The sequence below is a fragment of the Pagrus pagrus genome (genome assembly GCF_965226575.1).
Source record: "Pagrus pagrus genome assembly, contig: HAP1_SCAFFOLD_62, whole genome shotgun sequence".
In the NCBI taxonomy this organism is placed as follows: domain Eukaryota; kingdom Metazoa; phylum Chordata; class Actinopteri; order Spariformes; family Sparidae; genus Pagrus; species Pagrus pagrus.
Genome location: NW_028175401.1, coordinates 177,501 through 239,007, shown reverse-complemented (window position 1 = coordinate 239,007; position 61,507 = coordinate 177,501). Strand labels below are relative to the sequence as shown.

Below are 61,507 nucleotides of genomic sequence, written 5' to 3'. Positions count from 1 at the left end.
CTGCTCGCTGGTAGGGGCTATACTGGTGAGCAAGACTATTTTCCACCAGCCCAAGAAGAATCCCAACCGCCTCTTCCCTGCTACGCTGGCCTGGGGCACAGAGACACTTTCTGTCAGCGCCCTCATTGATTCTGGTGCGGATGAGTGCCTCATGGACGTTTCCTTTGCCCGCCAAGCAGGTGTCCCCTTGGTTCCCTTGGACCACTCGTTGCTCCCCCAGGCCATAGACGGACGTCCATTAGGCGCTATCTCCTATTCTACCAGGCCCCTCATGCTCACCCTTTCAGGTAATCACACCGAGTCAATCTGTTTCTTTGTTCTACATGCCTTGGTGTTGGGTCGACCTTGGTTGGAGAAGCATGAGCCCCATATCTCCTGGGCCTCCGGCCGGATCCTGGGATAGAGCACTACCTGCCATGCAACCTGCCTGCGTTCCGCACTGTCCCCGCCCTGTGGTTCCCAAGCGGTGCCCTCTCCCCCAGACCTCACAGGTGTTCCCCCCGAGTATCATGATCTTGCCCCAGTGTTTAGTTAGGACAGGGCTATGTCGCTTCCCCCTCACCGGCCGTATGATTGTGCCATCAATCTCCTACCTGGGACCCCCTTCCTGAAGGGACGGCTTTACAACATCTCTCTTCCAGAGAAGGAAGCAATGCGCAACTACATTGCGGAATCCCTGCATTCAGGCATCATCAGACCCTCGTCTTCCCCCCTTGCAGCAGGCTTTTTCTTTGTGGCTAAAAAGGATGGCGGCCTGAGACCATGTATTGATTACCGTGGGCTAAACAAACTCACTTTGAAGAATAAATATCCTCTTCCCCTTATCAGCTCCACCCTCGAGCCACTTACTCATGCCAAAGTTTTCAAGAAGCTTGACCTCCGAAACGCCTACCACTTAGTCCGGATCAGGGAGGGCGACGAATGGAAAACGGCCTTCAACACCCATCTTGGCCACTTCGAGTATGCCGTTTGGCCTGTCCAATGCCCCGGCCGTTTTCCAAGCCCTTGTGAACGACGTGCTGAGAGACATGCTTAACATCTTTGCGGTGGTGTACCTGGACGACATCCTCGTCTTCTCCAAGTCTTTGGAGGAACACCACCAGCATATCCGCCTGGTTCTTCAGCGGCTGTTGGAGAATTGCCTGTACGTCAAGGCTGAAAAATGTGTGTTCCACTCTGACTCTGTTACGTACCTGGGCAATGTACTGGAGAATGGACAGACCCGGGTGGATCCTGCCAAGGTCAAGGCAGTAGAGGAATGGCCACGTCCCAACGACCGAACTCAGCTAAGGCGTTTCCTGGGGTTTGCTGGCTTCGTCTGCAGGTTCATCAAGGGTTTCAGTCAACTAGCAGCCCCTCTCAATTCCCTCACTTCCCCTTTCACTCCTTTCTCCTGGACAGCGGAGGCGGAGGCAGCTTTCTGTAAGCTTAAGAGCCTGTTTGTTTCAGCTCCTGTGCTGGTCTACCCCAACCCAACAAGGCAGTTTGTCGTCGAAGTAGATGCCTCGGATACGGGCATCGGGGCAGTTCTCTCTCAACGGTCTGAGGGGGACCAGAGAGTGCATCCTTGTGCCTACAACCCCGCTGAGTGGAACTACGACGTGGGTAATAAGGAGCTACTGGCGGTCCATGATGCACTGAAAGAGTGGAGACACTGGTTGGAGGGAGCGAAGCTGCCATTCATAGTGTGGTCAGACCACAAGAATCTGACCTACTTAAGGACAGCAAAGAGGCTTAACTCCAGATAGGCCCGCTGGGCCCTATTTTTCAGCCGGTTTGATTTTGCCCTTAGTTACCGCCCGGGTTCCAAGAACATCAGGGCTGATGCTCTCTCCCGTCAGGTCACTGGGGAACTACCTGAGGTCCAAGAGGTGCCGAACACCATCCTTTCCCCCACCCGAGTCGTGGGTGTAGTCACCTGGCCTATCGACTCCATGGTAAGGCGGGCCCAGCGAACCCAGCCTGATCCGGGCAATGGACCCCGAAACAGACTGTTCGTTCCCACCTCTGTCTGCCCACAAGTGTTGGAGTGGGGTCACTCCAGTCACATTGCCTGCCACCCAGGGGAACGCCGAACAGCAGAATTCATCAGCCGCAGATTCTGTTGGCCCTCCCTCAACAAGGATGTTAAGGAGTTTGTAGCTGCCTGCACCGTCTGCGCCCGGAGCAAGGCTTCCCATCGTCCTCCAGCGGGCCTGCTTTAACCACTCCCCATCCCCACTCGGCCATGGTCCCACATAGGTATGGACTTTGTTACAGGGCTCTCGGTATCCCAGGGCAATAATACCATCCTGACTGTGGTTGACCGGTTCTCTAAGGCTGTCCACTTTATTCCACTCCCCAAGCTTCCTTCCGCTGTAGAGACTGCAGACCTCCTCACCCTCCATGTTGTTCGCCTGCATGGAATTCCCTCAGACATTGTGTCTGACCGTGGTCCCCAATTCGTCTCAAAGGTGTGGCAAGCCTTCTGTAAGGGAATCGGGGCCACAGTCAGCCTCTCCTCTGGCCACCATCCACAGACCAATGGGCAAACAGAGCGTGCCAACCAGACACTTGAGACGGCCCTTCGCTGTGTCACCACCAGCAACCCTTTGACCTGGTCCAGATACCTGCCCTGGGTGGAGTACTCTCTCAACGCCATGGAGAGCGCAGCAACTGGTATGTCCCCTTTCCAATGCTCACTGGGTTACCAACCCCCTCTGTTTCCCCAACAGGAGCTGGAGGTGGCGGTCCCATCCACCAGGGTCCACCTCCGCCGGTGTAGACGGGTCTGGAAGGCGGCCCGGGCTGCGCTTCTTCGTACCACCGCACAAGCCCAGCGTGGGGCCAACCAGTGGAGGGTATGCGCTCCTGTCTACCAACCTGGCCAGAAGGTTTGGCTGTTGGCCCGGGACCTGCGCCTCCAGACCTCTCAGACCTCAACCCGCAAGCTGAATCCCCGGTATGTTGGCCCCTACTCTGTGGAACGCGTCATTAGCCCTTTGGCAGTACGTCTGATTCTCCCTCCTGCTCTCAAGGTTCACCCAGTTTTCCACGTCTCTCAGCTTAAACCTGTGGCCACAAGCGCCTTGTCTCCTGTTTCAGCTCCTCCGCCTCCCGAGTCCTGGCTGATGGTGACCCTGTGTGGACAGTTCACAAGCTGCTCGCCGTCCGTCGCCGTGGTCGGGGATTCCAGTACTTAGTGGACTGGGAAGGCTATGGTCCCAAAGAACGATGCTGGGTGCACTCGTCTTACCTCGCTGACCCCTCCTTGTTGGATGCTTTCTACAGGGACAACCCAGGTGCCCCTGAGCGGTCATCCGGTGCCTCCCCTCAGGGGGGGGGGTACTGTTGGGGCTGCCCAGCAGCCAGCAGCCAGTCAGCCCAGCTCAGGTGCTGGCAATGATGACGACGAGCAGCCCAGCTGCTCCACATCGTCATCTACTCTGCCTGAGTATTAGAGGAGGCTGAGAGGGGGCGCCCGTTGCTTGAACGTCGACTATTGTGGTCAGGTTAGCTGGCTGTGTACTAGCAGCACTCGTAAATCTTCGAATAGACTGTATTGTATATCTTTGCTAATCCTGTTCTCCTCTTTGTTTGTTCCAGGCTCCCTCCGTTAAAACCAGTGTCTCCTCGCTCCATCCACGCCTTCCAGGCCCCTCACCTAACCACCACGTGGACCCTCCACCCTCTCTCCTCTCCCTGGATACCCAGTCTCTCCCTCCTCGGCCCAGCTCCACTCCCACGTAAAGTTGTTTAATAAAGTTGTTAAACTTGAAGCACGGTTCTGTGTCTTTGTCTCTGGGGTACCTGGCACATTTGGCTACTGTAACTTTAGAGCCTAACATGTGCTACTGTAAGTGCAAAAAAAGGGCTCTTCTCGGTCTAACACGCTGAAAATTGTCATGTGCCAGTTTTCACCCTTAATGAATTAAATTCCAGGTAAAGCCTCGTGTGCCATAAAGAAGATCCAAATTCAACCACTTCAGGCTAGAAAACTTAAGTGAAAGACCTTTTTTCAGTCAAATACAGCTTATGCTACTGTAAGTGCAAAAAAAGGGCCTTTCTCGGTCTGACACGCTGAAAATTGACATGAGCAAGTTTTCACCCTTAATGGATTAAATTCCAGGTAAAGCCTCGTTTGCCATAACGAGGATCCAAATTCAACCACTTCAGGCTAGAAAACTTAAGTGAAAGACCTTTTTTCAGTCAAATACAGCTTATGCTACTGTAAGTGCAATAAAAGGGACTTTCTCGGTCTGACACGCTGAAAATTGACATGAGCCAGTTTTCACCCTTAATAAATTAAATTCCAGGTAAAAACTGCTTTGCCATGAAGAAGATCCAAATTCAACCAGTTCAGGCTAGAAAACCTGTTTGAAAGACCTTTTTTCAGTGAAATGCAGCTTAGGAGACTGTACAGTGCAGAAACAGGCTCCTCTCGCTCTGACACGCTGATTTTTGACATAAGCCACTTTTCACCCTTAATGAATTAAATTCCAGGTAAAAACTCCCTTGCCATGAAGAAGATCCAAATTCAACCAGGTCAGGCTAGAAAACCTGTTTGAAAGACCCTTTTTCAGTGAAATGCAGCTTAGTGCAAAAACAGGCTGCTCTCGCTCTGAAACGCTCATTTTTCACATAAGCCACTTTTCAGCCTTAGGCGACTGTACAGTGCAAAAACAGGCTCCTCTCGCTCTGAAACGCTCATTTTTGACATAAGCCACTTTTCAGCCTTAATGAATTAAATTCCTGGTAAAAACTTCTTTGCCATGAAGAAGATCCAAATTCAACCGGTTCAGGCTAGAAAACCTGTTTGAAAGACCTTTTTTCAGTGAAATGCAGCTTAGGCGACTGTACAGTGCAGAAACAGGCTCCTCTCGCTCTGAAACACTCATTTTTGACAAAAGCCACTTTTCACCCTTAATGAATTAAATTCCAGGTAAAAACTCCTTTGCCATGAAGAAGATCCAAATTCAACCAGTTCAGGCTAGAAAACCTGTTTGAAAGACTTTTTTTCAGTGAACTGCAGCTTAGTGCAAAAACAGGCTCCTCTCGCTCTGAAACGCTCATTTTTGACATAAGCCACTTTTCACCCTTAATGAATTAAATTACAGGTAAAAACTCCTTTGCCATGAAGAAGATCCAAATTCAACCAGTTCAGGCTAGAAACCCTGTTCGAAAGACCTTTTTTCAGTGAAATGCAGCTTAGTCGACTGTACAGTGCAGAAACAGGCTCCTCTCGCTCTGAAAGGCTCATTTTTGACATAAGCCAGTTTTCACCCTTAATGAATTAAATTCCAGGTAAAAACTCCTTTGCCATGAAGAAGATCCATTCAACCAATTCAGGCTAGAAAACCTGTCTGAAAGACCTTTTTTCAGTCAAATGCAGCAACGTATTCTCATGAAGGGTTCGTATGGAAACGTACGAAAAGTTATGCACACATTTTTCGTGCATTATCCTACGAATATCAAAATGACACCAGTGCAATGACACCAGTGCGCATGCGCACATGACACCAGTGCAATGACACCAGTGCGCATGCGCACATATGTACAAATCTTTCGATATCCAATGACACCAGTAGCATGCGCAATTCCCATGCAGTGGAAAAAATGGCTTCCATTGCAGCATTTTAAGACCGTTTCGGCATTAAAGTGCGTTTTGATAACATTCCTTCGCTGTCGCTGACATACTTCCGCCAGTTTTTTTCTTCTTTTTTTACCGCCAACCTTCTCCCGCTTCAGGTAAGAACGCAACTTTGTTAGTAAATCAGAAATGCAATGAGCTTTATTGCCTTGAATATATTCTATTATTCTGTTCTATCTTTCATTGTACTATGCCTGCATGCCTTTTATTGTACTATGCCTGCATTTTAACTGTACAGAACTTTGGTCAACCTGGGTTGTTTTAAAATGTGCTTAAGAAATAAACTTGATTGATTGATTGATTGAAACCAGTCAGTTTTGTCAATAACAAACAAAGTTTGACAAATTTAGATAGATAGATAGATAGATAGATAGATATACTTTATTGATCGTGACTAGAGAAGGCTTTCTTGATTGTGCTCTCATTCTACTTTTATTACTGTTTTACAGATAACCAGTTTCCCTCAATCCTCTGTCCCTGTTCCTTCCTTTATAAAAAACCAACGGCTCTTTTAAGAGCCAACCTATTTGTCTGTGTGTGTGTGTGTGTGTGTGTGTGTGTGTGTTCATTTCTCTGGTAAGTAGTATGCACAATTTGAGATTGAGAAGGCTTTCTAGACTATGCTCTCACTGTACTGTTATTGCTGTTTTACAGATAACCAATTTCCCACATCTCTCAGTCCCTGTACCTTCTTTTATATAACCAACGGCTCTTTTAAGAGCCAACCAGAAGTCTGTCCAGAAGTGTCTTCAATTCTCTGGTAAGTGGTAGTAGCCCTTATAGCCCTCGATGTAAACAATATCAAAGGCAAGCTGGGACAGAAATATATATCATATAGGGTGCACTTTCCCCACAGATCAGAGATGGAGGATTTAACATCTTTTATTTTTGCTGTTTAGGCACTATGGCATCAGATGAGGATACCCTTAAGGATGTGATCAGAAAGGCACAGAGCCTGGCAGAGCATCTCAACTCACTAGTTGAGCCTGCACAGGTAATGTAACATCTTCAGTATCCTGTTCCATGCATGGGGATCAGATATTATGATGCATAGCAACATTCAAGAAGTTATTTGTGCAGGAAGTCTATATGGTTTACCTGCGTTACTTTGATTATATTGTGCTTTTTAGGTGAAAAAAAGAAGAAGATCAAAACCACCAGTCCAGATCCGGTGGAGACAGCGGGATAAAGATGGCAACATTATTGCCCAGACCATCAAGTCCTCTTCGTCCAAATCCCGTGGTTAGTTTATTATATCCAACTTTGCATAGCGTACTAAGCATTTTGTTGTAATAAGGTCAATGAATACTACCCACAGAAGAAGATTGTAATTATACTGGGTAGCTCTCAGTTGTGGATGTATTTAACTTTCTGAATGATCAGCAAGGCTTTTCTGGAAAAGAGCATACATGTTTGGCAAATCTTTCCTCTGTAAATTGTTCATTTCCTGAGCTACTGTAACCAGTAGCGAACTCACATTATGAATAAACATTCCATTCACATTGACACAACACTGATATTCTGTTGGCATCCTACACATTTAACTTTATCTTTTCAGGTGGAAGGGCCAGATCACTTCATCGCAGTGTTCCTGAGGAGACATCAGTGGAGATGCCTGATGAGGAAGAGGCAGGACTTAGTAAGTAATCATAATCTTTTTGTCTTATAGATTCCCATGAGTTTTGGCGTGACAGGTCAAACAATCAAGCATCGTGGTGTGATTTCTGTGGGGATCTACCAATCCAAGTCTGTAGAATACGATTTATAGGCCTGCACATCTCAGCATCGCCATAATGCTTAATGTGGAATGGCATTTTCATTCAATCCTTTATTTCAGACTCCAATACAGGGTCCATAGCATAATAAAATGACATAAAAGCACAAAACAAACAAAACTAACAAACAAAAGCAGAACAATCAGACATAGAGGCATTCTCTCCAATGTTTTCTTAACTTAGAGTAGTACCTCAAGGAACTCCTTGCTGGATTAACTAGGTTATCAATAATACCATTACCTGAGCTATCCAGGCGACACATAAATTTGTACATTAAATTGCTCAGGACTGCCTCACATGATGGCACACTGGAGACCGCAAACAAGTAGCTGGCACTGAACCATCTGGGTAACTTCAATAACATCCTCATAGTGTCATTATACGCAACTGTAAGCTCTTGTAGACTGCTTTTCTTGTACCCACACCACAAATGAGCAGTATACATAGGTGTACAAAAGGCTTTAAACAGAGAACATTTCACATTGAAAGAGCACATACTAAACTTGCGAAGTAACATGTTTGCTTGAGCATATAGTTTGCGCCGTTGACGGTATGTATCTTTGTCATCACTGAGATCATCTGAGAATATGTGACCAAGATACTGTACTTCTTTAGACACCATAAGTGGACTATTACAGAGATAAAATACAGGATCCTCTCTGCTTCTAACTATCTTGATACACATTTTCCTCTAGAAAATATTTGTAGCTTGTAAAATTACGATTCATTGCTAAGCCCCAATTTTGCTTTATCAACATTTTACCCCCCTCCTGAAACAGATGCTGCTTTAAAAGAACTGGAGAGACATCTCAGTGCATCACACTGTGATGTCGGTATTGACGATGTGGACACCAGCCCACCAACAGCAGCCATGGACTGGAAAACCAGGAACGCTTTCTCCTCAGAGAGATGGAAGGAAGCCAGACAGATGCTGTTAGACAACATGCTGAAAGCTAACAGCATTAAACCAAGGCTCTGCCAAAGATGCCTCAGCAAGGAAGCCATCATAAGATGTCAAGAATGCATGCCTATGCAGTATAACTGTTTTGACTGTGACATACACCATGAGTCCCACGCACTGCACAATCGGCAATCAATGATTCATGGCTTCCACATGCCTCTGCCACCAACAGTTGTGGTCAAGGAAGCTCCAGAAGGGGGCTATTCCCATCACACATGCGGTACTATATATATAAAATCTTTTTCTTTTCTTTGCAAAACTCAATTTATTTTTGGCATCTTGAAAAAAGACCCCTCTCTAATTTTGGAATTTTTAAACCTCTCTTTTCCTTTTGTAGCTAGAATATTGCCAATGGAATTGCCACACCAGATTTGTGACTGCCCCCCAGAGAACATTTCTGTCATTCCTGGGAGGCCTGTGGTGTTCATCAACATGAAAGGTAACTCCATACCATAACCTCCATTTCCCTATGGTTCTACCCCCCCCTCTCCAATATAACATGAATTTATGCTTTTTTTCCCCAGGACAATATGATCTGACCCTCCCAGAGCTGCGATGTGGTGGCTGCTGTGCCAGCTGGACCCCAGGGCTGTATGATGTCCAAGTCAGTGGCTACTGGCCTGCAACCCTCCACTTCCATACAGTCTACGATGTAGCTATTTTTCAAGGTTTTCGGGAGATGAAGTTGGCTGCTCCATGGATTTCCCGCCTGACCTTTATGAGAATGCTGGAAGCGCAAACAGCAGCATATGGCAGGGTGGGCTGGCTACACAATATTTACCATAACCCCCTTTAAATTATGCATGTTAGTATAAATTTGTCTTTGATGATTCTTTCAACAGACTGGTAAAGTTTGCTCTGACACATTTTTCAAGAGCTTCATGGAGTGGGTCATCAGCTCCTATGAAGTGGACAAGTTGTGCTCAGAGCAACCATTCGCCTGCACAGCCTGTTCTCCCCAAATGCTGGCTGTGTCTGTGGATGGAAACAGGAAGCACTACCGCTTCAAAAAGGATGGACAGTCAGTTTATATTTTATATGTTTCATGGTCTAGGCATGTCCATGTATCAGCTCTCATTTGTTACACCAGTGAGCACATGTTAATTCTAATGCTAACATGAAATGATTGCAATCATCCTTGCAATTTATATTTCCATGTCTGATCTTTAGGTCTGAGGAAGGGGGTTATTTTGATGGTGTGCTCATCTGCAAGGATGACGAGGTTGCAGCATTTGTGGACGACCTCCAAAAGAGGGCCAAGCATGTAAGAACATTTTTTATTTATTTTTAATGAAATATATTCTCATTATACTTTGTATACCTTAAGTCAAATTTTATTTTAGGTAAGAACTACTATTGGCTATTATTTACAATTGCATGTATTCTGCAGTTTGATGCTGCAGAATTACAGCCCAAACTGTTAAATAAATTAAACATTATGTGACTATTCTCACTTTGTCCTTTTTGTAGTTACCAGGCAAAGGGGTTTGTGGCAGGTCTCAGCTGAACGCAGCAAAGGAGACAACAAGCAAGAGGGCTTGTTCCAGCCTTGATGAGCAAGTATGTTGTCTAGAGCTTTCCCTTTTCACAATATTACATTTTGTGGTAGTGCATTGTATTCCACCCTTTGCTTACACCACCCCTGTGAATTTCCCCATTGTGGGACTAATAAAGGAATATCTTATCTTATCTATAATGATAGGAAACTAGTTAATGGGAAATTCTTTATTTGCCAAATACAACATTTTAAGATAAGATAAGATAATATTTCCTTTATTGTCCCACAATGGGGGAAATGCACATTAACCTATCCTTACTATTTAGAGGCAGTGGGCAGCCGTGGTCCAGGGACCAAATGCCTGTGTCCTCATCAAGGGAAATGGCAGTTGCAACAGTTAACGAGCATGCATAGCAAAATGATTTGCTTTTTCATATGGAGAAAAGTAGCAGTAATAACATTTAAATACGCATACAGAATTGAAGCAAAGGCCGAATTATTGTTAAATTAAAATAAATTAAATTGAATTGAATTTTTAATTCTTCCCCAGGGTCTAGAAGTAGCAGTGTGCCGTCATGGCATTATCCTTCGGGCCCTGAATATGTACAGGCAAGTATAAAAACATTCTTTGTATTTTCACTACACTTCCATTTATTTCAAATGCTCATGAAGTGACACTTAATTAATGCAATGCTGTTATACAATCCCACAGGGGTGAGATCTTTGCATATCCGATGTTCCTGCAGAAGGAAATCACAGCCAGTCCACCAGCCTTCTTCTGCATGGACGTAATATGCAAGTACTGGCCTTACATCCAGAGAATTGCTGAAGCCTGCCCAGAGTACAGTCACCTCACCACCATGAAGCCTCTGTTGTCTGTGCTCCATGCGAAAGCACATGGCATCAAGTGTGAGGTATTTTTTACTCATCTCTTGTGTTTCGATGCCAGTAATTTTTCCATGTCAAATCCAATCTGCTTGATTACAGAGCCAAAACAACAATGCATGTTTCCCTGAACTCAGATTAATAGACTGCACTGTATATTCCTAAAATGTCAGATAAAATGGGGAGGAGGCAATCAGGATGGAGCGGGTTCTACCCTGGGAGAGGAGGTGGAAATGGTTAACTCCTTCCTGTCCAGGACCGCCATAATCACAAAGTTCATGGGCAAAGGAGGTTGGTTATAGGCTTTGATATTTTATGAAATATCAAATCTTTTTCATATTTGATATTTTATGTCCAGAATAGTCATATAGATAGCATGACTTGACAGCATAGAGTTACACTAGTGGAGCCTTTTAACAGCATTGTTGTTAACTGGAGCTGCTAGGCAAACATAATTTTTGTCTTCTTTTTTCGTCTGTAACAGCACGCACAGACATGCTAACTGTCCAGATTATGGACTGGAATAAGAGAAAGATGGAGAACATGTGTAAAACCTTGTGCACAAGATTTCGTAAGGTAACCGTCTTCTTTCAGAAAAGCGGCCACATTGCAATATGAGTGACAAATGTCACTCTTAAAGTTTAATTCCCCCCATCCCTCCTTTTCCTACAGACACAGCAGAATCTTGAGAGGGAGAGGCAGAGCCTAGAGACCCTCAAGGGAGAGATGTCTGCAAATGATGGGACTGTGGAACAGTGGGTCAGAGATGTCCGGGACTGGGCTGAACATGGTAGGTATCTTTAATCAACTTGTATAATATGTAACATTTCCGCATTACAATTGAAACAAGCATTTTTGCTGTTTCTGCAGAAAGCAAAATGTTTGGTCAATGTTTTTATCTGTTATGGACCATGGCAATGTCAATTATGAGCATGTTCTTTCTTTGAGTTGGTGTTGTCTGTTATGTTGATTTCCTTGTATAATTTGTTGATTTGCAGTACACTGTAACTTCAGTGTTCTTCTATTGTTTTTATATATACTTTAATCAGGGTGTCCATGTAAAAGAGAGCAGTCTCTTAAGGGCCTTCTCTGATTAAATAAATCAGTCAGTACAATGTTCTTGCATAACTCAACATTGCTTTGTGTTAAAGAACCGCCTGCAGCCAGTAATGATTCTCTGCTACAAGTGAGATCAAGGATTGAGGAGACTTATCTGGGCCTAAGGCAGCGCAGGGCACGGCTTTATAGCCAAACAGCTACAAAGTTTGTGAAAGACATCAGATGTTTTAAGAATGTTTTTCACATTTGATTATTAGAGTTTTTTCATGTATCGGAATGTGTCTTCTCTGATTTCTCCCAGACAGCAACTCAGGACGCTCTGTGATCCGCAACCGCATGTGGAGGGAGCAGAAGCAGCTTGAGATCTACAGTACAGACCAAAAGTTTGGCCACACCTTCTCATTCAAAGAGTTTTCTTTATTTTCATGACTATGAAAATTGTAGATTCACACTGAAGGCATCAAAACTATGAATTAACACATGTGGAATTATATACTTAACAAAAAAGTGTGAAACAACTGAAAATATGTCTTATATTCTAGGTTCTTCAAAGTAGCCACCTTTTGCTTTGATTACTGCTTCGCACACTCTTGGCATTCTCTTGATGAGCTTCAAGAGGTAGTCACCTGAAATGGTCTTCCAACAGTCTTGAAGGAGTTCCCAGAGATGCTTAGCACTTGTTGGCCCTTTTGCCTTCACTCTGCGGTCCAGCTCACCCCAAACCATCTCGATTGGGTTCAGGTCCGGTGACTGTGGAGGCCAGGTCATCTGGCGCAGCACCCCATCACTCTCCTTCTTGGTCAAATAGCCCTTACACAGCCTGGAGGTGTGTTTGGGGTCATTGTCCTGTTGAAAAATAAATGATGGTCCAACTAAACGCAAACCGGATGGAATAGCATGCCGCTGCAAGATGCTGTGGTAGCCATGCTGGTTCAGTATGCCTTCAATTTTGAATAAATCCCCAACAGTGTCACCAGCAAAGCACCCCCACACCATCACACCTCCTCCTCCATGCTTCACGGTGGGAACCAGGCATGTAGAGTCCATCCGTTCACCTTTTCTGCGTCGCACAAAGACACGGTGGTTGGAACCAAAGATCTCAAATTTGGACTCATCAGACCAAAGCACAGATTTCCACTGGTCTAATGTCCATTCCTTGTGTTCTTTAGCCCAAACAAGTCTCTTCTGCTTGTTGCCTGTCCTTAGCAGTGGTTTCCTAGCAGCTATTCTACCATGAAGGTCTGATTCACACAGTCTCCTCTTAACAGTTGTTCTAGAGATGTGTCTGCTGCTAGAACTCTGTGTGGCATTGACCTGGTCTCTAATCTGAGCTGCTGTTAACCTGCGATTTCTGAGGCTGGTGACTCGGATAAACTTATCCTCCGCAGCAGAGGTGACTCTTGGTCTTCCTTTCCTGGGGCGGTCCTCATGTGAGCCAGTTTCTTTGTAGCGCTTGATGGTTTTTGCGACTGCACTTGGGGACACTTTCAAAGTTTTCCCAATTTTTCGGACTGACTGACCTTCATTTCTTAAAGTAATGATGGCCACTCGTTTTTCTTTACTTAGCTGCTTTTTTCTTGCCATAATACAAATTCTAACAGTCTATTCAGTAGGACTATCAGCTGTGTATCCACCTGACTTCTGCACAACACAACTGATGGTCCCAACCCCATTTATAAGGCAAGAAATCCCACTTATTAAACCTGACAGGGCACACCTGTGAAGTGAAAACCATTTCAGGTGACTACCTCTTGAAGCTCATCAAGAGAATGCAGAGTGTGTGCAAAGCAGTAATCAGAGCAAAAGGTGGCTACTAAGAAACTAGAATATAAGGCGTATTTTCAGTTGTTTTACACTTTTTTGTTAAGTACATATTTCCACATGTGTTAATTCATAGTTTTGATGCCTTCAGTGTGAATTAGTGTTGTTTTTGGCGGCCTGTTTTAATTTTAGTTTTAGTCTAGTCTTTCTGTCAAACTGTCATTTTAGTTTTTATTAGTCTTAGTCACGTTCAAACTCCTTTTTGTTCAGTCAAGTTTTAGTCGACTAAAACTCTGAGCATTTTAGTCTTATTTTAGTCAGAATAACCCACGACTATTTTAGTCTAGTTTTAGTCGACGAAAACTGATGACATTTTAGTCTAGTTTTAGTCAATGATTGTAATCTCTTTTTAATAATGTAATTTTGTTTAAACCAGTTAATATAGTATAATTACCTAGTATAGTATAGATGAAACCAATTTTTTCTTTTAGTCAAACCCATTTCACAAAACAAACATGGTTATCTTATTATTATGTTATTGTTACCTTATAGACTCAAGAAAACATCCAGTCCAGACGTGGAAGATGCTCTGCTGAGCAGACCGCTCAACATATTTATTTTACCAACAAAACATGTAGGTACACACACATAAATTTAAATTAAATAAATAAAATACTGTGGCATCACATCTGACAATGCAACAAAAAAAGTAGGCAATACATTCAAGTCATAAAGAGAAACAAGGATTCTCGAGCTACAGTAACATAATATAAAGTGCAAATGTGTGTGTCTGTGACCTGCTTGTAAACTGAATTTTGCATGATGATGATTTTGCATCATAAAAACTAACTTAAAAGGAACAGTACAAATGGCAGTGACTGCACAGAAATTTGTTGACAGAAAAGAATAAACAGTACTGACAACTACTGAAACAAATAACAAGTAGTCTGCAGCAACTGGGTTTCCTCTACATTCACTTCTCTCTCTCTCTTTCTTTCGTTTGTGTGTTGTTTGTGCACTCAGTACATGCATGCTTGTTGCATGTCTGTTCAGGCCAGCCCAGCCATTAACCACTATTTAGGCTTGTTTATTTTGAGGAAAGCGCTTCTTTCCAAGATTGTCCTAGCCCTGTTCCTGCGGCCACAAGAGAGGTAACCAGTTATACTGAAGACCCTCTCTGTAAATGCCTGAGAGGCTGGCATCGCCAGGAGGTCCAGCGCCACTGGTTTCAGGTTTGGAAAGACAGTGGAACAACACTGAGTTAACCAATACTCAATGCCCGAATCCTCAACCTCAGCACTAGTAGCAGCAGCCTGGTGGGGCTCGGACAGCGCTTCTTTATACTTTGAAATCTCCTTCCTAATGTTTGTTGTCTTGGCTGTCTTGGGCCTCGATGGACGATTGGCACTGAAGAACCGGAATCGACGCCGTTTTGTGGGGGTTGGTTCTAGAGCCTTTGTACCCTCACTTGCGACTTGCTCATCATCAGTCAACTGCTCCTGTCGTACTTGCAATGTTTGTGGCACAAGATGAGCAATGTAGTCCTCTGCCTTTCTGACAAGATTCTGTATTTCGTTGTCATCATTTTCCAGAAGGGTTTCAGCAACACAAGGGTCAACAAAGCATGCTGCTGCGGGAAGTGGTGAGAAGTTGTCAGCTGTTGTGTCAAGAAACACACTAAAGCGCCTATCCATACTGGAAAGCATCTTCTGGGCCAGAGTAGCTGCATCTTTGTATGTTCTCCCATGTGCAAGTGAGAATTCCGTCAGATGGCTTTTGAGATCGAGGAGTGCTGGCACAACAAGGGAAAGTGATTGAGTGTCACTTTCAAGCGACCGGGTGTGCTCCGCAAATGGCAGAAGTAGGTCTCTCAGCATCCCAATCTTCTGCCACTCACTAGTCTGCAGGCTGACCCAGCTCATCGACTCAGCCACAGCTGTGAGGTGCTCCTTGACTTCAAGACAGCGCGAAATCATAGCAAAGGAACTTGACCACCTGGTGGGACAGTCTTTGACAAGAACAAGAGCACACTTCTGTAGCAGCCGTTCTGTAGCAACAGATGACTTCCTAAACTTGCTCACCAGATGTCTCAGTTTCTCCAACAGCCTTCGGATTGGGGGATCCTTCTGTACCATATTCACTACAAGCTGTAGGGTGTGAACTACGCATGGAGTTCTCTCTATGGCTCCGTAGTCGTATCTACATGGAAATATTAAAACAACAAATGCACATATTTAATCACTTTAACCCTTGCATTATTGAACCAAATGACATAGTTCTAGTAGTTAACTTCCTATGACCTTAAGTTTTTATGTATATAAAATGTAATCATAAACAGTTTCATTAATGCTGAATGAATTTATAGCATTATTTTTAATCTTTTAACTTTCTATGGAATGACTTTATTCATAAAAAAAAGACCAGTTATATAAATGTTGAATGAATTAATAGCATAGTTTCATACACAGACTGACCGTTCATCCTCCTGATGCTCATCGCCATCATTGGCATCGTCTTGCTCTGCCTCTGAGTCCTCTTCAGAAGTCATGGGAACTTCTGCATGTGTGTGGAAAGAAGCAACCATATTGCTGCCATTGTCCGTAATTGTTGTGAGGACCTTCTCTTTAGGAATCCCCCATTCTTCCATTGACTCCTCCACAAGTGTACTTATTGACTCTGCAGTGTGAGGATGAACCATCTCCTTCAAGTTCAGCAGTTTGTGTTCAGCTTTGTTGTCCTCAGGGTTGAAGTAACAGGCGCTGACTCCCAGGAAGGATGCTGTTAACCCCTTTTTAGTCCAAATATCTAACCCTGTAGTAATCCTGCGTGCTGTGGTCAGCTTTTCTTTTATCTTTTCTTTCTCTTCTTTGTACATTTTCTCAATTAAGTTCAAAATTTTTTGTCTTTTTGGCACTTGGAACTTTTTGTCCATTTTTGCCATCATGGCGATGAACTCCTCATCTTCTACAATTCGCGCTGGGAGTCCTGTGCGCCCTATCCACTGTGCTATCCCCTCTTCTTTGGTATGTTGCTCTGGGGAGTTGTCTTTGTACTTTGTGGCAAAGGAATCCTGAGCAGTAGTTGGCTTGTCCATCTTCTTGGGCAGGACTTGCTTCACCGATGCTCTATCTGGAATCTAGCACAGGAATAGATACAATGTCAGGACAGATGCAGTGCAGCCTCCAGAAAATCTTAACTGCTATAAATATTAATTAGCATAATCCTTGCCATGATTGTTACATTAGTTAATCAACCTCTGAGTGAGTGACTTGACTGTAAAGTCTTCATAATCAAAACACAAGTAGCCATAAACTAAGCAGGGATGCATGTTAATGCAAATACCATTTGTTTTAATGTAATACTGTATGGGTCTAACTAAGGGATGCTTAAATGCACTTACAGAGTCAGTCAGTCAGGTAGGAAGTAGGAACTAAGAACCTCTGTAGAATTGGTTGATTCACATGACTGTAATTGCTGCTAGCACTAGTCAGAGGAAGTTTGTTAAAATCTCTTGACTAAATTAGCTCCGAGTTAGAGCTAATTAATATATATTTATGTGTGTTGTGTGGATAAACCCACTTTATACTCTCTCTCGCACGTACACACGCTAGTCTCGACACACACACACGCTAGGCTAGACACACGCTACAAACCCACACACACACACACACACACACACACACACACACGCTAGGCTAGACACACGCTACACACACACACGCTAGGCTAGACACACGCTACACACACACGCTAGGCTAGACACACGCTACAAACACACACACACACACACACACACACACACACACGCTACAAACCCACACACACACACGGTAGGCTAGACACACGCTACAACCCCCCCCCCCCACACACACACACACACACACACACACTAGGCTAGACACATGTTACGTTTTTACTTACCTCGATTTCATCATGGAAGATCTTGAGATGTCTTTTTAGATTCGTGGTGTTTTTCCCGGCTAATTTATGGCCGCATTTCTCCCCATCTTTTTCCACGACGCATTCCGTTTGGTTTTCCACCTGTTTGTAATTAAAGTGTGTCCAGATATCATCTCTTCTTTTTCTCCCCGACAACCCGGCCATGACTCCGTCTCACCTGCCGCATCTAATTGAATTTGCCGCGAGTGTGGAGCAGATATAGAGGGGATTGAGGAAGTGACGTCGCCTGCGTCTGAGCAGCAGTTCGACGCACAGCCGACGAAACGGAAAGCAATAATAACACGACTAACTTTATTTCGTCTCGTCTCGTTTTAGTCAACGAAAATGAGGAGACATTTTAGCAGAGTTTTTGTTTTGTAAACCACATTTAGTCTCGTTTTTATTCGTCAACAATATTGCATTATATATTTAAATATAGTTGTCGTCACAGGACCACCATTTACGTTTCGTCTCGTCTCGTTTTCGTCACGTGATAAAGGTTCGTTGACGACGATATTTCGTCATAATTTTCGTTGACGAAAGCAACACTAGTCTCCACCTAATATTAATAGAGGTGGGTGCAATTCATCGATGTGGCGATGCATCGCGATGCGTCACGTGACGATTCGGCATCGATTAATTAACGTCGATGCTTTGCTAGGTCCGCGCATTAAGACAGAAGGCGGCAAATTGGCGGTCTGTTTTGGTCCGCCAATTTGACGCCTCTGAGGGTACACTTACTGCCGCCTCCATTGCTATCTAAATCCGAGGCGTCAATGTCCCGGCAATTGCGAGACATAGGCGGAGGTGTCGATAACGTGCACTGTTGTGCGACCCGCAGCCGGGAGTTTTAAAACCAGGAAACAGCTGATCACAGCAGTCAGTTCATCACTTCATCCGCGGATGTCAAGATGAGCAACTGGAAAGCCGCTGAGATCCGGGAGATGCTACCGTCTCCTCGGTCTCTGTAGCTGACAGCTAGCGGACACAACCAAACAGCTAGTAAATCAAATCAAATCAAATCAAATTTTATTTGTATAGCCCAAATTCACAAATCACAGTTTGCCTCAGAGGGCTTTACAATCTGTACAGAGACGACACCCTCTGTCCTTCGACCCTCGATTCGAGTGAGGAAAAACTTGCCCCAAAAAAAAGGCCCTTTTAACAGGGAAAAAAAAAATGCGGAAGAAACCTCAGGGAGAGCCACAGAGGAGGGATCCCTCTCCCAGGACAGTAGTAGCTGCTGACTGTCAGCTGTTGTGTAGCAGCAAGTTACGAACGGTCGCTACTTTCAAATTAAAAGCCCCCCGCTAAGAACCCAGTTCTAAAATCCAATGGGGTGCAATGTAAAGCTCTTATTTTGAAGACAACTTTGTTGTCACTGATCACTGCCCAACTTCGTGCTTCACGCCACGTCACGTCACATGTTTACGCCTCATTAAATCCAGGGCTTGACTGTTTTCAGTGTTTTCCGCCAATAGAGGGGGCTCTCCTGCAAGTGGAGCTTTCCCTGGTCAAAGTTAAGTAGGTCAAAGTGCAAATGTTTACATAGTCATAAAATAAAATATTTTGTGTCTTTGAAAAATACAAGTCAAATGTTCAAAAAACCTTGTTATTTACTTTATGAGTGTAGTTTTAGGAGACTGAGTTAATTGATAGGCTATTTATTTACAAATATAGCCACAGATGAAGACAAAATCAATCTTGTATGGAAAAAAGCATAAAAAATTGCAATAATCGAAGAATCGTGGCCAATAATCGAATCGAAGCTCCCATAATCGAAATCGAAACGAATCGTGAGGTACCCTTGTTGGAACACCCCTAAATGTTAAGTGATGTGACGACAAATCAGAGCGATTTAGAAAAAGGCTTTTACAGAAAGCATCGTTGTCACAATTGGGAGCATAAATGTTAGCCAAAACCACCCGGGTGTTGTGGAATCTTGCCAGCAACTATGATAAATCTGCCTATTAGGGTCAGAGATGGTAATGGAACGCACAAAGGGAACAGATTTATGTAACAAGATGGCTGCACCCCGAGATTTGCCTTGAAATGAGAAATGATAAGTCTGACCTACCCATCCGAGTCTCTGAGGTGGGTCTCTTGCAAAAAAATCAAAACGGCACCAAGATGGTAAAGATGGTGCAGTATCTTACTTAGTTTTATAGGATTATTGAGCCCTTTACAGTTGAAACTAGTGAATCTAATGGCACACTCACTGGCTGAAGTTGCATTAGATGGGGTCATAGCCAGCTAACAGGAGTATTATGTAAGAGATATTATGATGATCTGAGGCAAAGCTGGAAGTGAAAACTTGACTGATGTAAGACAAGAAGAAACAAAACAAAAAGAGACAGAAACAGAAAAAGAATAAACCTTTCCGTACCTTTCCCCTCCCACCCGTCCCTCCACCCACATGGACTTTAGCAGAAGCATCCCCCCAATCTGTCACACCTCTTGAAGAGAGCCTATAATAAACAACTGAAGAACTACAACTAATTAGGCGTTGAAACTGTAACATGGGGTAAAGTCAATGAAATTACACTGTAATAAATGTACTTATAACCAAGCCAGGTAACTAAAGCTGACTAATAAATCAATACATTAAACAATCCTATTGAACAATAATACGAACATTAAGCAATAAAGAACACTTGCAGCATCTCACAATCAATTGTGTCATAACAGTAAGGCACCTATAGTGCTACAGTTTTTGCCTGAGGTATTCCTGCATTCAAGTGGTCACTAGGGCTGGGCGATATATCGATATGAAAAATATATCGATATATTTTTAAATGTGATATGGAATTAGACCATATCGCATATATCGATATAGTTCCTTGCTCCAGGCAAGCTGCTGACCCGGAGCTCTCTGCACTGCTCCCCCCGCCCCTCCTTTTTTACCACAGAGGGGGGAGGGGCAGGAACACACACTCCGGCACTCTTCAACAAACATGGAGGAAGCAACAACGTCTGCGGAGCACACACATCCCTAAACTTGTGTATGAAAGACACGTAGACTTGTAGTTCATCAGACTTGTGTTTTTAAAGACTGGACATTTGACAGGACTACAGACGGTAAGGGGAGACGATTAGCCCGGGTCAACTTCCTTAGCCGCTGTCGGACACCGCCTTTCTTTCCCCTCTTCCTCCTCCTCGTCTCACTCCAAGTGTTTGTAGAGGTGCGCATAAAGTCATTGTTGCAGTTAAAAACATATTCGTCACTGGAAGGGGAAAAGTCCACAGTTAGATCCACTGGGAGACCATGGGATTGAAATCCGAAAAGGATGTCACGACTGTATTGAATCCTACTTGTGTGAGGAGGATTGACAACCAGTCCCAGTGTGAGATTCAGCGTGGCCATCAGGAAAAGTAAAAATACTATCTACCATCTTCGACTCAAGCGCTACAAAACTATCTGAAAAGTGCGCATAAGAGCGTTAAAGACAGGATGCCACTGGTTTGGAAGTTAGTAAACACTGTTGAGTTAATAAACAACTAAAAACACACACACGCCAACGCCTTCTGCCGGTCGCCACAAGAGCAGCGCCCAATATATATACACTCACTGGCCACTTTATTAGGTACACCTGTCCAACTGCTCGTTAACGCAAATTTCTAATCAGCCAATCACATGGCAGCAACTCAATGCATTTAGGCATGTAGACGAGGGCCGTTTCTCAATACCCAGTACGCAAGTTCGAACTTGTGAACTCCGGGAGTCTGGACTTGCGGAGTTCAGTTGGAAGAACGAACTCCCGGGGAACGGGAGGACGGGAGAACGGGAGGACGGTCTTTCTGCAATTGGAACAGGAACGTACTTGATGACGTCATCGTCATCGTCTTCGCTGGTTTCGGCACTTCAACTTCTGGTTATTTTCTGATTAAAATAAAAAATAAACCCAATAAAAAAACTCCGTTTCATTTGTATATTTTAATATATATTATATGCAGATATAATATAGAATTTTCTTTTTATACAGATATGAATATAGAATTTCAGAAAAGTGGCTATATAAAGGGCGAGTGGCGGGAAAATATTGTGGGTTTTATTGTAGTGGACAGAGCAGTGACGCAGCGGCAATTGAAGCACTAACTATCTATTTATTTTGTTATTCATACTGTTATCGTTAATATTGTTGTCAAATTGACGACATATGGCGCAGTTGGTCGCTACTTTAATCGCCGGGGCGATGTACAAGGAAGCGGAAGACGAAGCGGACTGTTTGAGGAGGAGCATCCGCCGGAGGAGTGCCGGCATTCGGCGACAGACAGAGAGGAGGCGTGCCATCCTGGCATGTCTCTCTGGAAAAGTTAGTTTGTGTAATCATAACATTTTATTTAGTCCTAATTTAAAAAAATGACGTGACCTTTTTGAAAATTGCTGTTATGTTTAACTACAACACCTATAGGTTTGTTCACATAACTATATAATGCATAGAATTTCAAGTCTAACAGTTTTATTGTATGTGGTCCCTGTCAAATTAACTCAACTACTTTTACTACATTGATTACTATACATGATTAAAAACAGACTTCATAATAATAAATCGATGATTACATACAATATAATAATAAATAACTAATAAATCAAATATTTCCTCTGATATAGGACCAAGGCCCTGTGCATATGTATGCACAGCTGAATGACCAGGTGCCTATCCTGGCCACATTCTTTTCTGGGGCTGAAGTGAAGCCGGCGTTCAGGCTCTCCAGGGACAGCATCACCATGCTGCTCCAGATGTTGCCCCGGGAGAAGAGCCATGGATGGAGCCATGAGCTGGAGGTGCTGGTGACACTCTACTGGCTCGCCTGTGGAGCGTCGTACCGGGTCACCTCCAATGTCTTCTCTGTACCACAAGCCACTGTGTGCAGGATTGTGCACAGGGTTGTGGAGGAAATTATGACCATCCTGCCTAGAGTGATCCACTTCCCCAGGGCTGAGCAGATGGCAGAGGTGGGGGCTGGCTTTGCGCTGCTTGCCGTGCATGAGGCATTTCAGGCTGCTACTGGTGCCATCGACGGGTGCCATATAAAGATTGTTCCTCCTGCTGAGCCACAAAAAAAAAAGCTATATAAATAGAAAGCTCTTCCCCTCCATTATACTCCAGGGAATGTGTGATGCCAAAGGCTCTTTCCTGGACATTTATGTAGGTCAGCCAGGGTCAGTGCATGATGCACTGGTCCTCCGGAGGTCACCATTGTACCACCAGGCCCTGTATCCACCAGCTGGATACTTTCTACTGGGAGATGGAGGGTACCCATGCCTGCAGCGCCCTGTGGCCATCATGACCCCGTATCGCCAGCCTGTAGCAAGTATGAAAACATACACAGACACGCACACACAGATAATTTGGGGAGTTTCAAATACACTATACATTTTCACATTTTACATTTAAATATTTCTTTCTAACCTTGAATAGCCCAAGTTGAAGCCCGCTTCAACAGGCACCATTCAAGGGCAAGGAACATAATTGAGCGCACCTTTGGGATCCTCAAGACAAGGTGGCGCTCAATCTTCCTGAGGGCCCTTGATGGCCCGTGTTTGCCCCAAAGGTGGTTGGTGCCTGCTGCATCCTCCACAACATATGTGTTGTAGCTGAGGACATCCTGGAGGAGGAGATGGAGCAAGAGGAGGACGAGATGGTGGAGGTCCCCGGCGGCGAGGCTGACCCAGGAATTGAAGAGGGGGATGAAAGGGGCCTGGCAGGGAGGGAGGTCCGGGGACGTCTGGCTGCCCAGCTCTCTGCTCCTCGGGACCTGCCTGCATGTCTGGGTGAACATGATTACATCTAGAGAGTAAATATTCACTCGCGCTCTCTAGATGTAGTCATGTTCACTTGGGAGTGTGTAAATATGTACATATGGTTAGATGTCAATGTATATATTGTGTAAATCAGATGAATATAGATTGTATAGGTGTAAATATGTTGTACATATGTAGTATGTATTTTTTTTATATTGTATTTTTTTCAGGTTAGCCCAAATTTAAATTCAATGAAATCACTGTAAATAATATTTTTTCTTTTCAATGTAATTGGTTTTGTTTTTTTGGTTCATTCTAATTTAAACACAACTGTAAATAAAAGTATATATGTTGTCTATCCAATGTTCTTTTTTGTATAAATGTAAATAATTACACATATTGAATATGTACAGTATCGCTTAAATATGAATTGTCTCAAACACATTTTAAACAAAATTTAATAAACACAAGAACACAGAACAAAAAATAATTAAATATCACAACACACAACTAAAACTTATTTACAAGCCTCTCAAACAATGAGAGGTACCTCTCGGTCCTGTCAGCTGCTGCCCTCTCCCTCTCCTCCTCCCTAACCAAGGCCTCTCTCTCTCTCTCATCCTCTCTCTCAGCTTGTCTTTTCAAAAAGTCCAACAGTTCATTCTCCCTCTTCCTCTTTCGTCCTGTCCTGCTTTCCTCTCTTTCCTCTCTCACTTCATCTTCCTCTGCAGAGGTAGAGGCCGGGGTGCTGCTGACCACGCCACCTGGCGTGGCACTGGCCACAACCAGGGGCGGGTTGATGGCATGCTGCCCCTGGAGTACAGCGTCCATGAGGCTGTACCACTGCCAGATGGCAGCGGTCACACTCCCGGCCTCTACCCCTTTCCCAGTTGGTGGGTCTTTTAACTCCTAGAAATAAGTTATTAATCATTACATTGTGACACTGAAAGTCTTTGTTTGGTTTAATTTATGACATGAGAAAAAGTATTTTTTTCAAAAATCTGAAAAATCCAACAGAGCTTTCCATCACCATTTTAAACACAAAGATATAATTGGTACCTTATACTTGTCCTTCAGATTGTTCCTTTTTTTTTTTTGCCTGTTTGGCAGTGATGGGAAGGCCACATATTCTAACAAAGTCCCTTGGAAAATACATAAATACATTAAATTGCATACTCCTCCATAATATGGTTTATGACTGGCAAAGTCGAACCCTTCCCCAGATATACAGGCTATGATGAAAATAATATACTCACTCCCATCCCGTCTTTGCAGAGTTTTTACGCCCTGTGAAAAGGGCCTTGTTCTCCGAGCACCATTTGATCAGGGCCCGGGTCTCCTCAGCTGTCCCTTGAATGAAATTACGGTCGACAGATTTAATACACAAAACCGTACATTTTTACACTTCTGATGTGTTTAAGTAGTCAAGCTAATAGGGAACAACAGGGAGTATGAGCGGATAACGTTACGCGTTTTGGTCGGCGACAAGTGCTTCATGTTAAATGAAATATAAAACTTAAATAAAACCCTCGCACCCCACACAGACCAATTTATCCGGTATCAAAAACCCTAAAGTATTTCGTTTCAGACACTTACCCATTAAATGCAAAGTGAACGGTCACGTTTTACCACTACAACGATACAGAACCAGCGGGCGGCTGATTTCAGAGGGTCACGCCGGGACACGGCTGTAATCTGCGGGGTAGCAGTAATGCTAAGCACCCGGGCCAATTTGCTAGCAGCTAGCGGAGTACGATAGCTGTTAGCGGGTGGTTACCACCGAAAACGTCGAAGCAAAAACTACGTGCGGCAGTAATGAATCGACCACAGCACTAATTTGCTGTTATAACAATTACATTCTCGTACAAAAAATTAAAACTTACATTTCGTGACCCTAAATCAAACGTTTAAAACTTGTAACTTACAGTTGTGAGTCCGCTCCTCGGCCATTGCTATCACGAAATGCATTCTGGGATACGTAACTTCCAAAAGTCCACACAAGTCTCCACCGATGCATCCTCGATGAAACGGGTGGGGCGAGAACACATCCGGGGTATTCGACCGTACTTGGCCAGATGCGAACTTTGAATTGGAACAGTACTTGGTCCGGCGCTAATGACGTTTCTCAAGTCCACAAGAACAGAAGTACAGAGAAGAACGCATATTGAGAAACGGCCATGGTCAAGACGATCTGCTGCAGTTCAAACCGAGCATCAGAATGGGGAAGAAAGGTGATTTAAGTGACTTTGAACGTGGCATGGTTGTTGGTGCCAGACGGGCTGGTCTGAGTATTTCAGAAACTGCTGATCTACTGGGATTTTCACGCACAACCATCTCTAGGGTTTACAGAGAATGGTCCGAAAAAGAGAAAATATCCAGTGAGCGGCAGTTCTGTGGGCGCAAATGCCTTGTTGATGCCAGAGGTCAGAGGAGAATGGCCAGACTGGTTCGAGCTGATAGAAAGGCAACAGTAACTCAAATAACCACTCGTTACAACCGAGGTATGCAGAAGAGCATCTCTGAACGCACAACACGTCGAACCTTGAGGCGGATGGGCTACAGCAGCAGAAGACCACACCGGGTGCCACTCCTGTCAGCTAAGAACAGGAAACTGAGGTTACAATTCGCACAGGCTCACCAAAATTGGACAATAGAAGATTGGAAAAACGTTGCCTGGTCTGATGAGTCTCGATTTCTGCTGCGACATTCGGATGGTAGGGTCAGAATTTGGCGTCAACAACATGACAGCATGGATCCATCCTGCCTTGTATCAACGGTTCAGGCTGGTGGTGGTGGTGTAATGGTGTGGGGGATATTTTCTTGGCACACTTTGGCCCATTAGTACCAATTGAGCATCGTGTCAATGCCACAGCCTGAGTATTGTTGCTGACCATGTCCATCCCTTTATGACCACAGTGTACCCATCTTCTGATGGCTACTTCCAGCAGGATAACGCGCCATGTCATAAAGCGCGAATCATCTCAGACTGGTTTCTTGAACATGACAATGAGTTCACTGTACTCAAATGGCCTCCACAGTCACCAGATCTCAATCCAATAGAGCACCTTTGGGATGTGGTGGAACAGGAGAGTCGCATCATGGATGTGCAGCCGACAAATCTGCAGCAACTGCGTGATGCTATCATGTCAATATGGACCAAACTCTCTGAGGAATGTTTCCAGTACCTTGTTGAATCTATGCCACGTAGGATTAAAGCAGTTCTGAAGGCCCGGTACTAGCAAGGTGTACCTAATAAAGTGGCCGGTGAGTGTAAATGCTGCCCTTACTAGTGTTTGTCATATTTTGTTCTTTTGTAATGTTCGTTATTTGCATCTGTGGATTTGTTAGAGAGAAGAAAATCTGTAATTTGATTTTAATAAGCCTTTTATAGTTGTCAAACTAAAAAAAATTTGATATTGTACTTTACTCATATAAATATATTTATTTCAGAAAAAGATTGGCCTGTTTTTTTTATAGGCTATTTTCATTTAAGATATTTTTTTATTTAAATGTGCACCTTACGGAGCTTTGATTTCAAAAAAGGTACTCCTGTTGTTATACAGTATGTTTACATTTTATTGGTATTTGAACAGCTGAGCATTTATTCATGAACCAGGTGAAGAAACCCGTTTATTATTTTTTCATTTGATTTTGCAACTGTTTACTGAAATAGCCGGTTTCAATAAAACTACTTGCTAAAACTTGCTCTCACTTTGCGGAAAAAATATCAGGATATATATTGTATATCGATATTCAGCCTAAATATATCGGGATATGACTTTTGGTCCACATAGCCCAGCCCTAGTGGTCACCATGAGCCTTGTTGAAGAAAATCAAGACTGGCAGGAGTAAACAAGAAAAATAAATAAATAAATAAATAAAAAAATTGGTGTCATATCAGAACTGTAGTTCACTGAACACATTAAGAAAACATGACATCCAGGATGAATGGCAAGTGTAGTCCTCAGGACTAGTAACAGTAGCAGCCCAATAGCAAGTTAACATGCTAAATAGTGTCAGGAGTGCTGTGATGTAAAGCGTAGAGTGCGATGGGCCCGGTCCAGCATAGGTTTGTTATCAAGACCAAGTATGTCTTGTAGGAGCTGGGCAGCAAACTCGGTAGGACGAGGACCTTCTGTGCCCTCAGGCAGGCCAACTAAACGAACATTATTCCATCTTGAAAGACCCTCCAGGTCCTCGCATTTCTTTGACAGGGAGTCAACAGTGGCGGTTGGTCGGATAGCTCCATGTCGTGAGCATTGTCTGAGCGCTCGAGGTCCGTGATCGATTCGCCATATAAAGCAAGTCTGTTCTTAAAGGGCTCCAAAGCCGCCACGATCTCTCTTAACTGCTGCCGAGATGGTGGTATCAAACTTACTGAGGATGTCCGAGCGCATTTCGTCCATCATCTCCCTCATGTTCGGCAACAGGGTGATGTGGCCGGGTGAGCCATCTCTCCCCTGGTCACTGCATGGCGCTGTGCCAGCCTGTGCAGGTTAATGTGGGGCAGCGCTGCGGGTGATTAAAACCAGGTGTGTTGGTCGCCGCTCTCCCGATCTGCTTCTGCTGTGCGGTGAGTCTGGCGTGTTGGTCGGCGTGCATGTCCGTGTCTCCCCGTCGTGTTATTAAGGTAGGTACCCTTTATTATCTGCTGTTTCATCGCAAATTTATTTGGCTCTGGGGCTTCATCCTCCCGCTGCAGTGCTGGGAGCGACAGTGAGCCGGCGGGCGCGAGCAGGTTGGGTGCAGTAGAGCTCACAGGTATGCTGCTCGTATTTGTCTGCTGCTGCAGTTTTTCACTTATTGCCCTAGTTGTGACACATTCTCTTTTGCTGTGCAGCGAGGCTGCCGTAACCAGCGGTCCCCCGTTCTCCTAGTTCTGCATCTATCCATTTGGCGTCCTGGTGCGTTCCAGTCATCGGCCACCATGATAAGGGTTGCTGCTGTCCTGGCTCGGCTCCAGGTGGACTGAGATGTGTCATACTGTCTCAGGTCACTGTATGTGGTTACAGCCTCAGGCCCAGTTTGAAGGCGTCACGCCATTATTGTACCCACACCACGAAATCCAGTCCGAGTCCAGCAGAGTTGGCTCACCTGTCTTCTCTTGATTTAACACATTATTTTCCTTTATTAATTTAAATATCAAAGATTGTTTTGTGGATTTAATTTAGGTTGCACTTAGTTTATTATTTGTTTGCTAATAGTTTAGATTGTCTTTATTGCATTAAGCTGATTTTGGGTTAAAATATTATTTTCTTTCTTTGTTTAATATTTGATCCAAACCTAAGTTGGTTTATATTGTGGTGTTAATTTTCTTAAATTCCTTAGTTATAAACTGAATTTGTTATTTCCTTTTTTTTTGTGATATATAAAATATTTCTATTTTGTTCTGATATTTTCTTTGGGTTTCTTTGGTATTAATTAATTGATTAATTGTGTATTTGGTTTCCTTTTCTTGCTTTTTAAACCGTAGATTCCCCCAGAGGTCCCCACACTGTGCCTTGTGTTAATTTTGTGTTTTTCTTGTTTTACAACAGGTGCTGAGGCCCAAGCGAGTGGCAGTCCTCCCCTGGTGGTGGTGTTTGACACAGTCTTTTGGTTGCAGTGCACTGTTGGTTTATAGTTTGGATTTTGTCCCTTTTTGAGTTCCCTGCCGCCATGGTGAGCCCCAGCTCACCATTGTTTCTTTTGCCAGTGTGGTGGCTCTATCTGCATATTCCCCCTTGGGTCAGCTAAGCCTGCAACCCTCCTTTAGTCATTTTAAGCCATTTTGTTAAAGTATATTTCTTTGAAACCACGTCCTCTGGCCCTCGTGATTGTACAAACCTGTGTTGGCTAGGGCTGCAACGATTAGTCGACGTAATCGATTATGTCAACAATAAAAATTTGTCGACGCAAAACTTTTGCGTTATACCGATGCCTAGAGTCTTATGCCGTTCCTCGGAGAGGTGGCCAAAGTTATGCCGATTGCTGCTCAGCGGCTTATACCGATGCCTAGCCTTATGCCGTTCCTCGGAGAGGTGGCCAAATTTATGTCGATTGCTGCTCAGCGGCTTATACCGATGCCTAGAGCCTTATGCCATTCCTCGTAGAGGTGGCCAAATTTATGTCGATTGCTGCTCAGTGGCTTATACCGATCCCCAGACTCTTATACCGTTCCTAGGAGTGGTGTGCCGCTGTTGTGCCGCTGTTATGCCGCTGATATTCCGCCGACACATGACGGTGTGTGCTGCTAGAGAGCGTTATGCTTCTGAGAGACTGCTGGATGGGTACCGTCCCCTGATGGATATGCAAATGTAGTGCCGCTGGGCTGGTTTTACGACAAGTGCTGCCATAAATGTATACATTGTTGTAGTCTTTTTTAACAATGCTAACTTAACACATTGCCGTAAATAAAGGAACGTAGGCTATGTGTTTCTTTTGGATGTTATGTTGGTGGGATGTAGGCATATAGACAGTAATTACACGTGGGATTCTTGCAATATGATAGCAAAGTAATATGTCTAAATTTGGGCCAATACACTACTTAAAGCTAATGAAAGCGATAGCCTTAGCTAACATGGCTACTGTAAGCCCAGCCACCGTAGCCAGTCTGACTAATCGATAGCAGAAACTTTGAGCCAACCAACTAAACAATACTTCCTGACAGGCTTCCTTTACTAGGAGAACACAACAATACATTACTTCGTATAAAAAATTCAGTCTGAATCATTGTATCAAACAACTGTTGGAAATTAATGTATTGGGGTATTTTCTATGATCCACCTTCAGATAGTCTGAAATGACAATCCACATATGTATTGTTTACACCACATATTACTGTTAATTCAAACATTTGCTTGAGAGTGAAGATTCAGTTAGATAGACATACTAGTACATTACTAGTATATGAAATGTGTTTCTATGAGTATTTTAGGCTAATTGGACAGGGTAAATACATAACAAACATTAGAGGGTGTAGTCATTTTTTATTGTCAAAAACTCTCCATAACACAAACAGATAACCATTGTTGAACAGGTCAGGAACGATTAGTTGCTGGAGGGTGAATGGTTCAGCAGAGAGACCTGGTGAAAGTAGGAGGAGGAAGATGAGAGAAATGAGAGAGAGTGAGGGGGACAGAAAAAAACAGAGCTTGCAGAAAAGCTTGAAGAAAATTTACAAAAAAGTCTAGTTCGTTGCTTTCTTCTTGGCAGAACACAAATGAACCATTAGTACTACACTAGGGATGAGAGATTCATTAAGCCTGACAATGACACACTGAAAGGATAATGGTAACAGGTGTGAGGCATATTAAAAACAGTGACTTCAAACTACAAAAATATAGTCTAGAAATGGTTGTTTTGGTGTTAGAGGGTTATTGACACTGTGACTGATCTAACTATTAATCACAGTCATGGCCTGTGGGAAGTTTTGGGCCAATGAAAACCCTCATATGTGGACAAACAAAAATTCTGCTGCAGGCACAGGTTTGGAGAGGTGACCATGACCACTGGGCTGAACAGCGTGCATGCTATAGATAATGTGTGAAACATCAACCGCTAAAAAGGCAACTCATACTGAGTAGCGTTTGAGAAGAATGCTTAGTATTTTTACTTAAGTATGATTTTTTTTGCAGTTGGCTGCAGACTGCAGTTGGCCTCACAAAACAATGCCCGGTCCCCCACTGACACTGACACTGAAAATGACTCTTACCTCTTGCTTGACCCCCACTGACACCATATCTCTTTCACTTTGTTATCACTTATGGTTCTGTCTGTCTCGTTATCATGTTGTCTATTTATTGTTTATTGTTTGGCACACATAGCTTCGAGACCAAAACAAATTCCTTGTATGTGAAAACCTACTTGGCAATAAACTTCTTTCTCATTCTGATTCTGATTTTAAGACCAGAAGTTGAAATTGAGTTTTAGTTTTAATATTTTAGTAATGTAACTGTATTCATACTTTAACACAGATTTTCAGTACTCTTTCTACCACTGGGTTCCTCGTACAGAGCTCACAGCGCTTACCAGAGGGGAGGAGTTTGAACAGGTTGTGTCCAGTTGTGCACAAATGTTTCCTACCCGTTTTAATCGCCTGGTTCCTCTGTCGGAGCGCAGGTATGGCTACAGAACCCTGGGTGAGGTGGCTCACTGTAGTACCCACGACTCTCTCCTCTGCTATGGAGCCAGAACGGTGACTTTAAAATTTGGCATCCAAAAAAAAAATTGGCATTGAAAACAAAACCAGTACTGAAAAAGGAAACATTGGCATTGAAACATTTGTATTGAAAACAGTTGTATTGGCATTGAAACAAGTATTGGCACTGAAAAAGGAAACTAATTAAAATAATTAAAATCTGAAAATCTTATTATTTTATTTTATTGGGATTTTTTGTATTTTTCAATGACAATCTTGAGATTTTTTCTTCATGTCACTTTTTTTTCAGTGACAGATTTTTTTACAATGTCAGTATTTTTTCAGTGTCACTGATTTTCAGTTTCAACTTTCTGTCACTGTTTTGGCGTCGAGAGGGAGGGGTCTGAGGGGAGGGGCAAGTAGAGCGTGGTTTGCATATAATTTGCATATCGGCATCCTGAAGAAGTGCGCAACCCGCCATCAGCCCGAAGCCTCTGGCATGGTGGCATTGCTAAAATGTCCAGTCCACCGGGAACTTCCAAACCGCAAGTAAGTCTGTTTTTTTTCTCTGCTATTTACATGTTTATTCACATGCAACCTGGCCTGTTTGGTTAGCTTTTAACGGCCGTTATGTTGTTTTTGTAGAGGTCCGCTGGAACATGTAAGTTTCTAACATTAGCCGTGTTGGCTAACTTAACCTGTGGTTAATGCAGGATCAAAAATAAACACCCGCCAAGCGCCGAACACGGCTAAAAGTCGGTTTTGGCAGAAAAATAAATTAATGTCATGTGTCACCGGCCTGGCGGTAAATACTTGTTGCTGCCAAGTAATAATACATCACAACAGCGGCTAACAGTAACATAGCCTGGGACGTTAACATTGACATGATAAACAGCAGGGCTTCGGCTGTGTAGTTAAGCTACTGACATCCCCAGCACACGCACACACACACCATACAGAGTCTCATCTTTGAGCCGCTAGCTCAGCTTCAACGCAGGTATGCCACAATAACTCTTACAAGGGCCGCGAATTTGCTTCTGGTGACGATAAAAATGTTCCAGCGGACTCTGTTTCCAGCGCGGTCATGGAGAGTCTGAGCAGCTAACTTACTGAGCTGTGACTACCAGCTCTGCTTTTCTCAGTTTACCTGCCACTGACAGATGAGCCAGAAAGTTAAATGTGGACCCTGAGTAAATGGTAGCTAATGTTAAGTCTCCAGCCCTGTGATGTTTTGCCGTTGTGTTTTTCACAAAGACCCTGGCCGAGTGAAAGTTAACTTTAAACGGCTGTTGTGCTGGTTTGGCAGCGGTCCACTGAAACCAATGCTAAGTTATTAGGTGTTGGCTAGCTAATCTGTGGTTAATGATAGTTAGCGTTAATTCTCCAGCCCTGTGATGTCTCTTTTCTTTTTCTTTAGGAGTTAGAGGCCAGTGTTATTGCTGCTGCACAAGGCCTCATAAACGTGCTAACGCAAAATATTCAGCAGCATCACACCCCAGCACAGCAGAATCCAGTGCAGTCACATGAGCAACAGAATCGACAAGCACAAACAACAAAACAAACAGTGCAGGAGGAGATGACCAGGTGTTTAATTTATTTGTGATCATATGTTTGACTTATTTGATGGAAAATTATATTTCATAATGTTGATTTATTTTCATCTGTTAACCTCCCACATGCAGGTCATTTCCTGGCTTCTTTACCAAAAGGAAAGGCAAAAACCGCTTTTCACCCTTACAAACCACTCAAGGGAAGCCGAAAGTCTGTAAGCCATTCAGTGTGTATGTATATTTGGTGAATAAGGGCTGTACCAGCACGCCTTCTGCACCTGAAGAGCTGGAGTTGAGCCAAGCAGGGTTGGGGAAGAGGTCCCTCACTTTGACGGATGATATGAGCCATGCAATGGTATTGCAACCACTCTTTAAATTTAAGTTAATCATAATTTTGGCATTACAGTCCAACTGCATGCACACTATTAAACTTGTCAATATACAGTAGTTATTGTGATGCTATTACTATACAAAACAATTTAAAGTATTAGTTATAAATACTTTTATTCGTTTTATTATACTGTCCTTTTTTAACCGCCTTTTCCCATTTCTGTTATTGATTTCTCAGGTAAATAAAATTCTCATTGAAGAATATCCCAAAATGGAGGGGGTGGAAGGGTGGTTGTTCTACAAGGCTTCAGGTGCATACCATTTTCAAACACCTTTCCTTTGGATGGTGCAGGAACACCAACATTCAGAACTCTTTCTCTCACTTTCTGTATTTGCAGGTGGCCACGGTAGAAGAAAATTGCTTGCCATTCCTCCTGATGTAGACGGGTATACAGGTAGACTGATTCGCAGTGTTTCGGGTGCTGGGAAGACGACCATGTACATTGTTCCACTGCAGCAGGACCTTGATCTTACTCCACTGCCATCTGATGCCACTGAATTTCAAAAAATGCCTAAGGCTGCATGCCAAGTGTGCAAAGAAAACATGCCTCTGCATATCCTAGCATTGCACATCGAGGGTTGTATGGAGTCTGCAGCAGATGATGATGATGAGGTAAATGCATATAACAGAGAAGATATGGCGAAACAGTACATATATTTGGGAATCACAGTGTAATAAATGGTAAAATACCATCACATTGTTTTGTAGATGGTAACACTATTTCATAACACATAAAACATATCTCAATATCTTATATATAAACTATACTCCTAACAATGATACATTTGAACTTTACGAAGCAAGAATTAAACCCTGTACTGTAATAATTCAGAACATCATGAAGTGCTCTGAGTTCCTCAGATGTTTTTTATAGACAGTTGAGATAATACACTGTTTGCAAAAAAGTGTCCGGAAATTTTTATTGTTTCTATGTATGTCGTATCATTGATTATTTCTCCTCCTATGTATTTATGGATACAGCTGTTTGTTACTTTACAGGACTGGCAGAATGAGTTCGAGGTTCTTTCTGTCACAAACTCACCACTTGCGCACCCTAACAAAGAGTCCAGAGATTGTGGCCAGGTAATGATTTTGAGCTGATATCTTGAAAGATATGTAAAATTGCAGACAGAGACCTTGTGCAATTGATTTGAATATCTGTTGTCTACAGGATAGAAAGGAATGCCCTATATGTTGTGGCTGCTTTCCATCAGATGAAATTGTTCTGCATGCAAGCCTGTGTGGGGAAAGGTTTGCCATTCTATCATGTTATCATACATTTTATTTCCCCAACATATTGTCTTTGTTAAAGCTGTGTCTCCTTGTAATATATCTACTATGCACTATATCAGGGATTTGGGATTAATTTAAATATAATTTGCATCTTTATTTTAGCCTTCATAATGCACAAGAAATGCTGTGATAACACAAGAGTGTAATGGCAAGGTTACTCAATGGGCATCTAGGTTGACACATAGGTCCAAAATAACATCAGTAGAATGCCTTTTTACCATTGTTTTTCAGGTGTGCTGAAACATAAACATTGATATATTATACTGAATATTACATACAAATTGAATGTTTTAATGTGTTTTTGTTGATCCTTGTCAGTCTACAGGACATGTTGAACTACAGTACAGACAGCTGTGTGCTACGGGAGGGAAGCGTATCTATGGCCGATATGTCTAGGTGATTTTTTACCCCCATCTTTTTTCATCAGTCATTTGTTTTCCTACGGTGTCATTAAATTCAAAGTTAAGTAATTGATTTTTCTCTCTTTTTTTTTCTTTTTTTCTTGCTGCTTTTTAATAGTGACGATGATGTCCTCCAGTGGCTTGCAAGCCAAGTAGATGCAAGCAAAGATTTTAAGATCTGCATCACCCGGGACAACCTCGTCCAAAGAGGCCTAATTCAGTGGCAGAGACAGAAGAAGGGCTCCCCTGTCAACAAACTCAATGTGACTTTCATTGGCGAAGCTGGAATCGACACTGGAGCATTAAGCAAAGAATTTTTGACTGGTAATGTATCTTTTATGACAATCTCTCGCACCAAACACTACTGAAATCAGGTTCATAGGTACAATATTTTTTTATTTACTGAACGGTGTTTTCTGTCATCATTTATTGTATTTAGAAATGATGCATGGCATTGAGAGGCGATTGTTTGAGGGCAGTGGCAAGAAGGGAAAGAGTCCTGTCTACTCTATGTGTGACCTAGAAAATGGTTTCTACAGGTTTGCATTGTTTCCTACTTATCCTACATTATGCAGTTTATGCAAGTAAAAGTAAAAAGTCACAATTACAATGTCTGCACTGTTTGTTGATGACATGCAGAACTGCAGGAGAAGTGTTTTCTGTCAGCCTAGCTCAGGGTGGCCCAGCACCATGCTTCTTCAGAAATTGGTGTTACCAGTTTCTTGCAACAGGGGACTTTGATGCTCTGCAGCTGACCAAAGATGATGTGGATGATCTTGAATATGCCTCACTCATAGAAAAGGTGAGTACATCTGCTATGAACAACTGTGCAAGACCATTAAAGGCTTTTCTTAGTGTACAGTATTTCATTGCTATACTGTTGCAGCATTTGAACTTAAAATATAAATTTGTACAGCCTTGTCTTAGTCTTAATTTAGTTGTGTGGAAAAAAGCATGTATTTCCCTTTTGTTTATGGGTCTTCTGCAAATCAAGACAAACTTTGTTCCCTGTTCTCAATAGAGCCATTGTTCTGCATGCTACAATGCGTCTGACTCCTATGCTTCAGCAAATTAGAAATGGGATGAAGGTCTACAACCTTCTGGATGTGATTGGGAAGCATCAAACTCTCTGCTCAAACCTGTTTGTCCCCAAAGAGGACGATGACAGAGTAAGGATTCTGGGCATTAAATCATCCAGATTTGCTTTACTGCTATGACTTGATAATATGCTTAGAAACCCTACAGGATGTAGTAGTAGAGCTGCATCTCTTTATGATTGATACCATTATCTTTTTATGACTTTCTGTTATTGCTTTGCTTAACCTTTTTTGTTTTTGAAGAATACAAAGTCATATGTAATGTGGACCTGTGGTCTTTTTTCAAAGTTTCTATGTGTTCCTATATGTGTAGTCAACCCTCCTCCTTTTTTCCCCCCTTTTGCCCCCCCCCCCCCAGCCGGATGCTGATTACATAATGAGTATCCTAGTGCCTGAGCTGAGTGAGAAGGGAAGTCCAAGGCAAGCAAGAGAAAATGCCATCATCAACTTCCTCCAGGACTTTCTACAAGACCTGGAAAACACAGGTTTGACTTAACCTGTCTTTCTCACATTTTAAAGTACTATACATATTTGCCATGCAAACAGCTGTTACCTAAAATGAGTAGAGCAGAATATGATTCCATGTACATGACCTACATTTGGCACTTATTATAGCACTCCACCAAAAAGGACCATCAATAGATTTCCTTTTTAGAAACATTAATTTTGTGGGTAATGGCGGGTGGCAATGCTTATGGCAAAATGGTCCAGGTTTTGAACTTCACTAGAGCCTTTCTGGACTTTGCCCTCCACAGCCCAAAGACATAAGTAATAGATCAAAATACATGTTTCTTAAGAAAAAAAAAAATTCCCAGAATGCAGGAATATTGTTTAAGCTTATGTGTCCCCTCCAATGTTGAATGGAAACATATGCCTGTGGTGACAACATAGTACACTACAAATGTAATCAAAAGATTTCATACTGTATACCTGGTATTCTTTTGGATTACATTATTCTAGGACTATTCCTACCTTTTGTTTTTATCTTTCAGTTATGTCAGTGTATATTAAATAGAAATGAATGCAGTAGGGTTAGTTGAAATAGGCCTTTGGGATTAATCGTGCAAATTGGTAAATAGGGTTGGCTTCTTGCAGTGTTGGATTTTTACTCCATTGTAATGAAATACTCTGATTTGTTTTATCATGCAGATCAGAATGAAGACCAGAAAATGTGTGAGCCTCTGACCCAAGAGGAGCTGCTAAGTGAAGGGCACTGGAATCAACAAAAGCACGCAAGCCTGTCTGTCCCAACAGTAATGCAGTGGTTAACTGGACAAAGGCACAAGCCCCTTCTTCCATCAGAGAGGGCAGATTTTAAAATAAATCTAATATTTGAACACCACTGTAATGAGAAAATGCCTGGTCACCACATTTGTTTCCCACTTGTAAGTGCCTGCACAAATACAATAACTATTCCTGTCGAACATATGAAAACATACACAGAGTTCAGAGATATAATGACAGTAGCAATCAGAATGGGTAGAGACTTCGGTCGTGTGTAGAGGTCATGTTTTGTGACCACTGATGTTTACTTGAAAGTCAGCCAGTATTGTGAATTTTTTTTGGCATTTTTGTTAAATCTGTTCAGTGAGCTATTTATTGTTCTGTGAGAGTCTTAATAAAAAAAATACAGATAGCAAATACAGATAAGTCAAACCATAAAAACAGCTCAATATTACGGTTTGGTTCTTCACACTTGATTCTCCCATTGCATTGTTTTTTTAGTTTGGGATCACTGCTAACAGTTTATTTGAAAAAAGGTCATTTAAGAACTCTGTATTTGCATTTTGTTTACAGCGCACTGACAAATGTACATGTAATGTAAAACCTTGAAATGTGATGCTGTTCCTCAAATTACAAGGTTACGTGTACTATTGAAAAGTTGAAATTGTTCAGTCTTCCACATACACATTAGTTTCAACATGTGTATGGCAAATTCATGTCATTTAAGTGAAATCAACTTTGTGGGGGTTTGGATTTTTTACTAAATCGTCAGCAAAAATTAACTTGACAACAATAAATATGGACATAATGCGGTCTGTGGCCTTTATCATTTTTTCATTGTGAATATTAACTGAAGTGTTTTACTTGAGTATGTCTACAGTATTATGCTGTAAAATGGAACTAATGTGCTGTTTTCCACTGAAAAAAAACCCCAGCATTTCACTTAAGAGCCCAACACAATACAGATGCACATTATACAGCATGAAAGTGTTCAAATTCACATAGCTTTATTTTAAATTCTTCATTACCAAGATATCAAACATGACATACTGAGTTTGGTAGATGTGTAATGCAGTGCGAGATAACTGTCTAATGGTATTTAAGACGCCAGTTTAAAATATCTGCATACACTAGATTTAAAAGTTTGGCCAATAAAATTGTGGGAGGTTACATTTGGTTGTTTAAAACAAGTAACAGCAGAATAAAACTGGATCTCTTTTTACCATGACAGACTGAGTTGTTTATATACTGCATAGTAAAACCTATATATCCTAAACAATCTCCACAATAGTTCTGCACAAATACCTATTCATGCAAGCAATTACAATTTCATTTGTCTAAGAATCAGAAACAATTTTTTTGAAATCACAGAAACTGTTGAACATCTATTCTATATTGCAGACTGCATGTTATCCTGCAAAGTTTGAGTGAAATGTTACATAGTCAAGCGCAGCCTTGTAAATGTCTCTTCCATTGTCCTGGGAGGGAGTGATAGGATTGATGGCTGCCCTCAGTCCAGCCATAGCCTGTGGCCCCAGAGGGCACTGGATGGGTGGTAGAACTACTCCACCAGCAGCAGCAGCAGCAGCAGGAGCATCTTCTCTCAAACTGTCAGGGTTGAAGTCCAACAAGTGATCTTGCAAATCCTATAAATGGCAAGTAATTTTGTTATAACACTTGCCTTTTGTATACTTCACACATTTGATCTTCAAAGAATTCATTTTAATTTGTTGAGAGTACGAAAATACTGAATATACATTGTCGTTAAAACATTTTTTGACTTCTGATTTGATCTATTTTTGCATTATTTGTCACAATTGTTTCAGATCTTAAAATATGAGACAATGGGTAAACCTGATTAAACATAGCTTGGATTCAACATTTTTGAGGTCTACCTCTAGATTCTCTGGAGCAGACACAGGATACTGGAGAAATCCAATGGTCCAAAGTTGATTGGGAGTCAGGTTTTGTTCCGTACGCAGAGGATGGTTATCCCACCCAGCTGTAAAAGTGTCTAGGTCCATTTGGAGGCGTGGTACAAATATGTACTGGGCACAGAATAACTGCAGGCTGTTGGAGGGATCAAGCAGGCACTCCTCTTCAAGACCATGAAGTAGCTCATAATATACCCTTGTTACTGCCATCCACACGTCACGCCATAAGCGCTCCACTCTTAAGGAACAAAAATACAAAAAGTGCACCGTATTAATATTAGAATCACAGCCAGGGACACTCAAAATGTAGGTCAGACTTGGTTTCTCCTCTCTGCCTGCTTGGTGAACTGACTGACGCAACTGTCTTGATATGGATGCACTGCTATCCATTTCCTAGGTAACCCAAGGTTGAGATCATCTATATTTTGTTTCATTACAGATAGACTCTCTGTAGAAAGTGTTGCATGTATTGTAACATAATAGATTGCTTCTCTATTTTTCTCTGCAAAACGTTGAATGGGTTGCCAAATATACCCGGGCTGGCCATCCATATACCTGGGTGGCCCGCCCAAGTAAAGTCTATATGTGGGAAACATTGACTTAAGTTAACTTAGGTAAGCATGGTGTCTTGATTTGAACAAAAATCCAAGACTCTTCACGCATGTATAAAGTGGTGAACAATAACCTAATTTGGACACAGTGCATCTCTGTAGGCCTACGAAGGATAAATGCTTCCTGTGAGGATGTATCCTTCAGATTTGGTTTGGTACTGCAGTGTTCACTCTGTATTACTGTTGCAAGTCTCCCCGGCTGGCCGTCAATAAGAATTGACTTGCTCCCAAGAATTTCTATGACAGAAATCATTTTTACATAAATCATTTTTGGTGAAGACTGTTTACAGCGAGTCTGTGGATTATCCAAATTTACTAGGACAGAGATGTTGGTGTTACGGTCTTTGCAATGCAATTCTTTAATGCTTTAGGCATCAAAAAACAAATCATTGGGTTAGGGTTACTTAAAAGAAACACAACTTTGATATTTACCTTTGATTATGCACACTTTTCCCAGATATGTAGCTTGCTCTGCCACAGCCACGAATAGTGAACATGCATTGAGCAATGCCGACATTTTCAACCCCTTGGTCTCCTCTAACTCTAAATTATGACATAAGAAACAGAGATAAAGTCAAATGTTTTCAGTCAATGAATTTTGACAAAAAGACAATCATGCTCTTGCTGTTTTCTTACCTTAATGGAAAGCCAAACTTTTCAACTGAGCTCATGAAGAAGCCAAGTGCTGTTGATGCCTTGTTATTATTCGCAGAACCCAGGTACATTATCTAGAGTATAGTGACAAAATACTTGCGTGAATGTGCCACACTAAATAGAATATGGTAATACTAGGCTCAGCCGCATTGCTTTTTGAAAAAGTGTCAAATGTTTACCTTTCGTGAATAACCATCAATTCCAGCGAAGATAACAATACCATATCTGAAAGGAAAAATAAATTATCAGAAAGTGTATCAACTCTTAAAATTATAATAGCTCTACATACACAAATCATTAAGTGGGTCAATTCAGATTTTCATACAAGGTATTTCCCAGGTTTTCAAGTTTCATGTTAACTTACCATGAACCCATGTAACATTTAGAATCTTTTCCCTACAGAATTGCATGTTTCTTTTCTCACTGTGCAGTTATACTGTCAAAAAAAAGTTATCTTCATGATTCTGCTTTAACCAAATTACAATAAAAAAAATTAGGGTATTCAAAAAGGTTTAATCAGCAAAGATGGGCAGCATCCTCCGGTATATTTTCCACAATATTAAATGGATGGTTTACTAGGGGGGTATACAAGACATCTACCATCACTTTATTAAATAATTTCTTAATTAATTAATTTCACACTGTCCAAAGAGGACTACACATTCACTGGAGACAACTGCAAAGACCTTAAAGAAAAACTGTCAGTATTCAAGATGATGTTCTTGAGATGGTCTCATAGAGTGAAGTCCAATTATTTGTAAAAGCTGCACTTTAGACGGGACATCCCCCTATAATATGATGAAATGAAACTAGCCTCAGTGTGTAAATGACTGTTTTTTCCCTCCTTTATTTCATGTAACAGTTAAACCAATGTTGTACACATAACCATGTTTCATTATGTGTGGCACAGTAGACTTTTTCCTGACTGTATGACATCCTCATCCTGTTTTTTTATGGTAAACTACTGCATTTACTGCCTAACGCTGAATTAAAGAACCTTAAAGAACCATGCTAAAATGATCAAGGCTTCTTCAGGAATGTTCTTAATTTACAGCATGCATGCTGATCCACACAGTGTGGAATGGACTAAGAGTCACTAAGCAACAATCATTAAATAGCTACCCATTCACATGTTGAAATTTTATAGAATGGGGGCACAAACTAACTGTATGTGCAGCTTAATTAATAAACTGTATTACAAAAGTTTGTTTTGTTGTAATACAGCTCCAGCAATCTATAGCCTATGTTGTAATAGCATACAAAATCTACCAGCATCCTTCAAACATGAATAGAACTTATTTGTAAAAGCTCAAGCAAGACTCCCTCTGCAAACAATTTCAACATTTATACATATAAATATATGAACATATTATAACAATATTCTTGTAAAACATAACAAACACACACACACACCTGATAAGTTTGTGGTTTGTGTCCACGTGGACCAGTGAGTGGGGACCCTTGACAGAATATGTTCTTCTAGCAACACAGCCTAAACGTGCCATTCTCTCCAAGATCCCTGCAGAATCCACCCTGTGCATGGATGCTGAAACCTGCTCCCATCTGACTCGGTGTCCCATCGCTTGCAGTTCGCCCTTCATCATTCTATAGCCTATGTGCGGCATCCTCAATTTAACTGAGCGCACAAGATTGTCCAGCTCCATATCTGTGATATTGCTGTATGATCCCGTAACTGATAGTCCATACTCACGCATCCGCCGATATACTGTCCTTTTGCAGACACCCAGGAGCTTAGCTACACAGGGGATGGACAACTGCATGTCGATAAGGTTTTGGAGACATTCTTTAGAAATTGCAAGTTTTGGCTGTCCCCTACCACCCCCCAGAACCTCTACATAGGTGGCAGCTGGATAACTCTCCTCTTGTAAACGAAGAAGTCTTAATAAGTCAGATAAAGCACGAACAACATCTTGAGGCAGCTCTACTACATTGGCAAAAGAGCGTAGAAGTCCCACTTCATGACTTAAAACAAAGTGCAAATAATCCAAATCCACAGGCTGACGTCGCAGAACTTCCTGAAGCCTTCTCAGCATTCTCTCCATGAACTGCCTCACAATCGAAGGTTCCTGTAATTAATATAAAAAAAAAAAAACACTAATGTGATGACACATTTATCAGAGCTCAAGTTGCCATGACAAGCTACTCTACCTTAGATCTGCCATACAGCTATAGAAATGTTGAATTGGCGCACATTTAATTAAATTATTAATTACGTTTAAATCAAATAATTTAATGTTAGAAACCCCCCTTTCCACATATGAGCAAATGCAAAACTTTAATTTTGATTTCAAATTAGCTAAGCAGAACTCAGTGCAATTCATGAAATAACAAAAGATGTTATTTAAAGAAACTTGTCATTTCCTTGGATCGTCAGCGCAAAAAGCCAAATATATAAAAGTTAATAGGTAAACATATTTTGATTAACTTACCGTCATCTGTTGGGGTCGCGAATCTGCCATCTCTCTCAACTTCAACAACACCTCCCTTGAACTGAAGTAATATTCCGGGTTTGTGCTTGTCGATTCTGTTGCTCATGTGACTGCACTGGATTCTGCTGTGCTGGGGTGTGATGCTGCTGAATATTTTGCGTTAGCACGTTTATGAGGCCTTGTGCAGCAGCAATAACACTGGCCTCTAACTCCTAAAGAAAAAGAAAAGAGACATCACAGGGCTGGAGAATTAACGCTAACTATCATTAACCACAGATTAGCTAGCCAACACCTAATAACTTAGCATTGGTTTCAGTGGACCGCTGCCAAACCAGCACAACAGCCGTTTAAAGTTAACTTTCACTCGGCCAGGGTCTTTGTGAAAAACACAACGGCAAAACATCACAGGGCTGGAGACTTAACATTAGCTACCATTTACTCAGGGTCCACATTTAACTTTCTGGCTCATCTGTCAGTGGCAGGTAAACTGAGAAAAGCAGAGCTGGTAGTCACAGCTCAGTAAGTTAGCTGCTCAGACTCTCCATGACCGCGCTGGAAACAGAGTCCGCTGGAACATTTTTATCGTCACCAGAAGCAAATTCGCGGCCCTTGTAAGAGTTATTGTGGCATACCTGCGTTGAAGCTGAGCTAGCGGCTCAAAGATGAGACTCTGTATGGTGTGTGTGTGCGTGTGCTGGGGATGTCAGTAGCTTAACTACACAGCCGAAGCCCTGCTGTTTATCATGTCAATGTTAACGTCCCAGGCTATGTTACTGTTAGCCGCTGTTGTGATGTATTATTACTTGGCAGCAACAAGTATTTACCGCCAGGCCGGTGACACATGACATTAATTTATTTTTCTGCCAAAACCGACTTTTAGCCGTGTTCGGCGCTTGGCGGGTGTTTATTTTTGATCCTGCATTAACCACAGGTTAAGTTAGCCAACACGGCTAATGTTAGAAACTTACATGTTCCAGCGGACCTCTACAAAAACAACATAACGGCCGTTAAAAGCTAACCAAACAGGCCAGGTTGCATGTGAATAAACATGTAAATAGCAGAGAAAAAAAACAGACTTACTTGCGGTTTGGAAGTTCCCGGTGGACTGGACATTTTAGCAATGCCACCATGCCAGAGGCTTCGGGCTGATGGCGGGTTGCGCACTTCTTCAGGATGCCGATATGCAAATTATATGCAAACCACGCTCTACTTGCCCCTCCCCTCAGACCCCTCCCTCTCGACGCCAAAACAGTGACAGAAAGTTGAAACTGAAAATCAGTGACACTGAAAAAATACTGACATTGTAAAAAAATCTGTCACTGAAAAAAAAGTGACATGAAGAAAAAATCTCAAGATTGTCATTGAAAAATACAAAAAATCCCAATAAAATAAAATAATAAGATTTTCAGATTTTAATTATTTTAATTAGTTTCCTTTTTCAGTGCCAATACTTGTTTCAATGCCAATACAACTGTTTTCAATACAAATGTTTCAATGCCAATGTTTCCTTTTTCAGTACTGGTTTTGTTTTCAATGCCAATTTTTTTTTTGGATGCCAAATTTTAAAGTCACCGTTCTGGCTCCATACTCTCCTCCCTTGCCCAATATATCCTTGAAGAAGAAGAGAGATATGAACAGTTAAGGTTGACATTACAACACATTACAGGTGTTTGCTGATATGAAATGTAGCTCAACAAAGCCAAAAAACTGCAACTGAGCGCACTGTTATGAATCAGAAAACTGGCATTTATACCTCCAGGGAAGGATTTGTATAGCAATCCACAGGCAGTGCAAGGTTCAATAGTGTACATGCTTTTGAGTTCTTCTTGAAAAGCAGAAGAAAACTTTTGAAGATTCACAACACCTATTGAGAAAAAAACAACACATTAATACATAATTAAAACACAGAAGGAGGCTAGTGAGGGAGGCCACCAAGACACCTATGACTACTCTGAAGGAGTTAAAAGCTTCAGCAGCTGAAATGGGAGAGACTCTGTATACAACAACTGTTGCCCGGGTTCTTCACCAGCCAAAGCTTATGGGAATACTTTTTATAGGCACTGTATATACATTTGCTTACGTTATTGTTACTTACTTTGTAGCCATCTGTAATGTGCTCTCTTCCGGAACCATTTACTTGATACAATGTCCCTAAACGTCTTGCATACAAGTGCAATCTTTGCGATGGCCATCTCCTTCCATGAGGATGACTTCCAGAAACACCTCCACAAGAAGTTCATCAGAAAGCTGTGCAGACAAATTCAAATAAAATTTTAAAAATTACTGCACCAAAACTTTACTTGAGTATTTATCCAAATTAGAACACTGATGTACTTTGTACCTTTTGGCATATATGTGGATGTGTTGGGTTGCACAAAATGTCAGTGAATGATGATGATCGCTTATGACTGGTAATTACTATGCAAGTAAAAATTGTAGTTATCATTGAATAATAAAGTACCTCCTCAAAGTGCGTTGTGTGAGGCCCTCCTGTTGTCTGCACACATTTGGCACCTGGGGCAGTTCCACTTTCCAACCTGCCAAGTCATGGAAAAGGCATTAAGTTTATTTGTGGAAGCTTGAATATGTAACTGCAGCACTTGAACTCTTTCGTGATTAGTTGAAAAACAGTGGTGTGATGATACACCCAGCTCATGACAGAGACACTACATGATTTTGGGTTCACGAGAATGAGACGTTTTTTGAACACTATTTGCAAAGACAACTTCAATGATGAAATATGTGACTGGAAAAATAGTGTTTGCACAAAATGCAAAACAATGCTGATCCATCGTGAAATGTTTTAAATAGTTCTTATCTTGTAATGAACGTCATTTCAGTTCTAGTGTGTGACCTTGTTACTGAACTCCTTTCCATAAATTCAAATGAGAAATTAATAGATAATAATAATAATAATAATAATAATAATAATAATAGTCTCTCAATACTTAAAGTGCAAACACAGACTGACACATTTTTTGTTCAAGCGTGATAAAGACAGCTGGCTACAACTACAACGACAATTTGCGTAAATTGTCGGTCACAGTAGCAACACCATGGTTTAGCATCTGAAGCTCGCAGTCACTCGCAGATGCTTGTAAAACTTCGGCTATGCTATCTGTGGGTGTCTTTGCATAGTGCTCGTGTTAGCCGCAGTGTACGGCACTATTTTGTAGTATTAGTGCTTATAATAGTGCTTACATGTTGTTCCCGTCTTGTCTGTCACCGTGTGCCGCTTATTGCTTCCACCAAGCACTCTAAATGTTGCCAGTTGAACGTCAGACTCCGTTATACGAGCTGCCGCTCTGCATTTGTTCTGTAGCTACTCATATCGCGAGACAGCTTTTAACCTCCACGAAAAATAGTTTAACGATTTTATATCGCGAGATCTCGTGGTACGGGATGATTGTTGATCACTATACTAATTTGTGACATTTGTGATGCTGCAATAATGTCATTGCTTAATGTATTAGAAAATGACATAGACTTTATTTTCTTCAAAATTGCTCTAGGGGCTTCTGTTAGAAATTCAAAATGTTTTTTATTTTGAGATGTGTATTTTTGTGCCATTTTTAGACGTTCTGTTGTTTTAAAAAAATATATTGACACTTTTACACAGTAAATGTTTTTATACAAAAATGGACTACTGTTATCAAATATCCACTTGATTTGACAAATTTGGATGGGTAACGCTACATAAATAGAAGACAGACTTGAAATATTGCCCTATGCTTTACCACTCACCTAACCCTAACCCTAACCCTAACCCTAACCCTGACTTGCAAATACTGTTTCTAAATGTTAATACATTACCATTCCATCTTGTTCCACAAAAAGGTGGTACTTAGCAGAATACATTCTGCTTCATACCGGCAGATGCTGAACCGCTGTGTTAGCCACTCGATGACTACCTGGAACAATTTTTTATTTTATTTGTCATTGTGGTTTTATTGTCACAATTCATTTAATCCCCCGGGCAAGAAATAATTAACTTTTTATTTGTCTAACTTGGATACAAAAAATTATGTTGTACTTACCTCTGGCAAAATGACCTCAATTAAGTAGGCATCTCTTTCAGCAACAGCCACTTGTTTGGCAACAAGCCCTTCTAACCTGACAATGAGTTCTCCTGTCTGAAATATTGATAATGACAACATTAATATTTGCCTTTATTTTCATATTGTATGCGTTTCATACGTAGAGACACCATGAACTATTTTTTTCATTTGTAAGGTGTTTATTAATATATTAGCATTACATGCATGTATAATCTTTACCTTTATGTCGTCAAAAACAGACAGGTGGTCAGCATAGAATGCTTTCAGTGTTGGGTCTTATCCTGTGTTCCTGAACAGGTACATTCTGTTTGACAGAATGCGACCTGACAGAAGATCTATCTCCAAACACTGAGAATACAAAATAGTTTAATCAGTCCAAATACCTTTAAAAAGCAACATGTCAGGTTTGAAAAAGGATGTCATTATTCTTTCAAACCAAACCCCAAACCCAAAAAGGGAAATCTGTCAGTAATACCTTGATCTCTTTGTCAGTCAAAATGCTGTCTGCCTGGGTGGATTCCACAATATCTTTATCCCTGCAAGAAGTAAAAGCATGAACTATGAGGTCGGCTTGTAATTGCAATATAGCAAAGACATGTATTTGAGAAAATGTTCCTAATTGACTTTTGAGCTGGAGGACAACACTTAAAAACATTGTAATTTCTTTGAAAGTCAGCTTGCTAAAGTACCGTACTACTAGCACAATTTAAAAACATCACTGTTCAACAAATTATGGTCATATTTCATACAGTAATGACAGAACGATAAAATTACAGCAAATTATTTGAGATATTTTATTAGGTTTTTTTTATTTATTTAATTTTTTTTTTTAGGTTATTTAATGGAACATGAGCATGTGTCATATACTTACAGATATGTAGTCATGTCGCGATCACAACCACAATGGAACTCTCTGGTGGTCCAGTCTCCTTGCACACCTGCGCATTCAAAATGTATCCAACCTCCACAGCTTTTACACTCGAGCCAAGAAAAGTTTTTCACTTGACTGTGGAGTGTTCTACAAGACAAATCGAAACAGTCTATCAGCTTATTCGACTATATTTATCTTAAAACTGTAGACACCTTTATTATGCTCTACTTTTGTATCAAACACCTGGCATTAATCATTACACAAATGCTGCGTATTGCTGTTCAATTTCTTTCTTCAATACCTCTTTGAGCCAGTTACCCGCTGAAACACGCAGGCTTGTTTTTCCCAGGCTAAGCAATGACAGTTGGAGTCGCTTGCTTTTTTTTCCTGTTGCTGAATCCTGTCCTCCTCAAATTTTATTTTTTCCAGGTCTTCTTTGGTGAGTGGGAAAGTCTGTGTGAATGACAAAAAATAAAAAAATAAAAACATAAATAACATTACTCTGAATTCTCTTTGAGTAAACATTGGCTTTAAGCGAAAAGTTTAATATATCTGACCTGAACACTCAGGCCTTTTATCATCTCAGCCGCATTGTGTCTTCTTAGAGTTCGACACTGGTTGAGGGAGAGATCGTCATTGCTGACATCTCTGTTTTGGACCTCATTCTCAGCTGCCTTTTTTTGGGATAAAAACATAGTCACAAATGGCATACAAAACAGTTATTTCTTGTTGTCATCCTGTTTGTGTGTTTTACAAATGATGACAGCTCCTACAAAGCTGAAACAGTTTACTTACCGAGCACACAAAGATCCCACAGTTATCATGGTCTCTCAGCCTCCACTGCTTTGGGAATGTGACCTTCCATCCCTTGAGACCTCCGTGGTTTCTGAAGACATTACTTTGATAACAAAACATAAGGGGTCACATTTCTATGACAGTAATTCCCTTGCCTAAATTTTTGAACCACCCTCTGAATTTTGTGTCTTCACTTCTCACCTCAGAAGAGCCATGTCGTCATCTGTCATTGTTGTTTGAATCCTCAAAGAATCGTACAATCTCAATTCTTTGTTTGAGAAGTCTAGTACCTAAGTCATAAAGATACCAGAAGCACATATATCTGCAGTTACATCTTTTGTTTTGTCTTACAGAGAAAAAGTAATGCTTTTGATAGCCACAGTGATAACTTTCTAACCAAGTTATCGGTGCATTTATACATTTATATATTGTCCATCAGTCTCTGTCTTATCACACCATTAAGGCTATACAAAATAACATATCAATTATACAGTACATCATTACAAATGTTCTTACCTAATGTTCTATGACTTTTTTATTGCAGCATGTCCACTGTGTGAGACCTATATTTATATGCTGGACTTGAGTAAATATGATTGTCTTCTTAAAAGATAAAAATGCATATTTACATGTCAAATATGAGCTCAACTACCATGGGGGAATGCAAAACTCCCCTTTAGTAACTGATAAAATGTCTCACATTACACTTATTATTTGTGTTATTTATTAATATAAGTGTTAAACATTTCTTGCATAGTATTTCAAATATAGCATCATATGTTTATTGCATTCTTCATTCTGAATGCATGTTTGGGTGATAACTTTTATACTACTTTGGCTACTGTTTACCTGCTGTTCACTTTAATTCTTGAAGTAAAATTACACACAAATTTAACATGTTGCTAACACTTTGCTGCAGCAAACATGGTCCAAGCATCTCTTTTGAATAATTATAGTGATATACATGTGTTTAACATCATTTTTATGACATGGTTGATGTGCTGTCATGTTGGCCTACCCAAAGGATAAAGTGGTTTCCAGTCTCAGGAGTGCTGTGACCCACAAGCCTTGGTAGAAATATTCGGTCTGCAGTCTAGTGCAGTGGAGACAATAGCGATTTCAGTATTAAATGTCCATGTTAAAAAGACAGATTGTAAAGACATACATCTTTCAAGAATGGCAAACCCACCTTTAAGTGTTTGACAGTTTTGTCCTGGACATGGCCATTTCTTATCCAGTCCCGACTCCACAGAATGTTGTCAAAGTGAGCCAAACTCACAGACTGTGCAGTGGGGATAAAGATTTATAAGTGTTACTGTCTCCTACCTTTACTGAGGATGTTGTGTTTGTTCAGAATTGACAAAAGCATACACACAAGTACTTCATATTACCTTACTGCAGGCCCGTGTAATCTGTGCCACTCTGAAATTGACAGCCTGAATAAAAAAGATGGTGATATCAGTTTTTGCAGGATTTAGCACATAAAAATTGTCACCACACACTTGAGTGCACACTGACATGAGCCACAGCATTTATCTTTAGTCAGACTGCATGTCTGACTGTAAACATATACGTCTTAATAGATTTAATAATGTTAACAGTACTGTCATACTCACATCATCTGTCAGCCACGGCATCGTCCATGAGGTGTCGTCCAGTAAATCCAGAGGGCAAACACTCTTAATGTCTTTTATTGAAATCTGGAACTTTCTCCCGATTTTAGTCAAAACTTGATTTTCGTCCCGAGATCCAGTTAGAAGACTTTTCAAAGTGCTCTACAAACAGCAGTGTTTTCTATTAGCTTATACAATTCATAATCATTATGGAAGTACAAAATGAGAAAAGTTATGTTCACATTGTACGATTTTCAAACTGTTTTTATGTGAAAAACATCAGATGCAGCTACTAACCTTGTCCTCTTCAGATATGCTGTAGTTGCTGGCCTGAAAAGTGATGTCTTGGACCTTGTCTGCTGGAACAGCAATAGGTGGCGGTGGAAGTGGCAGTGTCCCACTGCCGTGGAAGTGGCAGTGTCCCATATATTATTATTTGGTCTTTACACATGTATAAAGGCACTATTCCTTAACAGCGGTGTTATTTATAATGTAAGGGTGTATTGCATGTCCTCGGTTGTTAAATAATGGAAGAGCAATGCAATAGGTTGCATCCTGTGTGCTGTGATCACAGAAATACAGAATTTTAGTTTTTCACTGTCATAGTTGTGCGGTAGTGTTGTTTTTGGCGGCCTGTTTTAATTTTAGTTTTAGTCTAGTCTTTCTGTCAAACTGTCATTTTAGTTTTTATTAGTCTTAGTCACGTTCAAACTCCTTTTTGTTCAGTCAAGTTTTAGTCGACTAAAACTCTGAGCATTTTAGTCTTATTTTAGTCAGAATAACCCACGACTATTTTAGTCTAGTTTTAGTCGACGAAAACTGATGACATTTTAGTCTAGTTTTAGTCAATGATTGTAATCTCTTTTTAATAATGTAATTTTGTTTAAACCAGTTAATATAGTATAATTACCTAGTATAGTATAGATGAAACCAATTTTTTCTTTTAGTCAAACCCATTTCACAAAACAAACATGGTTATCTTATTATTATGTTATTGTTACCTTATAGACTCAAGAAAACATCCAGTCCAGACGTGGAAGATGCTCTGCTGAGCAGACCGCTCAACATATTTATTTTACCAACAAAACATGTAGGTACACACACATAAATTTAAATTAAATAAATAAAATACTGTGGCATCACATCTGACAATGCAACAAAAAAAGTAGGCAATACATTCAAGTCATAAAGAGAAACAAGGATTCTCGAGCTACAGTAACATAATATAAAGTGCAAATGTGTGTGTCTGTGACCTGCTTGTAAACTGAATTTTGCATGATGATGATTTTGCATCATAAAAACTAACTTAAAAGGAACAGTACAAATGGCAGTGACTGCACAGAAATTTGTTGACAGAAAAGAATAAACAGTACTGACAACTACTGAAACAAATAACAAGTAGTCTGCAGCAACTGGGTTTCCTCTACATTCACTTCTCTCTCTCTCTTTCTTTCGTTTGTGTGTTGTTTGTGCACTCAGTACATGCATGCTTGTTGCATGTCTGTTCAGGCCAGCCCAGCCATTAACCACTATTTAGGCTTGTTTATTTTGAGGAAAGCGCTTCTTTCCAAGATTGTCCTAGCCCTGTTCCTGCGGCCACAAGAGAGGTAACCAGTTATACTGAAGACCCTCTCTGTAAATGCCTGAGAGGCTGGCATCGCCAGGAGGTCCAGCGCCACTGGTTTCAGGTTTGGAAAGACAGTGGAACAACACTGAGTTAACCAATACTCAATGCCCGAATCCTCAACCTCAGCACTAGTAGCAGCAGCCTGGTGGGGCTCGGACAGCGCTTCTTTATACTTTGAAATCTCCTTCCTAATGTTTGTTGTCTTGGCTGTCTTGGGCCTCGATGGACGATTGGCACTGAAGAACCGGAATCGACGCCGTTTTGTGGGGGTTGGTTCTAGAGCCTTTGTACCCTCACTTGCGACTTGCTCATCATCAGTCAACTGCTCCTGTCGTACTTGCAATGTTTGTGGCACAAGATGAGCAATGTAGTCCTCTGCCTTTCTGACAAGATTCTGTATTTCGTTGTCATCATTTTCCAGAAGGGTTTCAGCAACACAAGGGTCAACAAAGCATGCTGCTGCGGGAAGTGGTGAGAAGTTGTCAGCTGTTGTGTCAAGAAACACACTAAAGCGCCTATCCATACTGGAAAGCATCTTCTGGGCCAGAGTAGCTGCATCTTTGTATGTTCTCCCATGTGCAAGTGAGAATTCCGTCAGATGGCTTTTGAGATCGAGGAGTGCTGGCACAACAAGGGAAAGTGATTGAGTGTCACTTTCAAGCGACCGGGTGTGCTCCGCAAATGGCAGAAGTAGGTCTCTCAGCATCCCAATCTTCTGCCACTCACTAGTCTGCAGGCTGACCCAGCTCATCGACTCAGCCACAGCTGTGAGGTGCTCCTTGACTTCAAGACAGCGCGAAATCATAGCAAAGGAACTTGACCACCTGGTGGGACAGTCTTTGACAAGAACAAGAGCACACTTCTGTAGCAGCCGTTCTGTAGCAACAGATGACTTCCTAAACTTGCTCACCAGATGTCTCAGTTTCTCCAACAGCCTTCGGATTGGGGGATCCTTCTGTACCATATTCACTACAAGCTGTAGGGTGTGAACTACGCATGGAGTTCTCTCTATGGCTCCGTAGTCGTATCTACATGGAAATATTAAAACAACAAATGCACATATTTAATCACTTTAACCCTTGCATTATTGAACCAAATGACATAGTTCTAGTAGTTAACTTCCTATGACCTTAAGTTTTTATGTATATAAAATGTAATCATAAACAGTTTCATTAATGCTGAATGAATTTATAGCATTATTTTTAATCTTTTAACTTTCTATGGAATGACTTTATTCATAAAAAAAAGACCAGTTATATAAATGTTGAATGAATTAATAGCATAGTTTCATACACAGACTGACCGTTCATCCTCCTGATGCTCATCGCCATCATTGGCATCGTCTTGCTCTGCCTCTGAGTCCTCTTCAGAAGTCATGGGAACTTCTGCATGTGTGTGGAAAGAAGCAACCATATTGCTGCCATTGTCCGTAATTGTTGTGAGGACCTTCTCTTTAGGAATCCCCCATTCTTCCATTGACTCCTCCACAAGTGTACTTATTGACTCTGCAGTGTGAGGATGAACCATCTCCTTCAAGTTCAGCAGTTTGTGTTCAGCTTTGTTGTCCTCAGGGTTGAAGTAACAGGCGCTGACTCCCAGGAAGGATGCTGTTAACCCCTTTTTAGTCCAAATATCTAACCCTGTAGTAATCCTGCGTGCTGTGGTCAGCTTTTCTTTTATCTTTTCTTTCTCTTCTTTGTACATTTTCTCAATTAAGTTCAAAATTTTTTGTCTTTTTGGCACTTGGAACTTTTTGTCCATTTTTGCCATCATGGCGATGAACTCCTCATCTTCTACAATTCGCGCTGGGAGTCCTGTGCGCCCTATCCACTGTGCTATCCCCTCTTCTTTGGTATGTTGCTCTGGGGAGTTGTCTTTGTACTTTGTGGCAAAGGAATCCTGAGCAGTAGTTGGCTTGTCCATCTTCTTGGGCAGGACTTGCTTCACCGATGCTCTATCTGGAATCTAGCACAGGAATAGATACAATGTCAGGACAGATGCAGTGCAGCCTCCAGAAAATCTTAACTGCTATAAATATTAATTAGCATAATCCTTGCCATGATTGTTACATTAGTTAATCAACCTCTGAGTGAGTGACTTGACTGTAAAGTCTTCATAATCAAAACACAAGTAGCCATAAACTAAGCAGGGATGCATGTTAATGCAAATACCATTTGTTTTAATGTAATACTGTATGGGTCTAACTAAGGGATGCTTAAATGCACTTACAGAGTCAGTCAGTCAGGTAGGAAGTAGGAACTAAGAACCTCTGTAGAATTGGTTGATTCACATGACTGTAATTGCTGCTAGCACTAGTCAGAGGAAGTTTGTTAAAATCTCTTGACTAAATTAGCTCCGAGTTAGAGCTAATTAATATATATTTATGTGTGTTGTGTGGATAAACCCACTTTATACTCTCTCTCGCACGTACACACGCTAGTCTCGACACACACACACGCTAGGCTAGACACACGCTACAAACCCACACACACACACACACACACACACACACACGCTAGGCTAGACACACGCTACACACACACACGCTAGGCTAGACACACGCTACACACACACGCTAGGCTAGACACACGCTACAAACACACACACACACACACACACACACACACACACACACGCTACAAACCCACACACACACACGGTAGGCTAGACACACGCTACAACCCCCCCCCCCCCACACACACACACACACACACACACACTAGGCTAGACACATGTTACGTTTTTACTTACCTCGATTTCATCATGGAAGATCTTGAGATGTCTTTTTAGATTCGTGGTGTTTTTCCCGGCTAATTTATGGCCGCATTTCTCCCCATCTTTTTCCACGACGCATTCCGTTTGGTTTTCCACCTGTTTGTAATTAAAGTGTGTCCAGATATCATCTCTTCTTTTTCTCCCCGACAACCCGGCCATGACTCCGTCTCACCTGCCGCATCTAATTGAATTTGCCGCGAGTGTGGAGCAGATATAGAGGGGATTGAGGAAGTGACGTCGCCTGCGTCTGAGCAGCAGTTCGACGCACAGCCGACGAAACGGAAAGCAATAATAACACGACTAACTTTATTTCGTCTCGTCTCGTTTTAGTCAACGAAAATGAGGAGACATTTTAGCAGAGTTTTTGTTTTGTAAACCACATTTAGTCTCGTTTTTATTCGTCAACAATATTGCATTATATATTTAAATATAGTTGTCGTCACAGGACCACCATTTACGTTTCGTCTCGTCTCGTTTTCGTCACGTGATAAAGGTTCGTTGACGACGATATTTCGTCATAATTTTCGTTGACGAAAGCAACACTATTGTGCGGGTGGTTCATAGTGTCACAATGTTTTTTATAATACAACTCCTATATTTCTACTCCCATATACTAAACACACCACTTGAGTCTCCAGCTGGTCCAGAATGCTGCAGCACGTGTACTGACAGGAACTAAGAAAAGAGATCATATTACTCCTGTATTGGCCTCTCTGCACTGGCTCCCTGTGAAATCAAGAATAGAGTTTAAAATCCTTCTCCTCACTTACAAAGCTGTTAATGGTCAGGCACCATCATATCTCCAGGAGCTCATACTACCCTATTACCCAACTAGAGCATTGCGCTCCCAGAACGCAAGCTTACTTGTAGTTCCTAAAGTCTCCAAAAGCAGAATGGGAGCCAGAGCCTTCAGTTATCAAGCTCCTCTTCTGTGGAACCATCTTCCTGTTTTGGTCCGGAAGGCAGACACCCTCTCTACCTTTAAGAGTAGACTTAAGACCTTCCTTTTCGATAGAGCTTATAGTTAGGGCTGGCCCAGGCCTGTCTTGGACCAGCTCTTAGTTATGCTGCTATAGGCCTAGTCCGGGGGACAAATGACACACTGAGCTTCTCTCTCCTCCTCTCCTCTCCATCTGTATACATTATGCCTGTATACATGCCCCATCTCTGCATGTCACTGACTTCACTTCTTCCCCGGAGTCCTTGTGCTCTCTAGTCCTACAGGCTCCCATGGATCCTGGCCGCGCCCGGTTCGTGGATCGTGGATGCGCCTACTGCTATGGCCCTGCCTGATTATGGATGCGCCTACTGCCATGGCCCTGCCTGACACCCACCACTACTGTCGCTAATATTAGTCATATCTCTGTTACATACGTTCCACTACTATTATTGTAATGCAATACTACATACTATCCTTACCGTTAACCACTACTACTGTTATCACTAGTAATCACATTTCCATGTGCATTTCATTGTTGTTGCTGTGATGCCTCTTTATGTGCTTTCATTCCTGTCAACCATCCATTATAATTGTATACATCGTGATCTCGTTGATCTGCTCTGTACATGCGACATCTATTGCACGTCTGTCCGTCCTGGGAAAGGGATCCCTCCTCTGTGGCTCTTCCTGAGGTTTCTTCCGCATTTTTTTTTTCCCCTGTTAAAAGGGCTTTTTTTTGGGGCAAGTTTTTCCTCACTCGAATCGAGGGTCGAAGGACAGAGGGTGTCGTCTCTGTACAGATTGTAAAGCCCTCTGAGGCAAACTGTGATTTGTGAATTTGGGCTATACAAATAAAATTTGATTTGATTTGATTTGACCACTGTTGAAAACATGTAAACAAACCTGAAGACCTGAAGACCAGTGTGCCCAGCGGACCCAATGTCAGGGGCACGGATGACAGTTTTCTGATGTCATCAAGGAATTTGTTGTTAATGCAGCAGTTGTGCATCTCCAACAAAATCCTCACTGTCTGCTTGAAATGTACCTCGTTCATTTGGGTGAGCGAGTACCTGGTAGCTGCTAACTCGCGATTCAGCTGTTCTGCTACAGATGAATTTATTTTGGAGCGTAAATTGGGGCACAAGTTCAAACTCCTTAAACTTTCCTCTGGTTTCTTCTGGTGGAAACGGTCGTACAATGCGTACCTCTCAGTGGTTTTGGTAACTGGATGGGGCAGTATCCATCGGTCATCGTTTTTTGTTGGTGGTTGTAAGGGGGAATGTGTACTGAGGTTTTTTACCCAGGCCATTTCAATTTGGAGTTTCTTTTCTGCTGCACTTGCCAAATTGTCTGTGGTTGGTGGACACAATCGCCCTGCTTCGATTGTTCATGTGTCTGGCAACTTGGCCAGACACATCTGAGATATAGCATGTTGGGAATGCTTTAAAACTAAGCAAACCATCAACATGGTCCCTAGCGGACTCAGTCCAGAACAAAAAGTTCAAATAGTAGACCACTCCATGAGGGCAAGAGAAATGCAGTACTCCACCTGTAAATAATAAAAGAAAGCATAAACATAGAAAAAAAGACCAACGACACATAATCATTTTAAAGACATCTCATTTTGAAGTCTAACCTCCAGTCTTTTGCAGCTTCAAGAAAAGCTTTGGGTACACTTCCTTGAAGTTGACGAGCTCCTCCAATCTGTTCACGAGGTCAGTGACAGATCCCTCATCACTGACACCAAGTGCATTACAGGCCTCTTGCAGGTCTTTCTTTAGAGGCTGTGGGTGTTTTGGACAGTAGTAGTTTTTTTGTATTACATTGTTTAGACAATATAAATGACGAAAATAACTACTGACATTTTCAATATAACACACCTTCTTCAATTCAAGCAGGGACAGAATCGTGTCTTCATCCAACTGCTTTGCTGGCACTTTTGAATCTTCTTTTCTTTTTTTCATGCCTTTCTTTGCCTCTGTTTTTGGCAGCATGTCCCCCTTTCTAACATCCTCCCCCATCCAAGGAGCCAATGTTGAGTATGATGTCTTGGTCTCATATGGGTTTCTAGTTGATGTACCTGGGGATATTTTTAAATGATAAAAATAACTTTCATTAACATTAACAACATACTCTATGTAATTTATAGATATGCAGGCCTGTGTACTGCGTGTGATATGTATGTCCAATTATACTGTTTTCCGGTTACTCTGAATAACGTGTTTTTTCTTTAGCTCACTCACAGTCCTGGCTACCTTGACAAAACTTAAAATGCACAATAAGTGACTTTAAATGAGGGAAAACATACAAATCCCCTCAAAGAAATAACAACACAGAAGACAGCACCTTGGTCCCAAAAATAAAATGTAAATCAGTACATGTGCAGTAAGCCAACAGAAAAGTCCTATATTCATTACTACAAAATATGAAATTGGGCTGATTTTAAATGAGCATTTCTAGCAAAAAGTGTACTGGAAGCATTCATGATCGTTGTTGTGGACTGATGGCTGTGATCTGTATGCACTTTTTATATCAAATGAATTATGTGAATAACAGTTTACTCTGGACAGAACTCACTTAAGGGTATACTCCCTCTTGTGGCATAAGCGAGCAACAATGTGGTAAACTTTTATAACAGGTATGTATAGTCCTGTCCAGCTTTGATTATAATTTTGGCCACAGGCAAGTGATGAGAGATCAGTGTGAATTTTCTGTACAGGCCATTCAATTCTTTTGGATGCATACTTAGAAGAAAAATGAGGGTTGTGAGTGATAAAAAAAATTTAGTCTTATTCTACCAAATTCTATTGTATTTTGTGAAAACGCGAGGATATCTCCCTTTTTCAAATTAGATGACAAACCATAATTAAAAGAACACTCTTTTTTCCAGTTTTCGTTTCAGAATAGGCAATTGATTGATATGAAGGTACACAGATAAGCTAATAATTACCTCACAAAAGTTCACTTGTAGCTTATAAAAACAAATCAAAGTTATGCCAAAAGTGTTTTCAATTTTCCGTACAAGAACAATGTAAATCAAATGTTAACAGTTTCTGTTTGACAAACCCATCCCCTTTCCTTGAGCCATTTTTGTCTTGTCATGTAAATGTGGTTATGGGGCCTAGGATAGGAACTTTAAATGTCTAATGCAATAAACTAACCTGATATAAACCCCTCGGCGATCATTTACTGTCTAGCTGTTCCCATGCGCTGTTGATGTTGATGCTGAGGTCTTCTTCTGTGAGAACCTCTGGATCAGGCCTCTTCTAATGTAGAGACTGCAAAAAGTCATCATATTAGCAACAGCAGTGTAGAATGATATAAACAATAGCTGTTATTGATAATTAGCATAATTGCAAACAACACTAAGTTTAGTTAGATGTTCATGTATACACTGCAGGCTCACCTGGTATGTCAAAGGCTACCTTCCAGTTTGCATCTGCGATAACAACTGGAGGGCAGTCCCCACACTGGTAACAACTGAACATGAATCTGAAGTCTGTCAATGACAGAAAGTGGTGAAAAGCTCTTCGAACAGTTTGGTGGTGGAAACGGTTGTCATTGAAGAATGACAGGGTTGACGGCATGCGACCAGGAGCGGTTTTGTTCTGAGAAATGCATAAAAACCTGAGTCAAAAAAATACATCCAATTGCTGTTGTCACACACAACAGTCCTGAGACATAACTTTTCTGTTACCAATAACCTCAACGACTACTTAAAATAGAGAGTTAGTACATTTAATGATGTCATAACACGTAAAGCATTATATAGTGTCTAATTTCAATGAAAAGTAGCTTAAAATAAAGAACAAAGGCCCCTGGCAGTAGTTCATCATTATTTGCATGACAGATGACGTTCAATAAAGATTTTCACTCTAAACATTAACACTTACGGTCAATGCAGAAAGCAGAAGTTCACATAACGGGAGGGTCAGGAAGACACGGTCATTGAAATTGTGGAACCCAGACTTGTAGTCCTGAAAACGCACATGGTTCTTGCATAGGGGACACTGCTTGATGGCCACGGAGATACCTGTAGATCATTTAGGGCCAAATGAAAACAAGATGACAAACAAACACAGATGAAGACTTAAAATGTACAGTATGTGTAACATAATGACTGATAGACAGACAGACAGACAGACAGTCAGAAAGGACAGACAGAAACAGATGCATGTTTTTTAAACTATCAACATCACTTGCTTTTTTTAATGTATGTGTAGCCATAAACAGTTGCCTGAGTGGTAATAATGTTGTAGGGCAGTAGATCTGGTGGTGTGGGTCCCGGACAATATGGGCAAGTGGTCTCTTCTGGAAAGAAAACATTGGGGGGATCCTTCTCTTTACTTCTGAGATCCACTGGTAGCTCCTGGAGTGGTGGGATTTTCTTTTTAGTATACAAATAGTTGGTCATTTGACATACATTTCTGTCATTTTCGGCATACGCTGAAATTTCAGCCTCCAACATGTGTATTTCTGTTTCCAGATCGTCTATGTCATTTATCAGGATGTCTGAATTAGGCAGGAGAAGATCTGGGGATTCCTGAAAGATCCACCACATTGCCAGCATGCGGTGGAGACAACAATGTGATTTCCCAGTCCCTCTACACTGGCAGTTCCACTTACCAGACACTGAGTCAAAGGTTACTCTAGTGCGCCCACATTTGCACCAGTTATCCATCTGGCCAGTGTATATAGAGAAGAACACCCATCTTTTGGAGTATCCCATGTCACCATAAAAGAGGGGGTATACTGTGTCCACTACATTTTCTAAGGCAGCTTTATGCATGCTCTCACACTGGTCAGACCACTCCTGTGATATTAATCCCTTGTCTTTCATTGCCTGCAATGACTGGAAGGTCAGGCTGGCAGGTGGGCTACAGTTGTTAGAAAAAAAAAAGCGTCGTAACCGCCATTACGCGTTTTTTCGATGGCACCATTTCTAAAAATGTTGAGGGGCCACAACAATACAACTGACCACCTATTTTAAGGCTTTTATGAAAAAGTGAACGGTTCACCTCAACTTATTGTAACGTATTATAATTCCAACTCGAACACAGCAACTGCAACTTGGCTGTAAACTTCGGTAATGGCTTCACGTAAGCTTGCTTGTAGAATTATGACAAGGTGATTCGGACTTTTTCAGTTAGAGTAATTCCATTGCCAGTCTAGCATACTACTTAAATATTGTAAGGAATACTGTAAAATCATGGAAACCACTTTTTTTTTTCCTTGTGAGAGCTTGTATGCGAGCAAAACTTACCAGCTATGTCTTCAAGTCATCAGGTAAACACTGTCTCTGGTATCAAAGAGTGGTAGACGTACTGACCTCACGCAACACACTTGAACTATGGGTAATGGCTTAGCGCTGATCTACTTTGCTATAGCCTACATAGCCTATGATTCATATCGTTTGTGGTATGACGTAAGGCAATTGATATTGGGGGTTGTATAGAGGCGGTGGATGAGCTGTATACACTACCCAGCAAGCAACTTTCTGTGTAATAAACATGTAATAGCCGTCAATTGCAAACCTGATGACTAGGCTAGAACAAGGCTAAATTTGGGTATGAGGATGTTGATTAAATCTTCACATATAGACCACATTTCACCAGTATTTGCAATACTGGCTTAGATGTGAGAAATTAGAAAAATGAGGATAAGATCTAATTTGCACATTTTAAAGGATAAAAGGTTTGTTTATGGCACAAAAGAAAGAGAAAGTTGCATAAAGCAGCCCCTTTGGATCAGCGGTCTCGTGCTTAGTATTCTCCTGGGCGGGTGGTCACGCTATCTAGTACGCCACTGAGTCGAGAATGGAAAGCATTGTACAATTCTTTCACTCGTGTAT

At 41.6% G+C, this 61,507-nt stretch overlaps 2 protein-coding genes and 2 long non-coding RNA genes across 4 annotated transcripts; 1 reads left to right on the top strand and 3 right to left on the bottom strand.

The window, feature by feature from the left end:
* Positions 1–31,796: 31,796 nt before the first annotated feature.
* Positions 31,797–38,143, top strand: LOC311253890 (uncharacterized protein). The gene is made up of 14 exons (XM_084384357.1): positions 31,797–31,921; positions 32,790–32,956; positions 33,055–33,277; positions 33,491–33,563; positions 33,651–33,925; positions 34,313–34,396; positions 34,485–34,564; positions 34,925–35,002; positions 35,126–35,331; positions 35,447–35,546; positions 35,647–35,809; positions 36,029–36,176; positions 36,463–36,589; positions 37,254–38,143. The coding sequence occupies exons 1-12, from the start codon at positions 31,889–31,891 to the stop codon at positions 36,080–36,082; spliced, it is 1,536 nt and encodes a 511-aa protein (XP_084240483.1). The 5' UTR covers positions 31,797–31,888; the 3' UTR covers positions 36,083–36,176; positions 36,463–36,589; positions 37,254–38,143.
* Positions 38,144–39,262: 1,119 nt separating this feature from the next.
* LOC311253896 (uncharacterized protein) lies at positions 39,263–49,761 on the bottom strand. The gene is made up of 19 exons (XM_084384362.1): positions 49,720–49,761; positions 48,903–48,991; positions 48,702–48,804; positions 48,464–48,580; positions 48,208–48,359; positions 47,907–48,053; positions 47,511–47,571; positions 47,255–47,383; positions 47,015–47,110; positions 46,791–46,888; positions 45,439–45,514; positions 45,073–45,224; positions 44,731–44,841; positions 44,058–44,588; positions 42,978–43,189; positions 40,707–42,614; positions 40,510–40,601; positions 40,306–40,416; positions 39,263–39,500 (listed from the first exon to the last, which is right to left on the bottom strand). The coding sequence occupies exons 2-8, from the start codon at positions 48,929–48,931 to the stop codon at positions 47,312–47,314; spliced, it is 681 nt and encodes a 226-aa protein (XP_084240488.1). The 5' UTR covers positions 48,932–48,991; positions 49,720–49,761; the 3' UTR covers positions 39,263–39,500; positions 40,306–40,416; positions 40,510–40,601; positions 40,707–42,614; positions 42,978–43,189; positions 44,058–44,588; positions 44,731–44,841; positions 45,073–45,224; positions 45,439–45,514; positions 46,791–46,888; positions 47,015–47,110; positions 47,255–47,311.
* Positions 49,762–49,898: 137 nt separating this feature from the next.
* Positions 49,899–50,699, bottom strand: LOC311253895. Its single transcript, XR_014622023.1, has 4 exons — positions 50,612–50,699; positions 50,318–50,476; positions 50,093–50,137; positions 49,899–49,983 (listed from the first exon to the last, which is right to left on the bottom strand). It is a non-coding gene; the product is annotated as an uncharacterized lncRNA (long non-coding RNA).
* A 6,205-nt stretch (positions 50,700–56,904) lies between these two features.
* On the bottom strand, positions 56,905–59,677 carry LOC311253888. Its single transcript, XR_014622007.1, has 6 exons — positions 59,550–59,677; positions 59,063–59,264; positions 58,818–58,934; positions 57,537–57,736; positions 57,293–57,440; positions 56,905–57,205 (listed from the first exon to the last, which is right to left on the bottom strand). It is a non-coding gene; the product is annotated as an uncharacterized lncRNA (long non-coding RNA).
* Between the last annotated feature and the right edge of the window lie 1,830 nt (positions 59,678–61,507).

Excerpts from the sequence above, each read along its gene's own strand:
- LOC311253890 (XM_084384357.1), top strand. The coding sequence starts at position 31,889 with ATGTCCAGTCCACCGGGAACTTCCAAACCGCAA. Across the intron at positions 34,397-34,484 it reads AGTCCAGAGATTGTGGCCAG|GATAGAAAGGAATGCCCTAT; the intron begins GTAATGATTTTG and ends TGTTGTCTACAG. Across the intron at positions 34,565-34,924 it reads GCAAGCCTGTGTGGGGAAAG|TCTACAGGACATGTTGAACT; the intron begins GTTTGCCATTCT and ends GATCCTTGTCAG.
- LOC311253896 (XM_084384362.1), bottom strand. The coding sequence starts at position 48,931 with ATGACAGATGACGACATGGCTCTTCTGAG. Across the intron at positions 48,581-48,701 it reads GTGGGATCTTTGTGTGCTCG|GCAGCTGAGAATGAGGTCCA; the intron begins GTAAGTAAACTG and ends TCCCAAAAAAAG. Across the intron at positions 47,384-47,510 it reads TGACTGACAAAGAGATCAAG|TGTTTGGAGATAGATCTTCT; the intron begins GTATTACTGACA and ends TTGTATTCTCAG.